This window comes from Aythya ferina (genome assembly GCF_964211825.1).
Source record: "Aythya ferina genome assembly, chromosome: 3".
NCBI classification, from domain to species: domain Eukaryota; kingdom Metazoa; phylum Chordata; class Aves; order Anseriformes; family Anatidae; genus Aythya; species Aythya ferina.
In genome coordinates, this window is record NC_140298.1 from 24,537,239 (window position 1) to 24,589,366 (window position 52,128).

The window sequence follows — 52,128 nt, forward strand, 5'->3', positions numbered from 1 at the left end:
CAACCCATCTGACTGCTTCTCAACTACATTTGTGTTGGTGTCTGCGACGACATGATTCTTAAAAATCCTCATCCTGCTGCCCACGAGGGCATGACATTCAGTCAGGGCCACTAGATCACCTTGTTAACTTGCAAAAACCCACAAATTGAGTATTCAGAAACAATTGTTCGGATATATTTTCTTCTACAAGAAGAGGAAATACATTATGTTCCAACCTCCATTTAACAGACATGGCAGATTATGAAGGATTTTACTCCTCAGAACAATTAAATGTGGCAGAATCCTTAATGCAAGAGCATTCAGAGAATCTTACCTTTATGTCTTCCTTCCTTCATGTACGTGTAATTTAGGACCTACCAGAGATATTTTAGACTTGATATTAACTTTGAAAAACAACAACAACAAACACAACTGAAGGACAAATCAATTCTCTGTTGCTGTTCAGTATTCAGCTGTCAGGGTGACAGTTTTGATATTATTTCATGTTCTCTGCAAGTAACCATTTACTGGCTCCCACACTGTTCTGGTTCATCCCAATCTCCCCCCACTCTATTCAATGTACTTTGAGTTCATGCTATAGGCATGCCAGAGCAGAGCGTATTTGATTGATGATTGTTGTCTAGTAGATTATTTGAGTTACCTGAAGTTCTTCAGCACAATTAATAAACTTTTTTTTTTTTTTTTTGAGAGAGAGGAAGGTTATTTTCTCATAAGACATGTCAAAAAGGAGGAGTTTGTGATTTTGCTTTGAGACTAGCTCTAAAAAATAAAAAATAAAAAAATAAAAAAATCACCTTTCATTCAACTTGAAAGTCTCTGTGCATTTGAATAACTTTTGATTACTTCTTTTAGGTAATGAAAATAACGTTGATGGTGATAATGGTAACAAATGTGGTTGCTTCCCTTTCCCCACATTCTCCCTCCTCATGGTCTAGAGCTCAGCAAGCAGAGCTGAGGAGCTCCAGCTTCAAATCTCCTTTTTGCAAATTGCCATTCAGCACAGACCAGTCATTGGACACTGGAAGTTTATCAAGAGCTATTCTTGCTTTCAAGCAAAGCTAGCATTTGTCTCAGGTCATCTTACATTTACTGGGACGAAGACTAGCCTACAGCAGCCCCCTTCTCTGGTCACTCGCTGACTCCCACCAGGCAGTCATCTCCTTCCAGCCTACCACCACCTCCTTGTCTTTTGGTGTTTGGAGCACTTCAGATTTTCATTGGAAATGTGTCAGGATAAAATATTTCTTTAGTTAGCATAAAAGCTCAGAGAAATATAGGCTGTGATTAACACAGAACCTCTTTATTTCAGTTTCACATCTCCTAACAGAAAGCATCAGTGATTCATGCTGTTCTGAGAGTGCCTTACATTTCATATGTATGAGAGAGGATTTCCTCAGCAAAGGTTAGCAGCCTGTGGAATAGACTAGAGAGGTTCCTAGCCCAGTGATGTGGCAGGGGAGTCATTACATCTCCCTGAGTAGCAGAGTTAGAGCAGGCTACTTACTTTCTGTATAGTTTTTTAGCACCCAAGGGCACAAACACAATTTCTATCTCAGCTGTATGGGTGAATTAGAGCACATCTTCTCTTCTGCCCTCTCCGTTGGGTTCCCTCATGGGACAGGCAGCCTGTACCTGCATTTGCTGTGCCTCAGAACTGAGTTTGTTGTGATAATGAGCACCAGTATCTACCAGTAGAAGTTTTTTCTCACTCTGCTAGCAGCTGGATTTCTCCAGCAGTAAGGAGCCCAGACATCACTAAGCTTAGCTAGTGTATGAGTGATATGATGTTATGGTTTGCTTTATTAACTGGATTAATGGTTTATGAAGAGGGATGATCACAGTAGAATGAAACTTCTGCTGGAAAACAACAACAACAACAAATAAATAAAAACTGACCTGTAATAGCATGCTCAAAAAATTAATTCATTTCTTGCTGAGGCATGTGGCAGCTTTCCGTTATACAGCACATAATACTGAAGTCAGTACACTGAATGCTTGGCTAGCTTGATCCTTAACTAGTAAAATGATTTGAAAATGGACTTAATTTACTCTGGAAAGAAAATGAAATTATATACTTGCATTTGTGTATAGTATTATTATGCTAAATTACTAGCAGTAAATATGATCACTTAAACTCCGAAAACTAAACATTATGACACTTTTCTTTCTGCAAATCTATCCCAAAGAAATACGTAATGTAATCATCAGATATGTTAAGGGCTTGAATTTAAAGCACAAACTTAAACAACAGTGGCTAAAACTCTGATTGTCCAGACATTCCCTTTGGAAGTAAGAATGTGAATGCTTTGGTGACACAGCTGAGCTGCTCTGCTTTCGTGCCTCCTCTCCCCAGCCCATGCCTTTGAAAACCTTTTTTGGGGAAAAATGACTCAGTTACAAGGGCAGGGCAGGTTCTGCTTGGCAGAGAGTCCTTCATTTCTTCCTAGCCCAGCAAGCCTGCAAGTGTGAGAGGTTTCTAAAAATGGAGAATGACTGATTCATAAAAACGGAAAACTGAAGGAGGCCAGTGAAAAAAATTCTTCAACTACCCAGCCACAATTTCCTGTCACCGCTGAAGAGAGGTGTGTTCTTAGGCAAACATTTTCTAACCTTTAAACAAATATTTGGCTTGAAGGTTGGGAAAATACTGTTTTATATCAAAGACATGCCCATTCTCCATCACAACTGCAACTGTACCTACCAGATGTTGCCATAAATTTGATCATATTATGAAGCCTATTGTGTCTGGTGAACTGAGTGCACGTGGTCCAAATGGAGCCCAGTATGTCAGACGTATTGTTCTAAATGGCTTTTCTATTATAGATTGAGACACTCAGTCATCTGGACATCGAGGGGACAAGTGATTAAGTAATTGGGTAGAGTTGGCCAAGCATTCCAAATTGGTCCATGGGTTCCTTGACCTCTTGTTCTGCAGCAGTGCTTAAATGCATGTTGTCTTAGTGCAATGCAATAAGGCATTTGTTTGGAATACTCCCTCCAAAAGCTTGTCTGCATTACATTATTTCAGACAGTATTCATTTTTAATTGTCATTTATATTGATTTAGATAGCCTTTCACCTATATACCACCATTTTACAGGAAAATATATATGTATATATGTATGTATATTTTAAAGATACACTGATGACAGTGAAAGGTGCTGAAGTGACGATGCAGGGACATGACTTCTCTGCCTTTATCTGTGCTTCTGTCAATTAATTTCTGGACGTGTAGCACAGATTTTCATCAGTTGTTCACTTCAGACCCCTCACCCTAATTTAATTGCACCGCATCCCTAATGGTGCTACAATTTACATCTATGAAGGAGGCAGCTTGAAACTGTTTCAACAGTTGGAGCCTTTTAACAGTTTAGGAGTTCAGCCATAGGGGAAAAGTGCATCTTTCTACCAAAACACCCAAGTGTCTGTAATGCCCCCTCCCCAGTTGTAAAATTGGATTCAGAAGGTGCAAGTGCAGGCACATCACACATACATTTGTAGGCTGAAGCATGCCTGGGCTCCTGGCACATGATCTAGTCTGCTTATTTGGCCTGCCACATACATACCTCCTACAGCACCCAAAGGCACTACCTGGCCAGGCATTCGGCCTCTTTGCCTTCAGAATTACGTCCTGACTATGTGACAAGAGACAGGGGTACGAGCCCCTGGAACAACTCAGCTGTAGGTGGCAGTGGGGAACGGGCCAGAAACTGGATGAAATGTCCTGCCAGGCCAGAGTCTGCCCGTAGCCTCGTTCAGCTGTCGTATGAAAGGAAATGCGAGTGAATCATTCACAGTTTCTGGCATGCAAAACTGTTTTGTGACTTTCATTTTTGTATTCTCCTCCCATTTTAGTCCTTACAGCTTACAGACGTACCTCACAGATAAATATATGTTGCTGCACTTGATTTACTCTGTCCAAACTCCCCAGATTAACCTCATTAACTTCCGAATTTACAAACTGCTGCTTTCTTTCTATGGCAGTGGCTGAGATGTGGGGCAAAAGCAGCCGGCTCCTGCTGGGTGCGGTGCTGAGATCCCATCTTGTTTACCAGAAGCTGTGCTGGCGAAGCCACACTTCTCTCCTTCTCATTTCATGTGGCAGGGAACCTTCTTTGTGGGTTAACCGTGTGGTTGCTGGCCAGACCTCGAGATGGGCACAGGAGGAGTATTTCGAGTGAGGCTTGAGAAGATTGCTGTGTTGGGCCATCACAGAGGGCTGACTGGATGGTGCGTTACATGTAGCGTTATCACTGTGGGCACTGATATGAGAACCAGCCGGGCGTTTCTCATGATCAATTCTAAGTATTTTCAGGAGTGCAGCACTGCATACGAGGAACTGAGCTTGGATGGGGCTTCAGGAGGCCACCAGCTTCCAACCCCAGCCCCAAGCAGGCCCCGTTGTGAAGCCAAGGCTCGGAGGAAGCTCCCGCTGACGGGATCTCAGAGCCCACCGCCCCGGAGGCACAAACCCAGCCTCCCGCCACCGCTCCCCCCCCCCCCCCGCTGCCAGCGGGGCGCCCCCGAGGCGCTCAGCCGCGGTGCCCGGGCTCCCCTCACGCGTGAGGGGGGCGGAGGGGCGGGGACCTGCGGGCACCTCCGCGCACAAAGGGGCCGGAGCGGGCGCCCGAGCGGGCGGATCCACCGCCGTTACGGCCGTTGAGCGGCGGTTGGCGGCGGCGGGGCGGCCCCCGGCCGCGCTACCTGCGCCGCGCCGCCACGTGAGCGCCACATCAGCGCCGCTCCGCGCTCCCCAAGCCGGCAGCGGCAGCGGCAGCCGCAGCCACGGCAGGCGGCGGCTCCGGCCCCGGCCCCGGCCCCGGCCGCGCTCCCCGTCCCGGGAAGATGCTGCAGTCGCTGGCGGGCAGCTCCTGCGTGCGGCTGGTGGAGCAGCACCGCTCCGCCTGGTGCTTCGCCCTGCTGGTGCTGGGCTACCTGCTCTACCTGGTGTTCGGCGCCGTGGTCTTCTCCTCGGTGGAGCTGCCCTACGAGGACCTGCTGCGGCAGGAGCTGGGCAAGCTGAAGCAGCGCTTCCTGGAGGAGCACGCCTGCCTGTCGGAGCAGCAGCTGGAGCAGTTCCTGCTGCGGGTGCTGGAGGCCAGCAACTACGGCGTCTCGGTGCTCAGCAACGCCTCGGGCAACTGGAACTGGGACTTCACCTCCTCCCTCTTCTTCGCCAGCACCGTGCTCTCCACCACGGGTAAGGCCGCCGAGGCCCGGGCTGGGTCCCCCGGGGGTGCGGGGCCTGGCCCCGGGTGCGGAGCGGGGCTGAGGCGAGGCCCCGGCCCCAGGCGGCCGGTGAGCGGCTGGGAAGTTTGCCTCGGAGCCGGGAAGCCGCTCGTTCACCGGCTCGCGGGTTCAGCTAGTTAGGGGGCATCCCGCGGTTGAGGGGAGAAGAGACGCTTTACATAGCCAGCGTCGTGTCGCAGAGGCTCTGAGTAACCTTGTCTGCAGGCACCGACCTCTCGTCCCACCTGCCCTTGGCTTCAGGAGGGCGGTGGGATATCTCGTGGTGGTGATAACAAGGAGGCATCCCAGAAATGAGCTGGGCAGAGTGGAAGCGGGAGGCATCCGAGCCACTGGGTGACTTCCCAGGACTGTCACAGTTTGCTTGTGTAAGCTATCTTTTATGTAAGGTGCACAACCCAGGACAGCAGTGGTGCGACCTCCCACAAACACGTACATTGATGCCCTTGCTACATGTTAAATTATTAAAAGTGAAACTGTATTTTAAGTCCGCCCTACTTAGCACTAAGAGCAAAAGTATTGACTTTGGTTAATTCTTAAAGAGGCAGTCACTGTGCTGATTGCCAAGCCCCCACCTCTCATCCCCCTGTCCTCTCCTGAACTTTTGGTGCCTTTGAAAACACAGCAAGGTGGGTGCCCATCTTCTGTGAACTCTGCAATGCTTTTAGAAATCTCTTCTTAGGGTCTCCATCTCCTTTGAATTTGTCTGAATTTGGGGTGGGGGTGGGGAGACGACACCTTGCTGTCAAGCTGTTTAAAAAAAAATCTTCCAGATTTGGTTTAATATCTGTGGGTGAAAGTGCATGAGCGACTGAATTACTTACTGAAATAAATAACTAAGGCTTCTTGAATAAGAGAAACTTTAAAAATTCACCCTAAAACTAGTCCAAACAAAGGGCCTTGCCCTCTAACTGATCTGAGTCTTGGCAGTACATTGGTACTACTATAAATGATGATTTTTTTTTTTTCTCTGCCCTGAAGTGATCATTCTTACTGTTAATGGAAATTTAATGAGCTGATATCAATAATGACATTTAATATTTTGCAGTATACTTACTTGATCATGTTTTGGCACTTCCTGAATGATTAGGACAAGCATTGACTTTTTTTTTTTTTTTAACAAACAAACAAAAAAAAAACAGTCATTGAATCTATAGATCAGGTTGTCAGCTCATTATAAAGAGTTGGATTTTTTTAATTTCTTTTTATATTTTATTTTTTAAAATAGGGTTATGGATTCTACTCCACCCCTTTGGTCCTACTAACTAGACAAGGAGTTTATATGAAGAGAAAGTGATATGCTTGTGACATATGCAATTAAATGTTTCCACTGAATACATTTTTAAGCTTTAATCAATACACAGTAGCAATAGTAGTGAGACAAGCACGGAACTGTGATAGTACTTCAGTGCTTAACTCTTATTTTTCAACAGTAAGGACAAACATGGAAAAGGGAACCAGTGCTGGTGGTACCAACTGATGGTTGCTTCTGGGCTAGGAGAAGCAATGCGAAATTGCAGGAAGTGCTTGAATGTCCCATATGTTCAGCTGACTGAGTTTGCCATTCATCATGTAAATAAATGCACACCTACCTCCTGTTCAGAGGACAAAGCTTATCTCACAGCCTTCTAGTTTTCTATATAAAGCATATGGGGAAAGCATTTAATTTTAGCATGCTCAGCTCCACTTCTTTTTTTCCTCCCATCCTTATTATGTTCTTTGACTTCTTACTAGCTAGAGAAAATCCTTGAAGGAAATGATAAAGCTACTTACGAAGTCTGAATTATTCTTCAGTGGAGGACATTTGCAGATTAGATACAATAAGGCAAATTTTTACTTGGAAGAAATTCACAGAGCACATTCAGACTGTCACAGGACAGTCACAGGCTGCCTGAAGGGTGGGTGAACAGAGGGCAGCAAAATGGGCTGGGGGTGAGGCTTCAGCAGATGACAGCAGTGACTGGCAGCAGGTTTAACGACTTCTAACATATTTATTCCTCCCTGTACAGATTAAGCAGTCATGCAGAATGACATATGAGCAGTCTGCAAGATGAAGCAATTTGGTCATTAAGCACTGACAACATAAACACTAAGAATGTACAGTTGTGTGCATTTAAATAGCATCTGTCCTGCAAACTCGTTACAATTATGTCCTTACGCACACGTATGGTCAGTGCTAGATGTCATGAATAATTTTGCTGAAGCAGTTGTTTCTGGTTGGCTTTGTTGTGGGGCCATTATTAGAGACAAAACACATTTGTATAATAAAAATGAAATAATGTTTTGCACTTGCTCTCCCAGGTAGTGGGCTTTCACTGTTAAGCTCTAAGATTTTACTGCATATCAGTGCAATATGGGAATGCTGCACCATGGGGAATACTGTAGGCAGAACGGAATAAAAAAGGAAGATGATATCACTTGTGCTGGAAGGTTTGAAGAGTAAAGTGGCTTTTATTTTTGAAGGAACACAGATAGGAGAGGAAGGGAGATGCCAATTTAGGAACGTAAGGCCTGCATTTTGACACACCTTTTTGGAAAGGGTCTTTTTAGCGTAGGGATATACCACAGCATTTCATGAGAAAGGAGGATAAGTCTTATTCTGGCTGTCTGGCTTTGAGTATTTTTCCTCCATCACAAATATGTCTAAGGGTTTTACTTAACATCTGTTCACCAGAGGGGATGGTGAGAAAGAGCTTCTTCGGATCCTTCTGTTTTGTGGCAGAGTTAGCAAGATGCACTTTGCCCTGACCTCAGGAAAGGTGAGGAGAAGTTTGTCTTCCATAACAGCAATGCACATTTCTCATTTTTGTTTAAGAACAGACTACATCCTTGTCTAAACCACAAGAGTTTAGATTAGTAAGAAGAGGGAGGAGAGAGCTGTTAGTATTCAGATGCTTCTGAAGCCCATAATGTGGCTGTCTGTGAGGTGGTTAGTGGGTATCAACATCTGCAGAAATTAGCCTGTACCAGTTTAAGTGTTGTCAATGGGGACTGGGTTATGTTATGCCACACCATGAGGAGTGATGCCCAAGGTCCATGATGCATTGGCTTCAGTTTTTTGCTTGCTGTATTCTGAGAAGAGTAAAGAGATCTGTGTAATAACTGTAGCTAGATGCTGACAGCATCTAGTACCTTGGAAGTGCTCAGCTGAGGAAGTAGTAAAGAAACAGTGTGTCTTTCAGGGAAAGTTTTAGTGTTCAAGTTACATAGTTTATATGAGCTCTACCAGCAAGCAGTATGAGGAATTAACGAATGTATCATTTGCTTCCTAAGGGCTTTCTCTGTTAGGTCTGATTTCTTGTAAGCATTGTTACTGATGACTTGCAAGAGAAACTAAGCTCTGCCTTTCTTATGAAAGACAGCAGACTGGGAGGTGGTGCTGGAGTCAGTGGCTGTGCTGCAAAAGAAGGTAGGCTTGATATGAAGTGATTAGGGAGGGAAAACCCTGTCAGTCTGCATCATTTTCTCCATATTCTTCTGTCAAGAAACGGTCTCTTATATTTCTGCCTCCTGGGGGAACAGACCCCATATCCAATGCAGACTTAGTGTGCATTATGAATCTTGACAAATCCATGGACAATTAAGGAATGATGTGAAAGCATCATGATGTCTTTGCAATAAGCCACTGTAAGATTCATACATGCTTACAACAGAGCCCTCAGGTTGAAGAGACCACATGGGAATTTCATAACATATGGAAGAAGGTGAATTTAACTTCATTAGAAAAAAGATATTTTAGAGGCTTTAGGCAAAGAAGGCTTTTATTTGTTCTAAACTTTATTTTAGTGTAAAACTTTTTTTTAATACAGATATTGTAGGCATCAGAATACGTGGTCTCTATCCCTGAGGATGACTGTATTGCCTCATTAACACACACTGAATAAGTGCATTGCATAAGTAATATCAAATACATGTCTAGAAACCTGGCATAGGATTTCCTGTAGCTTGTATGAATATATACAAACTTGGTGATAGTTTAAACTTGGTTACCTCTGACTCCAGCAGAAAACTGAAGCTTCATTATACTGCTGCTCTGCCTGTACCACTCATGGATCGCTTAAATACCTTTGAATTGCAGCTACTGACCATGTCTGGGATGCCAAACTTTGGGAAGGAGCTTTTAAAGAGTTGTTAGTTACTTAGAAAGCAACAGGAAAATGGAGCTTGCTGGAGATTATCTAGGAGATGAAACTAGCTGTGCTGTGCTGTGCTCTGCAATAGAAGGATGTTTGTGCAGGAGTACTGGTAAGGAAAGCAAAGGAAAAGAAGAGGCAAGTTGAGAAAGATGCCAGAGCAGGATTACATTCAACATGCCAACTGTTTAGATGTTGACTTAGAATGTGAGAAATCACATTCTTTTTCCCTCCTTGGATCTGAACACATACCCCAGGACAATGGTCTGATGTTACAGACTGCTCTGGCATCAGATAGTCATAGCTGCTCCCTCAGGCTGTTCCCTTCCAGACAGATCAGGAACGACTGTTTCCTGATCTATTGGGATGATAGATCAGGAACCAGATATCCCACTTCTTGCTTTGGTAGTATAAACACAAAGGGAAAGTCCTTCTGTCTGCCTGTGTGTCTGCTTTCCTCTTGGGGAAAATCCCAATTTTTAAAGACCACAGAACAGCTCCAGACTTGCTGCTGCCATATTTCAGTTTGGGCCTAGGGTTAAGGTGCTGTCTCCTGGGACACAGGAAACTTGAATTCTGCTGAATGCTGTTCTCAGAAGAAGGATTTGAACTATGGTTTCCTAGTCTTGAGGAAGAAAAAACAAACAAAAAACTACCATTCCGTATGTTAGGAAGCTATAGGAGAAAACAAGAGGAATACATATAGAATAAGACAGGGAAGGTAGACTAGATGCTTCTGGTTTCTCCATCTTAGAATGTAAAAACATGGAAACATCCGAGACAAGTAAAACAACCTCAAATTTAAAATTACCCAAGAAGGAACTTAAGTTTAAAAAAACAGCCCCACCAACAAACCCCTCAACTTTTCTGAGTTTGGATGGGGAAAAAATCAAATTGATACGAGTTTTATAAATTATTGGTATTAGTCAAAGTTAGTAAACTTTTGGGGAAGGCTATTAGGCTTCATGCTGCAGGATGCAAGCTGTTCTTTAGCTAGCAGAGATGACAGCTGCAGCCAGTAGCCTGGTCATATTACCTCTTGTGTGTCTGGGACAAAGTTCTTGTCTTCTCTACTAAAGCAGACAGCAGCAGAGAGGAAATCCGTGCGTGTCCTGTCTCATGTTCCGGGCCAGCTGGTGGTTCCTGGTTTCTCATGTGAGCACAGCCATCGGCTGTGCCAAACTCCTGCTCGTGCATGCCAAAATAAAGGGCAGCAACAGTAGCTCTAATCCAATGTTTATGCTTTCCAGGTCAAGGAGTAGTAAAGACTATCTCCTGGCAGAAACCAGAGAAGCCAAGGAGTAGTGTTACTGTGTTATTGCTCAGAGCAGTGCTGGCTGGTGCTGGATGAAGTGCCTCTCTTACCTGCTTTGTCCTTGCTTCTGCATCGCGCTGTGCCGCCTGCCTTGCTAAGTTCCCGGGGATGAGGAGCTAACCCAGCAGCTTTCCACACTGGAAGGACTAATACTACTGCCTTTCTTGTCCTTCCATTTCAGGTCTGAGGTCACTTTTCCTCTAATGAAGGAGAAAATAATAAAAAAGAAATTAATAAAACAGTCCATTGAACATAGAGTATAACTGACCTCAGGACTAGGTTGATGGTATTCTGCCCTGGGCTTATGAATCAATTCTTTTCATAAATGGTAACTTTGCTATTTCTCTATTTTTTCCTAATTCTGTTGTTTTAAAACTACATGTCATAGACAGATTGTATGGCCTCTAGTTACTCTGTTATTATTTCTAATTATTACTCTGCTTGCCTTTATTTTGTTCTGTGATATTTACGTCCTTACTGAAAGGAAGAGTAATATCTCCAAAAACTTGCCTTTTATTAAAAAGTTTGTAATCCTTTCGCAAAGTTGGAATTGTTACTACTGCTCTGCTGACATCTCTAGATTGATTCCTAAGCCAGAAGTTATGTACACCTTCAGAACAGGACTTCTAAAATGCATGCATTTAATAACCAAATTCTGCAGTTCCTAGCCATTGTTGAATAGGATTTTCACTTGTATGTGTATGCAACTTAAAATACCTTTTTTGAAATACCTGGTTTTTCTTGGTTTCATTTATCTATTGGCTGTTTTTTGTTCTTTGTTTCATTTTGACCTGTAGCACCATTGTTTTAACCTATGCTTTATTTTGATAGAAGAACGTGATGATCCAGGGAGAAATTTCTGGTTTAGCCACTGCTCCAAGTTAAATATGAATTAGGCCACAAGCTGCTAAGCCATATGAAGACCAAAATGTCCCTTGGCATGTGCAGAAGTAGAATTTTAGCAATCTGAGGAAAAATTGGGATACCTTTGTGAGTTTCAATGAATTCAGGATTAGAGAGTAGCAATAAAATGTTTTTTAAGTGTTAGCTATTTAAATTCCTACTGCGTCTCTGGATCTGACCTCAGCTGCTTGTAGGTTGATATTTGTACGAAATTTAACTGTAGCCCTAGAGTGGTTACTAATGATGACCCAGGAGACCCAATGAGAAGTGTCACTACGTTTTTCTCTAAAGAACCTAGCTAAAGTCTTTTATAAGATTGTCCTGACAAGAAATGCAAAGTGATCTGTTTAAGAAACAGGACAGAAAGAAATGAATAAAACAAAGCTTTTCAAGTGGCTGTGCTTCAGAAAAATGTCAGAGTGGCTTTTTCAAGAACAGGGATTTTCTCTCCCTTGGAAAGAAAAAGGTACGCGTTCATCTCTGAAAGCAGCGGATGAAAACTTGGAGGAAAACCTCATATGAATCAAAACTGTCACCAGACCACAGACACAAAACCACTGAGTGTTACCACAGTCCGTGTTCTCAAACGATTTTTGTGCCAGTAATTTAAGCAGCTGCAGAAGGCATCACAGCGTCTTTGAGGCGTTGAGGCAATGCAGACACAGAAGCAGGGAGATGACCAGGGAATACAGCCTGATCTCACCTGGGAGACAGGTTTTGTCAGCAGAACAAGCCAACCCAGCAGTCTCGGTACCACTCTGCTTGGGTGTGAGAAAGCGGAGCTGCTCCGTCTGACCAAGCTGCATACTATTTACCAGTAGGAACTTCAATAACAGCTTTCCATCTTTCTCCTAAAAATCGTGAGTCTAGGCTGATGTTAAGCTGACACGGAGTAGAGACTTTCTGCATTCTTTTTTGTCATCTACTACAAAACAAACTTCTGGAGTAGCCAGAACTTCTATGCAGAATGTTTTCAAGCAAAACTCAATAAACAGAAACTTAATCCTAATGATACGTGAATGTAAGTTCTAAATTTTGGCTTTTACAGATGTAAATTCACTTCGAGCAGCACTTAGATTGTGGGACTGGTTCTTTGTTGTACTGGCTCTACAGTTCTATTATGGTGGTTCTATTATGCTGAAATGAGTATAAGAGGAATACTTTTCCCAAATCAATATGAAAATATTTTATTTAGTCACTAAATATGATCCATCCAGTGTTTACAGTAATGGAACTGCATTTAGCTGATATTGATATGACTGTATGCCATTAAAATAACAACTAGGGTACATATTTGTTTCAGTTTAAATACTTGCTGCAGTGTTGGTAAAAGCTATGTGCCAGGCTTTTCGTACAGAGACATGCAGTGAGACTAAAAAGGATGAGCCCAAGGCTTGTCTCTCATGCTGTTGGGGAAGGAAACGTAGTCTGATCTACAGAAAAGGACACAACTACTAAGCCTGTGAGAATCCTGCCACAAGTGCATGTCTGCTTTTGCGTCTTCCTTTCAGCTGTGATGTGCTTAAGGGTAACACACGAGTATCCCGAAGCTAAGCAGAATACAGAATTGTGGGGCAAAGGTCTCCTGCATCAAGGAAAAGGAGGCAGCTGGCTTGACAATGATTATAAAATTTACTGCTGTTCCCCAGATTCTTCTCCCTTTGGGTTATATACAAAGATTAGATACATACTCTAACTAGTTATTTTAAAATGCAAGAAGAATTCTTGGCAAGAAGATGCAAAAGTGATAGATGACCTCAAATTATGACAGCACTGGCTTGCATAGGGCTCATGCTTGCTCTTATCTTAAAGCCTGCACTGATCTTTCTCTTGTGTGATAGTTGGGCTTTTACTTTATTTGTTGTTTAAAGTGTACAAGGAAGATTCTGACCACATATTTTGCTAGGCTGAGCTTTTGAAATGTGATTGGCAGGCTCAGACATTGTAACGTGCAATAGTAGCACCAAAGTCTAGAGGCAAGCTAGAGTGGGTGCCCTCCTTTGTGTTTTATATAGTTTGAAAAGGGTTTTGCTCCTTCAGAGTCACCAAATGCAAAGGCAAGACACATTCTGGTTTTGTCTCTCCCCTAGTAGGCTGGAATCATAGTAGGATTCATGGTGTTAAAGAAAGCTGTAGTGGGAAACAGCAACAGTGTGCTCTGAAAGTAGCAATGTGTTCAGAGATAGGTTTGAAAAAAATAGTAGTAGCTCAAACGTTTAACTTTGGGACACTTGATTTTACAATCCTTTACATCTAACTTCATGAAAGGGGGAAAGAAGTCCTAAAAATATCTTCTTGTGTTCATGATTAACAGGAGAAGGCCATGAAATCTCTACTCTGTGTATTATTTAAGTAGCTATTTACCCAACTGCGTATTGTATGAGACAGACATAGGCCTACAGGAAATAAGAAAACCCTAAAGGAAACCGTAGAACTTCCATTTCTTCTACAGCTTTGGAAGCTTTAGTGTATATGATTTACTAATGGGTAATTAAATTTTCATTTCACAGCATGTCTTGTTACTTACTTTCACAGTTACATATTAACTTGGAATACTGACGCAGTAGTACAGCTAAAAGGACTAAGACTCAGATGTGTCATTGTGTTACCATTTGGAAGTCCTAGCTACAGAAAACTGTAAGAGTGATGCACAGGAAGGAATGCAAAATGCTGTTAATCATCTGAATGGTTAGTATTGGGCAATGAAGCTCTTCTGTGTAAGAGCCTGTTTAATTCACCTGTGTGTGTAAGCTTGTCTGTTGAGAAATCAAGGTTCACAACCTGTCTGCTGGTCCTGTACTGCAGCTCCTGTTGGGCAAACAAACAGCTCTGAACATTGCCTGACATTGCATTCTGTGAATCAGCAGTGCACATTGATAAGACGAGAAAATCTAGGGATAGGGCAAGCTCCTGCCTTACTTCATTACTGGAGTTATTACACGTTTATGCCTATAAATAGTATGCCTATATGTTCTGCCTATATGTAGTGCAAAAATAAATCTTTATCTCTCAGATCTTTCCGTGCAGCCATTTGTACTACTTGAAGCCTGTTGAATGTTCAGGTCATGCTTTCTGGAGTAACTGCTATCTGACAACTTTGTGTGCTGCGTAGAGGAAAATGTCACTTATCCTAGAAGTTGTTGGTAATAACAAATCTCAGCCTCAACTAAAAGATAGGAATTCTTTCAACACCATAAACGGCTGTTCCAGATATTAGCCTTGCATTATACCATGTCCTTAGATGTCACAAGGGAGATGGTGATAATCTCTCAAATCTCTGAACCACCTTCTAGAAGTAGATGCTGAAGCACATGTGTAACAGGAACTGCTTTACTGGCTAAAGCACTTTCTGTCCCACAAGTAAAAGAACAGAAGTGTTATTTCTGTATGCACTTTGCAAAAGGATAAACTGAGTCAAAGAGAAAAAAGCAGTTGTGAAAGTTCATGTAAGCCATTAGTATGGCTGAGAATAGGAGCCTGTGAATTTTGTCTTGCAGCTCTCTGTTCCTCCTGCTAGGTGCTAGGTCATGTTTCCCTACAGTAAGCTGACTTTTTCCATCCCATAGATGTGCTTTAGCACGCTTTCATTTTCTTGCATTGGATGGTTGGGTTGGTGGTGTTTGTGTTTTTTTTTTTGTTTTGTTTGTTTTTTCATTTTGTTTTGGTTTTTGGTTTATTTTCATATTGTTTTAGTAAGAGTTTCTCTGCTCAGTAATAATAGTGAAAATTGCAGCTTCTTGAATAAGGACTTAGAGAAGCCATATTGAAATCTGTAATATGCATTTCTGTGTCTTCCATGGAGACTCCAGAAGCACTGCCACTCCCATCTAGGAAATAGTTCAGTTGTGTACTCTGTGCAGAAGACAAGATGGTTATCAGTTAATGCAGCCCACACAACTTATCAAAAGTGTGAATAGCCTTTGTGGGAAGAAGGCAGAGTTTGTTCTGCTTTAGCATGCTGGTTACCTCTCCTTATATCTAGTAGAAAGTTTGCCCAGGGTGAGGTAAAACAAAATGTGCTGAGCCTACCAAACAACCCTGCCACTGGAAGGAAAATATCTTGGACTGTTGACTCCCAATGTGTGGTGCAGCCTTCTTCCCTGTGCTAGCTCTGTTGCTTCCTGGACCACAGCAGTAAGCCAGCTCAGTTTATCGGCCTAGAAGAAAAGCAGGTGCTTTCTGCAGGATTAGTTTGCTCCAAGTTACTGCAGTCAGATAAGCTACAACCAATGCAAGAGGGGTAGAGCCACAAAGGGAAAAGGATCTTCTTTCTCAGCTGCAACTCTTACATCAGATACCTAACAAATTGGTGAAAGCATGGGAAGGATCAGAAATGCATGGCCAGATCAACAACAGGTGTAAAAGGAGCTGGCAACCTAAGAATGTGTTCCTGTAATGATGATGTAACTGACAATTGCTCATTGCCCCTCGTGAAGGAGCAATATTTCAAGCAAGATTAAACTGACAGCTAGCAAAGCTGAAAGAAGCTCCTCTTTGTTGATAGATATGCTGCCTCTGACATATTTCTACACCTTGCTAGGACTCTATCCACTACCCCAGGTACACACATCTTAGGGGGGAGCTTTATTTTTACCCTGCTAGGTAACTAGCATTATTTGATAATTTGTCATTTTTGAATCTAATACAGAACTAATGCAGTCCTACCTTTGTGTTTAGTTACCGTAACTAGTTCATAAGTCCTGATCCTTGAAAATTATGAGAAACTTGATGTTTGCATAGGGCCAGGCTCTTGCAAAGAAATACCTCACTTGAAAAGATGTGCTAACTATCAATTTGCACATTGCTGACCCTGGCTCTTCACTGCCTGTCTTTATTTTGGAACCACCAGCCAGTTTATCACCTTCTTCCCCTGCCAGTACATTGGCATCTGAGAGCTGCCATCTACAGCATCCCACGTAGAGCCTTTTTCTTGATGGCCTTGGTTTGCACATGCAAGCACTGATAGGAAAGTGCTGAATGTGAACCCCCCACACAATTCAGTCTTTCAGGCTGGGCAGATGCTCAGCAGGTTGATGTATATGCTGCCTTAAGGTACTGGAGCCTGAGGAAACGGGACCCAGAATCATTGATCGGTGTTGATGGTCTTGGTCTGATGCAGTAGGTCCAGAATTATGATAGAGCACTGCATTTTTGATGAATTGCCCTATGGATTTAATGTTGCCTGCTTTCACTGTGTGCAGGGCTATCTTATTCTGTCCCCGAGAGGCTAGGATGATATATCTGCACTAGGTCAGTCATACTATAGTTGCAAGAATTTCTGAAGATATCATATACCCTACCAGGAGGCATTTTGCTAGCAAGCTGGAAAAACATTCACCATCTTAAAACAAATTGCCATTAATCTAAACAGACAATAATGGTGTTTGAAACCCCACAGCATTTAAATTGTTCTATCTTAATGTTGTTGGCTAAATGTCTTGTGTCTGTAGTTTGCCTCTCTAAGCACTACATTGTGATTTATTTCTAAAGAATTTCTAGTTAAAGCTGTCTACGGTTCCTCTTATGAACAGAAATAGTATGTGCAATTACAGTGCTGTTCTTTTCTTCTATTGTCCCTGTATTTGTTGGTAGGGCATACAGTCGTGATTATGCTGGCTATCCTGATTCCAGTGTGATTAATTTAGTTCATGGTTCCTGCAGTTGGTGTTTGCTGTATGGGCTGTCCTAAATGTGTGAATGATTCAATACTCAATATCTGTAAAATCTGTTTACAGTTCAGTAAGCCAGCTCGCAACAGTTAAAGTATTTCCCCATTGGGTCTTGTAAATTAATGTTCTGTTTTGAATGTGAAAGTGTGAGTCTGTTCAGCTAGGCTATATTTGGATGGCAGAGTACCATCAAACATCGTGTTATGGACTGTGATTTGGAATAAACTATCTAATCTGAAAGATATTTCACTTTGGCCATTGATTAAACTTTGTCTTTTAATTTCAGAAGTGATAAGGATTACTTTTTAAGTTAGGAATGAATATTCCAGGTGGAACATACCTTCCATAAAACTGGAGATTGATGCACTCTAACTGTGTATTTCAGTTAGTTGGTTCACTGATTTCTGCTATTTGTGTTGATTTGCATCTGTTTTGCTCCACATACTGTTGAATCCTTCATATTTCTCAGGAACAGCTATTAAAACAAAAGGTAGGGATACGACTTATTTGTATGCAAACGCATTATTATGTCTGATGTAAGCATGAAATACTGAATTATCTTACAGAGATATGTAAGGACTATGTGTCTTCCTCTGTCAACAAGGGAGCTGATGCTAGTAATTTCCCCAAGTTCCACATGTTAAATCTACAAGATTAGAAGTATACGTTCCTATTCCCCTGCTGTATTTTGTAGATAATACTTTCTTCTACGTGAGGTTGTGTTTTAATGCAAAGATGCTGCTTACAGGTTTGATTTTAACTTTCCTGCATGAAATTGCTTAATTTTTAATGTTGTGTGATAATTCTTTACTGCCCATAATACCAGTTTCATTCACTGTTTTCATGTCCTGTTCTTCCTGATGGTCCAATAAAGCAATTTTTGTTTCAGAAGTGAAGGTGGGAAGCATACTAATTTGCAGCTGGTTGTTTCTTTTTATTCCCAGCTGGTTGGAAGAACAACTGTGGCTCGTTTCAGTGCAAGAAATGATAACATAGCAAGACCAGATAGGTATTCTTCACTAATTAGATGTGATGAAAGCACTGCAGTAAGTGCCACTGCAACACATTTAAAGCTTGTGACACCTCCCAAGATGGATTTGGAATGGCACCAGGTGCCTGTTACCAATTTTAGAAACCTCTTCCCACTACACAGTACCAGACTTGTTCTCTTCAAGCTGAGTACCATACTGCACAGGTGCTGGGCTCATCAGTGGCAGCTGGCACATCCCTGTAGTATGTGCATAAACAAGGTCTTTCAAGTGGTGGAGGCTGAAGTAATTGATAGAACTTTAAAACCTGTTACAGAACGATTAGCAGAGGTAGGGAAAGAGAAAATTACAGCATGAAATGAAATCATGGTTCCAGACCTTTCCCAAGAAAGAAAAAGCTCTATCTTCTGCCAGTCTCTTCAGAAAGTGTTTATCTTCTCACATTCATTGAAATGAAATGCTAAATGCATTTCTAAGCCGCTAAAATGATTTTTTCTGTAGGGGATATTGTTGCAGACTGCCATATCTATAGACAAAATCTAGAAGTATTACTGTTGTGTTAAACATATCACCTTTATGCTGTAGACAAGGTGAAAGTCTCATCGAGCTTTTTATTAAATGAACACATGAAATGAAAAGATCACGTGCAAACTAATGACTAAATCTAGTTAAAAATGTCGCTTTCTTTCCTGGTCTCTCTGCCAAAACATTTTCCACGTTAAGGTTTTTCTTTCCAACATTGGATATTCAAGGATGCGAATCCTAGGAAGAACTGCAGAAGGGTTTGTACCTCTTCTCAATACCTTGAAATTGGTGTTGAAGATCTTAAGAAGGTTTTTAATGAATCCATTTCTTTACATATTGATCTTGGTGATCTGTGGCTTCAAAAATCCATTATTGTGGGAAGGTTGCTGCGCATGTGTTGCTAAACAGAATACAAAAACCCTTAACAAAAGAGAAGCGCAAAACCTTGCCTTGTTTTCTAACATTTCAGAGGACCGCAAGTAGACCTTCCCTAGTAAAGCCTGTTCACATTTCTTTTTTTTTAATCAAATTTTAGTTTCCCAGGCAGAGTTTGTTCTGTCAGGAAATATTCGTAATAAAGTAATCTGATGGGGGGCCCCACTTTGATACAGATTTTTGACCATCTGTTGCCTAGCGGGCAGGTAAACCAATAAAAGAATAATTGGAATTTTCCTTGCTGAAGTCTCAGAGGAGCCCTCAGGAAGTCTAACCTTGCTTTTGACCTGTTGGGGTTGGCTTTTATTCAGCAGACTTTTGTCATTTTCGTCTTTTTTTTTCCCCCCATTGAAAAATGAATCCTAGGTTTCATGGAAAATAGCTGTTGATACAAGAGACGTGTTTCATTACTTATGCTAACTGCTTGCTAGAGGCAGATCTAAAAATATGATGCTCTGGTTTTGGATAGGTATTTCTAGAAATATGCTGTTATTGAGAGGTTGGGGGAGGAAGGGGATGCAAAATCCCAACCCGAGATGGATCCTAGTTTGATTGCAGTTTAACCCTATAGGGTCTTAAATCCGGGATAACTCTTGAGAGGACCCGAATTCTAGTATACAGACTTCAGATTTAGGAAAAAAAAAAAAAAAAAGTAAAATAAAATTGTTTTTAAGGTAAAACCAAGCAAACCTAGCAATGCACACATATCTTTTGACCACCATCTGTGACAGAACTGAAGCCTGAATGCTTCCTCAGAGGTTTAGCAGACTTCTGTCTGCTGAATGTGCTCGCATATTTAGTCTTTGTTCCTGCACTGAGCACTGTTTGAAGCCATGCACACAGAGCATGAAGTCTTTAATGACACTGCTCCAAAAAGCATTATTGAAGCTACCAGGACTCTGAGAGAACACAGGTCCAGCCCACACAAATCTCATACCAGGCTGAAGGTTTAGCTTGTCATAACAAAAAAGGTCCACAATGAACAGTTTTGTAGGTACTATGTAGCTTACTGTGGGGCAGTAGGGTTTAAAAAATCTGGCTTACTGTTCACAAAGGGTAAGTGGGAAAGCTCTGCCAGCCGAATGCCTGGGGAGCCCAAGCTTGTCCTATAGACTACGTGTCCTTTCTAAAGGTGTGTTTAATAGCCCAGGAAATGGGTTATATGCCTCACCTGGAGTCCTGCCACCTTTGTCTCACACACAGCAAGTCCCTTTCTGGTGGTAAGCAACGTGTGCTTTCACGTAGGCTGTGCCAGAAAGGTCTAACAGTTCCCTTGGGCTGATAATGTACGCTGCACTCCCATGTAATGTATCCAGGCGGGGTTAAGGAGATGCAGTGTCTGTCTGTGGCATGAAACAATGCTATTGTTTTTCACTTAATTATTACCTTTTGAGCTGTATTTCTCTCTGACTCTGCTTGAGAAGAGATGCTATTGTGAGGACCCCTCACTAATAACCATCTGATGTGTGGGAGGGACTGAGTTCTGTACTTACTCTTTGGGCTGAATTTGGTTCCCATGCAGTGGATCTGCTGTTTGTGTGGCTCTAGTACAGTGCAGCCTTTTGCCAAGTAGCATCAGTACCAATCAATTCCTTAGAGCTACTGGTGTGCGAATGGGTTCAGCATTATCATCGCTGCTGTGCAGTTGGAAGGTGTTTTTGCTACTTTAAATAGAAACTATAGGTAATAACTGACTAAAACAGCAGTCACTGTAAATTATCAAATGTTACCGCTTGCTAGCCTTTCAGTTTGCCCATCCAGCTCTAATCTTTGCATCAAGTTACGTGCTGTGATGAATGAGGCATAGAGTGAACCTTGTGGTGGAAAGAAGTGTAGGATATTGTATTAGAATTAAAAAAGTATAAGCACTCCCTTGGGTTGGTGCTGAGTTTCGTCTAATTTCTCCCCAGTTTATGGAATGTCCTTGTATGTTCTTGAGAGCTGTGGTTCAGGTAGCCTCACAGTGTGAATGCTGTCATCACTCATCTTGCATCGCTGTGTTTGAGTCATGATGGCAATTCGGAAACGTTACTTTAGAGAAGTGAAGGGCTTTCATACAAAAACCTGGAGCCCATCAGAAGAGGAAACGCTTTCTGTCTAGGGAGCTATACTCTTAAGATGCTCTGTCAAGGCCCTGCCTAATATGAATGCAGGAGGTGATGCTAGAGGAGCATCAATTAAATTTAAACTCTGAAAGAAGCTGAGGTCTGCCTGATTTCTTGGTCCCAAGTCAGTGCATCTGCAGTAGTGTTTTGGTTCAGGTCAGGCATGCAGTGCCACAAGTCCCTGGATCGTTTCTGCTCGTGATTCACGCTGTGGGCCAGTCTTGGAGCATTCAAAGTGGACTCCTCTTCAATTGAACAAAGCTGAAGGAGGTAGTCTTGGAGAGCAGCAAAGTGCACCTCACCTGTTAATGTACATCCAGTCTTCATGAACAAAGTAGAGCAAACCTGAAGGTAAACCCTCACTTACAATGATGACCTTAGGTCCATGCAACTGATTGTTCCACTGTAGCACAGTAAGTGTGGGCATATAATGTAAACAAAGTGGCCCTAGAATTCTTGCCCCCTCCCCCATTTCTTTCTTCCATTGCTATACTTTATATTCCAATAGTGAAAATAATTGGTTCTGGACAGAAATTGGTAGATACTTGATCCCTTAAGTAATATGATCAAATGTAGCTTTTTTCATGAAATTGAGATGAAATTTTTAAATAAGACCTCAGCTCCCGTTTCACTCAAATTATTTTCCTATTTTAAAGGGCTTGGTTTTCTGACAAATCAAACACAAAAACATTTTCTTCATCATGGCACCTTGTTTCTCTGACTACCTCTTTAGAGAGTAGAGAGTTAGCAAAATTATCACATTTTAATAGAAAATTACCATCTGTAAATAAAAATTTTAAATCTCCCTGCCTGCATTGGCTTCAGCTTTTCTCTCAGACATTGAAATGATAACAGGGTACTTGTACTGCTTTGTTTTGTCACTTGAATTTAATTGAAAAATGCCTTTAACACGCGTTCTTATGTCAGTGTTTGTGGATTATGAGAGTAGCTAACTCACAGGTGGTGCATGGTGACAGTATTTTCATCAGTTTCCAAGAATGTACATTTTTTTCCTAGTTTGAAAATATATTTATAAATTTCCAGCTCCAAGTGAGAAAAAAAGATTAATAATAATTCATATGAAAGTATGCCAGAATGCAGAGACAGAAAAATTAAAGGTTATTTGTGCTTTATTGTCAGTTGTTCTTAATGTTCAAAGTGGCAATAGTTCCTCTTGTACATAATTGATACAGGAGGAAAAAAAAAAAAAAAAGGAATTGCAAAGACATGCCCAGGACACAACGTTCACTTTTACCATCTTCTTCCTATATAGAGAGGTGTACAGCAACCTTGATATCATACAGGGTACAGAAATTTCTCTTAGAACAGACTTAGCCTGCTTTGGCAGCTAGGGAGGAACCAAGACAACCATCTTAACACGTTTCCTAGCTCAAAAGAAGAAGAATATTCCTTAGACATGCCTTGGACAAGAAATGGATTACTGATTAGCATGAATAATGCGAGGATTTCACTGACAGAATTTTGGAATTCCAAAATGTGCTTTGGAATTTGGGGGTTTCCAGGGCTGTGAGGCCGCAGAAGCTGAGAGCGTATCCCTCTAGAAACTTGTAAGTGGACTTATAATAGTGTGCACACATAAAAAGACACAAGTTATCATTATCAGCAGATGGCACTGCGTTTTTTCTAGAGTTAAAAATAAATAAGTAGATGCACAATGTATGTATCAATTTGCTGTCCATTGGTATATTCAAGTGGAAAGCCCTAATGCACTCTCAACTTTCCTTGCATAATTAATGGCCACAGACGAGCCAGCAGGGTGCCCTCGGAGCAAAGAAGGCTGACGGTGCCTTGGGCCAAGGGAAGTGATCCTTCCCCTCTGCTCAGCACTGGGGAGTGCTGGCTCCACGTCTGGGCTCCCCAGTGCAAGAGGGACGTGGGGCTGCAAAGATGATGGAGGAACAGGAGCACCCCTCCCACAAGGGAAGTCTGAGAGGGCTGGGACTGCTCAGCCTGGAGAAGAGCAGGCTCAGGGGGGTTGCATCAATGTGTGTGAACACCTAGAGGGAGGCTGCAAAGAAGATGGAGCCAGGCTCCTTTCAGTGGCACCAAGTGCCAGGACAAGAGGCAGTGGGCACAAACGAGCACAGGGAGGCCCTCTGAACACCAGGCCTCACTTCTGTGCTGTGGGGTAACAGAGCCCTGGCACAGGCTGCCCAGAGAGGCTGTGTGAGAGGCTCCTCCTGGGAGATCTCCAAAAGCCTCCTGGATGTGGGGCTGGGCAGCCTGCTCTGGGTGTCCCTGCTGGAGCAGGGGTTGGGCCAGGTGGGCTCCAGAGGGCCCTGCCAGCCTCAGCCCTTCTCATTCCCAGTCACAAATTCAGCCTCACATTTTTTCATAAAAAAGTCATTACTCCTTTTGCTCTTGGCATAAAAAACTTTTTTGTTGGTTTGGTTTTGGTTTTGTTTGTTTGTTTTTAGTCAACAATTGTCATTCTTTCTGATAGTAGATAGCTTAAGTCTGAATATGTAGCCATAACCTCATAACCTCTGTCACACTGGGTATTTAGGGTGATGCATGTCATGTTGGTCAGGATGGGAATTAAACCTGCGTGATTTGCTAGGTCTGATGCAAATTGGTTTAAACAATTCCAAATATAAAAAACCATAAAGTGAACTGCTCCCCTTAAATAGTATGGGGAGTATCTCTTGCTCTCCTTCAAACATTTTCCATGGCTTTATTCATCAGCCTCCTCTTTTCCCAGCATCTGTGGATAGAGTTTCTAGCCCCGTTTCTTTCTTTGGATGGGTAAAAATATTGTTTCCTGTGTAGAAACAGATGTGATAGACGACATGATTTGCAAGCTATAAATGTTCTGATGTACAGCTGTTCTGGTAGAAGTTGGTTTTGAAGCTACCTTTGAATATAGATGCCTGTATTTAGATGCTATCGGGTTGATATTTTGGGTTCAGATGTTCCTGACAGCTGTCCAAGTTACTCATACAATCAATCTAGTTATAAAACTGACAGTGTTCAAAGCCATTCTACCTTTCTTGGTGCAGCAGATGACATTAGTGAGGGTATTATATGAAGCAGTTCTTTGAGCTAACTCCAAACTCAGCTGGCAGGACACTGGTTGTGAGGAATTAGCGGTCGTGGGCACTGATGACTGATGGCAGCAAAAAAGTAGTCTCATAAGGAACTGAAATTGTGTACACACAGTAAGTACATGCAGATCACTATGTTGGAATCTCTCTTTGTTTTGGAAAAAGTCCCTTGACACGTCCCTGTAATAAATATCACACTGAAATCGTAACTAGAAATTGGCAAAACAGGATTTGGTCTTTTGAGAAGAGAGAAGGTGAGAAATCATTGTGAAGAAGAAATAACCCTTGAGGTTAATTTAGTTGTTTAAATACTCTTTTACCACTTTTATTCTAGCAAGGTTTGAGGGCTACATCATTGGAGGGAGCTGGAGCAGCACTGAATCAGATCACTTTGGCTGGAGGTTTAAATCGCCCCTCCTGGTGCTGTGTGAGGATGGATGTAATGACTGCTTTCCTTCATGGCAAAACTGGTTTAAGAGGTTTCTGCCACACCCTTCATCACCTCCCTAATTATGCCGATGCAGCTGTTTGAGGACAGCATTGTATGCTTTAATTAGTGAAATGAACTAGGTTTCAAACAAATTTCCTTCTCACTTTCCCTCATTTTTTCCATGCAGATTGTTTAATTAACAGTTTATAGCGCATCTTCCTCCTCCTCCTTCCAGTGCACACAAAACCAGTTCCATTAATGACTCAACTGAGGAGGCAGCAAAATGTGACATCCAGATGGATTTACTCTGCTTAAAAATGCCCATCATAGACTTTTTTTCCCCTTCTCCTCTCAGCCATGTAGGGTAGCTTGTCTCAGCCTGGCTGGAAATCAGAACTCTCAGGTTTGTTCACTAAAATGGTGTTGGTGACCTCTTTAATTTTCACTCCTGCTTTTTCACATAAAACTCTCTTTTAAATGTTTTGTTTTAATGGCTTTGCTGTGTCTCAAACCTGACTAAAAGTCATTTCTAGCAGCACAGCGCTACTGATTTGCACTGTCTTTTTTAAGCTATGGACCAATTTTCATGTCTTTTACAAGTCTTTTAAATTCTTCTTCCCACCTGTGATACAAGGAAGAGAGGCTTACCTGCAATGGTGCACTAAAATGCTAGTTAACTACCTACCTATCTGCCATCTCTAAAGTTGGTAACTTATGTCCTTCCCAATGCATGCCTGATAGAAGTAGAGAAGTCAAAATAACTTTCCTGAAAGACAACTCGATTCTCAGCAGATGCTTTGCCATGTACAGATATACTGCATAATGCAGCATGTCTTTGGAATTGCTTTCGTTCTGTATAGTAGGTGACTTTTGCCTGCTAATTTATGGCCCAGTCAACTGCTTGACTTTACATAAAATTCCTAATCAGCTACTTTAATTGTGTTGTTGATATGAATTCTGTAGGGCAAGTTTCTGATCACTGGTTACTGCTATGCTCCTCCTTGCAGTAGAAAAAGTACTTGAAACTTCTATGTGATCTCTCTGCCACATGGGTCTGCCATCAACTGACATTTCCCTTTTATTTCGGAGGGTTATAGGCCAGTTACGAAGAAGGATGTATTTCACCGTTTAACACATGGAAAATGTCAAAGGTTTATAAGAACAATTGTGCAGAAATTACGTAAATGTAATCTCTGGCCTCCATCATCATCATATTCCAGTGAGTCATGTTATGCTTGGGATGAATGAAAAAGGCTTTTACATGACTTTAATATGTAGCACACAATTGCCTTCATCTGTTGGGGCGTTTGGAGATTGTGAGCGGACTTGAAAGGGATGATTTCTCTTCAGGGATACTGACTCAAAGCAGCAAAGGGATGAGTGTGTGTGTAGTGTTGTGCCACCACGTTTGGGTTGGGTGTTATGACTCTGCCACCTGGACATGCCAAGGATGGCCCGCTCCCTGCCCTGAAGAGCTCGGTGCTGTTGGCATTGCAATGGGTCACCTTAGGCAGGGGGACCTGAAGGAGCAGTGGCTTGGCAAAACACAGGGTGGGGAGAAGAACACCACCTGGCAGAAGCAGACAGACAACCCAAACTCATTAGCTGGCATTGACTGATTAAGTCATGAAGGGAGAGGCATGGGCTGGGATCTCTGGGCTGGCCCCGTTCTCATGAGAGCAATAATGGGCAGCCAGTGCCCATGGGTCTAACAGGGGCAAGGGAAAGGGCCAGTCCTGCAGCCTGCTCACACACCTGGGCTTCATCACCACAGCCTGAGAGAGGCTGGCCAGGTGAAGCTCTTTGAGGGCTGCTGTTTCTCAACAAAAGGAAGTCCAATTACTTAATAAGCTCCAGGAAGGACTGAACTATGAAGAGATAAAGCAATTATGATGATACAGAACTGCTTAGCTTGGTCAAAGGCAGTAACTGAGAAAGATGAAAGTTAAAACACAGTGCCAACAAGCACCAAGCTAACACAGGGTAGAAGAGTTTTATGGAATGGTTGTACATGATGCTGGGTTTGACAGTCTGCTAGGAGTTGGATGGTCTTGTGAGCTACCTAGGGGCTCTGCAAAACAAGCAAAGTGTTGTGGTATATCAAGATGGAGGGAGAAAATATTTCTTACCTGGAATAGAATGATCTGAGCATCTCTTTGCGACAGAAACAATTAGATATAGAGAAGAATGAAGAGGAAAATTACTAATAGAAGAACTCACACATGAGGGATATAAACCAATGAAAAGTGTAGAAAAGTCATGACCAAGCCTTTTTAGAAAGATATAAGAACAAAAGACTAACTTGAAAGACAGCAAATGACAAAGTAAATAGTTTATTGAACGTATAATTGACCTGTATAATTCCCTGCACCAAGATCAATATAAAGAGATTTAAGAATTGTAAATAACTTTTAAAACTAAGCACCTTTGTGGATTGCGGGGACATTCAAAATTACATCAGAACAGATACAGATATTTTGTATATTTATGTAAACTTCTACCAGTTTAAGTCCTCTGAGTCATAAGAGGGTAAATGACTTTTAAGGAAAAAAAAAATCCTCTTACATTAGCAGAACCGAAGCCCGACTACGCATGTCCTGTAAGGTTTGGTCTTTGCATGATCAAACACCAGTCTGTGTCAAGACGCTGAACTGGATGAACTGTTGATCTTATTAAATGTGGTAAATCCTGCTGGTCTTGTATGAGCTTCTTTGTGAGCTTCTTGAAGGAATTGTACCTCTAATGTATGAATAGACAACAGAAAGGATTGTGCATGAATAATATGTTTTTATCCCTGGTGTCATTTTGCTTCCGCACTTGGGCAGCTTATCTGAAGGTTTGGTTTTTCAAAGGTTAGTGCTTTTAAACAGGTGCTTGTGGTCTGATGTTCAGATTATACACATGAAGATATGGCACACTGTAAATCTTGTCTCTCTTATAATCAGTAATTATGAAATGCTGTGGAGATGCTACGTGGGCAATTTAATTCTAGTCACCCATAGCAAGTCTATCCAACTCCTCTCTGATAGATTAAAGAGACTTATTCATTTTAATAAGCAGAATATAAATAGTGAGCATGCTTTCTGTGAGCATCCTGTTCTCATAACAAAAATGATGTCTCAGGATTGCAATTGTAATGCTTCTGAGCATGGTAGTTTCTGCTGAAAAAGGCACACTGCCATACATTGTGTTATCTATTGTTAATGCAGAACCAGCGTACGCTAGGCGCTTTATGGAGGGATCACAGGAAGCCATTTCCCTGAACAGGCTGCAAAGTGTAAATGGCTGAAGGCACACATAGAGTGTTGTCTCCTTCCGTGGATCTGTAATTTCTTGTGTTTTAATACATGGCTGTAGGCTTTTTGTTTGGTTTTTAATGACTTTTGTACAGCGATGGCTAAAGCATATAGGAATCGCTAGGAATAAGTCATGCAAGCAGTTTCATACTGGGAAAAAATATGGGCCATGTTCCTCCCTGCCTGCCACAGCCTTCTAAATTGTGACTGTTTTAGCTCAAGCTTTTCAGTGTAGTTATTCCCAACCAGTGACTCTGGATCCTGAGGAGCAAGCACGTGTTGATCCCTCCTCTGTTGCTGCTGGAAGATGTCATATTCTTACTGTGGCTGGCTGAGGGGAGTGTATAGTCTCTCCTTGGTCTGAAGCTGAAGCCTGCATTCAGCATTGCTATGCTTCCTGTTAACAGCTGAGAGATGCACAATCCCCTTTCTAACCTTTATGTGGTATGGCAGAACAGACCTTAGAAGGTAGCATCTGCTTTAGGCATCTCAGCTAATTCTGTGAATTCAGAAAATTTTGGTAGGGGTTAGCCAAGAGGCTGGTCTGAGCACCCAACTTAACCAAACCTTGTTGCAAACTTTCCTGTAGTGAAGTCTTTGATTTTACACTTTCCTCTGAATCTGGGTGTATCCTGTGTAGCACCTGGAGAGATGATTTGCCTGTCCTTCAGGAATTATGAGAGAAGTGATAGAGAGGTAACAGCACCAGAAGCAGTCCTCACTGAGAAATGAGCTGATCACTGCTTGGGTCAGCACAGAGGCTGGGATTAAATTGCCATCAACCTGTCCTGTGCCTAAAGAACTGACAAACGCATCAGGGGGTTATTTTTTTTTTATTTTTTCTACACATGATACAGATATTTGGGTTCAAATTATTAAAAACTTGGATGAATTGTACGGCTCAAGCATACATTAATTATAGGAATCTTGAGCTCATAAGGGCTTTTGTAGATCTGCAAGCTCCATTTCTGCTTGTCACGTATAGCTTCATGGTATAACACCATCTGTAAAGTTACCAAGCTTCATCATAATCTGGTTATGATGAATAACCAGGACTCCATCCTAAACATAGTTGTGTTCCTTCCCTGGTATTGCATGTGTGTGGCTGTTGCAAAACTCTTCTCTGAAGGTTAGAAACCTTATTTCTAATTCCTAGATTAAATTTAGTTACGGCTACATCAAAACTATTTGTTTGTGTGGTAACATGATTCTTCATCTGAAACATTTCTTTTCCTTTGGTAGCACTTGTCTGCTGCTGCTTTAACAGGGAGATAGTATATCAGTTTTCAGCCTCCATTCAGCTGTGTCAAGGAATTCAACCACTTCTATCTTTCACTCGTGGAAAAGTTTCTATTCCTCTGGTTGTTTTAGTAACCTTTCCCTGTTCTTCTGTCAGTGTGAATTCATTCTTAAGCATGGATGTAGAGAATGAGGTAGATTAGACCAAATGAGGTCTGCCCTATGTCTTAATCAAGTAACACATCTCTAGTGCTGTTTTACTGAAGCTCCCGTGATGTGATAAAGCATTGCAGTTGCTGTTTTCATGTTTGTATAACGTGAGTCAGTTTGATATGCTATGATCAACTCAAACACACCTTTCTTTTCCTTGAAACTTGGAGTTGGTTACTTTCATTAAAAAAAAAAAAAAGCTGTAAGAACCACAGGGCAGCTGGGCCATAAAATATCACTTGAAAATGAGTGGGATAAAATGTTAAGTGATGCACACAGCAGACACCATCATAGTTTCACATATGGAGCGATGGGATCTGCACAGATGAATACCTGGATACCTCTGAGGGGCAAGGCCCTGCTGTTCTGATAGACAGGGCCAAGAAGATGTCATCTCAGTTCTCACTCGTGGTCAGAAGCACCAGCCAGATATCCGGTATTACTAGGGGCAGAGTAAATCAGGAAGTGGGAAGTGTTGGAAGTGTTCTTGGCCAGTTTCTAAATCTGGTTCAGCTGCATCTGACATGCTCTGTGTGGTTCAGTTCTCTCATCTCAAAACACATACAGCAAACAGAAGGTGAACAAGAAAAAAGCCATTATGATCTTCTGGGGTTCAAAAGACTGAACTTAGATGAATTTTTGGTAGTCATTAGAATTCAAATACAACTGAAGACTTGTGTCATAGATTTCTTCTGGAATGATTTTGTGTGTTGGAATGATACAACATCTTGCCCATCTTTCATTGTCTGGAAGCATCTCTGTGTATTAAAAAAAAATATATTACTTTTTCTTACTCTGCTGGAAAACTTAAAAGAGCAATACTTCTACTATTACATTCACTAATCTAGAGGAGAAATACCAGGTGTTCATATAAGAGGGGTATTGCTCTCTATAGCTACCTGAAAGGAAGGTGTGAGGAGCTGGGGGGTCAGCCTTTTCTCACAGATAACTAGTGATAGGAGTAGAAGGAATGGCCTCAAGTTGTGCCAGGGGAGGTTCATGTTGGAAATGAGGAGATATTTCTTCTCAGAAAGAGTAGTCAGGCACTGGGACAGGTTGCCCAGGGAGGTGGTGGAGTCACTGTCCCTGGGGGTTTTCAAGTAAAGATTGGACATGGTGCTTAGGGACATGGTTTAGTGGGTGATATTGGTAGAAGGGTGATGGTTGGATCAGATAATCTTGAAGGTCTTTTCCAACCTTAATGATTCCATGAACAGTTGGTTTAATGGGGCAGAAGGTAGGAGGCCCCCAATTACTAGGGGGGAATACTGCAGAATTACTAGGGCCTGTCTGCACTTGCTTGGAATATCAGGATAAAGAGCTGCAACTACAAACAAGATTTCAAGAGATTTCTCCTTCCTTGCTGCAATAAAAACAAATTTTTCTTGGCTGGCAAACAGAAGAAAGCATTCCTGGTTTATGCTGGCTTTACTGTTCTTTTCTGCACCCGTGATTCACACTTAAAACCAGGCTGTCTGGCAGGGTGTGCTTTGGCAGCATAGCTGCTTGAGCTGTATACGAGTGTAATTGCACACATTTGTGGAATTGAGGTTGCTGGCCGTGATCAGCTTGTAAAACAGTGGATGCATTCCTGCAGCTGAAACAGATCACTATTGATATTTCTGGTACACAAATGACTAGGCAAAAATCCAACCACAATGGTTGGATCCTGGAGTTTGGCTGTGAAAATGTTGTTCTGCTTTTAGGTGTTTGATGGGTTATCATCTAAACACCTCTTGGGAATATGGAAGTGTGCCATGTGGAATGCTGATTTAAATGCTTTTAAGTGCAATTTAAATGCTTTTCACAGGAGGTCTCAGAGTATTTTACTACAAAGTAAATATAGGAATGCTTTCCTGAAGTATAGATTATACCACTTGATAAAGTGGGTAAAAGAAAAAGTTGCATCAATTTGTAAAACTTCAACAAAAAGGAAAACCCAGATTAAAACTCAGATTTCCTGCCACAGGTTCCCTGCTCCCAAGTAGGCATTACTTTCTTCTCCAAAATAAGCATTAATACAATTTTGTTCACAGTTTTGAAATCCAAAAATATTTTTGGATTTTTACTTCTTTATTGCCAGCACTTAGGCTCTATTTGCTTGCTTAAAGCAGACCTTCTTTGAATAGCATTTGTCAAGAACAGCAGAATTCAGACTTAGCACTAGCAAAGCAGTTCTTTACCTTGTGCAATATAGTCAATATCAAATAGGTACATGAGGGTCCCAGATTTGGCTCAGTCTGTCTTCCCTTTGCTTTATTTCAGGTTATGGACACACAGTGCCTTTGTCTGATGGAGGAAAGGCCTTCTGCATCATCTACTCAGTCATCGGGATCCCGTTTACGCTGCTTTTCCTGACAGCAGTGGTGCAGCGCATCATTGTTTATGTCACCAGGCGGCCTGTGCTCTATTTCCACATCCGCTGGGGCTTCTCCAAGCAGATCGTTGCAATCATCCATGCTGTAGTCCTTGGGTTCATCACTGTCTCCTGCTTTTTCTTTATTCCAGCAGCAATATTTTCTGTTCTGGAAGAAGACTGGAATTTTTTGGAATCTTTTTACTTTTGTTTCATTTCCCTGAGCACCATTGGCCTAGGAGACTATGTGCCAGGAGAAGGCTACAATCAAAAATTCCGAGAGCTGTATAAAATTGGAATTACATGTAAGTGTCAAACTAAACAATTAAATGAGTTGTTGTTTGGTTTTCTTTTGTTTAGTTGTTGTTTTTTTTTCTTAATAATTTGAAAACAGGCTTTACTTATCCATTCCAGGGATGGTGATTGCTTTGAGGCATCAGCTAGCAAATTGGGCACTGTAGGTAATCATGTAAAGAGGAAAGTTTTAAATAAGGTCAGCTTCTTAGTAAAGAAAGGAAAAGCTGAAAACAGAATTCCATTGTGCTGATCCATAGCTACTTCTTTCCTACTAATAATAGCAAAAACTGCTCACATTACTGTTACAGAGATGGTCAGGAGCATATCAGGCTAAGGTTTCACAGCGCATCACAGAGTCAGGAGTTGGTTCATGTAACCTAAGGTCAACTCATAAGGTGAGATGACAGACAGAGGTGAATCAAGGAGCAGTGAAAAATGGGCAGAAGAGCAAAGTTTCTTACTCTGGTTGTAACAGAAGGTAGCTGAAGCTGGTGTTGGGACATACCAGCTGTCAAAGAGAGACAAATAGACTGAGGTGATAACAAAGCAAGACCGTGAATGTTAAATTTATGTAGTTTAATTATGTTTGACACAGAAGAGAGGCACAGTGGTTTGATCAAAGAGTACAGCTGAGAAAATTATCTGTGTGTTAACATTCTGAATGAATATATTTTCTGATACGGCATCAGTCTGCGCAGTCCTGGATCAGCAGAAGCACTCGTTAAAAGATCTAGACAGACAAAACAAACCTTTCATGTCAGGTATGTCTCTGTCTGTGCTCCTGTATGTGACCCAGCAATCATAATATAGGTAAAGGGTCCATTAACTTGTTTTTATGTTTTACCTAAAGAAAAACTGTGCCTTCAATTTGCATTCCTTGAAGCAAGGCCTTGAACTAGCCAAAAGAGCACTTTATTTTTTTCTCCTCAGTCCCCCCCAGACTCATGGTCATTGCAGGTTTCTTCCTCTCCCCGTCCTGTCTATCTTACCAGCAGATTTTAATGATTACCCTGCTGATCTGCAGAGTTGATTTGGGGATGCTAAATGATGAAGTGAGGAGTGGAAGTCATACATAATAAAGGCCTTGTAGACATTCTGAAAGCTTAAAACCATAAAAGAATATGTTGGATCAAATCCTCTCCTTCCCTCCCCATTCGCCCCAACTGAAAAGTCAAATTTTCCTTTTCTGGACAGAGATAAATTTTCAAATTCAAGCTTCAGAATGCTTAAGAAATATATTGAAGGAAATTCTAAATGGAAGAAGTAGGCAAAGTTATGTATTTTAAAACTTTTGAAGTTAAATAATCTACAGTCATAACTTTTGAATTATTGTTCACATGAAAGAAGAAAGAATTTGTAGAACCAAACAGGTTGTATAAAATGTTTTCTCTTTCTGAACCTAAGTTTTTTCCAATAACAGTTCTGGAGTTCAGATCTGAAAATGCTGGATGATTGCTACAGGCTTTTCAAGGGAAACACAGGTCTCCCTAAATCAACCATTGATTAGCTGGACTGTGTTTCAGAGCTAATTAAAATTTATCGGTGCAAATTTATAGATGCTTTTAAATTGGCATAGCTTTGCTATTTTCTCCCTGCTTTAATGCATAGCTCCCATTTAATTTCATGAGATAAAGCTTAAAAACAATTCATAAATTTTTAGCTGTACTGTTGATTTAGATCAGTACCTGGCATCATGGTATTGATTTAACACTGCTCCTGGAAGAGAGAGAGAGGGAAGAGTGTTATTTTCACTGAATAACGTGCAACTGCATGTAAAATATATGCTTTTGTGGTAACAAAGCACTGTCCATGTGTAAATTATAATAATTAATCTGTGTTCATCTTTCAGTACATTTAATGTTTAGCCTTTGGATTAACCTGATGTATTAATAGTTATACACTTAGCTTCTGCTTGATTTAGTCATTGAAATGATAAAATAATTAAGTAGTCATGTTCCTTGTTAGATTGTAATGATCATTATCTAATGAAAAACTGGGATTAAGAGATGCTCATTTTAACACCTTCCCTCAAATTCTGGATACATATGTTTGGAGTGGAAAACAAAAGATCTGCTAACCATACAAAACCTCATTTCCAAAAGTCTCACATTATGGGAGCTAACTAATACCTTTAAAAGTCAGAGTCATGCTACCAAAGTCATGAGTAACATTTAAATAACACTGTCAAGCTGGGATAGTTTCTATGTGTTAGTAAAATGCTGTAAATGATCTTCAAGGTTTCATCAGATACAGCAATTTTGTCAGGTTTTTAAAATATCAGCAGCAATTTTACAGTAAAATTTAATTTTGTTTTTATTGGTTTTGCACGCATTTCTAGTTGCTTTGTTTTTTAGAAAACTAACATAATCTTTGGAGATGGCAGGGATGGGAAAAGGTAAAAAGGTACAGAGTTAAAACTGTTCCAGCCCTACTTACTCCAATAATAATTAAAACTTTTTTTTTTTTTTTTTGTACCCAGGTTATCTGTTGCTTGGCCTTATCGCAATGTTGGTGGTTCTTGAGACTTTCTGTGAACTCCATGAGCTCAAAAAGTTTAGGAAGCTGTTTTATGTGAAGAAGGACAAGGAAGAAGACCAAGTGAACATAATGGAACATGACCAGCTCTCCTTCTCTTCCATCTCAGACCAAGCAGCCTCCATGAAGGACGATCAGAAGGCAAACGAGCCTTTTGTGACTTCCCAGTCTCCAACTTCCAATGACAGCTCTCTAAATAATTAATACAGGGGCGTCCATAACATTGTTTTGGTGCACTTATGCTACTTACCATAAGATATAGAATGCCTCGCGTTTTTTTTCCTGAGAATATTAAAGCTGGAAGACTGTGCTGTTTTAACAAGGATTCATCACTTCTGACATAGAAAAGACTTCTGGGAAAAATGTGGGAGCCATCCTGGGAACAGGGAAAGAAACGTAGGATGTGGCTGGGAACATTAGACCATTTTGCTTAAGAGATGAGGAGTTAGGAGTATCACTTTCAAAGGTGCCAGAGAGAAAAGCTTGCACAAGCAACTTCATATATCTTTAGGAGAGTAGGCCTTCGCTGACTTCCAACTCATTTAGTTGCACGCCCTATCTTGCAAGTGGGTGAAACAGCAAATTTTGGGATGTGCACTTTTAATTCTCACAGAAAGGTAGTCATAGATTTAACCCAAATGCACCAAATATCTTACTCTGGAAACCATTTCCAGACCAATACCCGTAGACCTGCTGGAGGCGAATATCTAGATCATCCCCCTATTGTCCAGTAACATGCATGTGTAAACAATAGCTCTAGGAATGAAAAAGCAAGGCGCCATTTCCTCCTCTGCCCAGGCCATTTACATTTAAATATCCTACTTCTGTAAAATGTCCCCTAATAACAAGAAAAACATCCTGAAGAGAGTGTGCCTTGAGTCTTCCATGCTGTTTTGCTTTGAAAAAATACTTTTGTCAATTCTGAGAGCTAGCAAGATGAGAGGGAGTGTTAGGGATGCTGGATGAGATAGTCTTAGGGATGGGAAACCAGCTGCATTTCAGTCCTCTCTCCTCTGAAATGGCTAGGAATGTTTTTTTTAGCTAAGTGGAACAAAATGAAAAAACTGAAATTCAGCATGTGCCATATTTGGCATAGTCATGTGCTTAAGGCATCCTTGTAGTAGAGAGCTGAAATCTTTTCAGCAAGGAAGGACTTGGCTCTGCTGCTTCCATAGCCCAAGCTGGGGGTACTGAGCTGTTAGGCATTGGGAAGAACAGAAGTAGCGTCAACTTTTAACACAGCCCCTTCTTCTTTCTAACTGGTACTCAGAACACTTTGAAGGAGAATGGAAAGTTTCAGGGCAAAACAAAAAAATTTTTCAGTTTTTCATACGGCAAGAAAAAAGGAAAAATGTCACATTTGGTTCGGATGGAACCGAAATTTTTTCCCCTTGGGAAAAGTCACTAAAAAGTCAAGATCCCACTCAACTTGTGAAGCTGGAACCTCTTTGGCTATTACAGGAGAGGCATTTTAGTCCAGCTACCAGTCACTGTGCTGAATGCAGGGACCTCGGAGTGAATTTCAGGGAGCAGGAGATGAGACTAAGTGGACACAGTACTCTCTCTTCTGGCCTTAAGTATCTATGAAATGGAATCGTGGTAATGCTTTGCAAAGAACAAAAGATCTGGAGCACAAATAGCCATATTAGGACAGCCTCCCACATAGGAATAGTGTTGAGGAGAGCCTTTTCCCTGCAGTGCAAGCATGCCAGATTGCCTGTAATTTGGCTTTTAGTGTTTAGAGCTGAACAATATTTTACTGCAAAAGAAAAAAAATATTGCAGCGTGTCTAGAATTAGCTCACATGGGAAAATACTTGAAAGTAAATAACCCGAAATATTCTGTGTTTGAGCTTAATTATAGCTAGCATCAAACAGATTTTTTATCTTTACTGAAAAAACTTACTTTATGGTTAAATCGCTAAAAGTCTTCAATTTATATTTGTAGAAAACCAGAGCTAAAAGATTTTGGTTGTTTTGGGTTTTGTAGATTAGGTGAGAGCATACTGTGTTTGCATGTTCCCAGGAAAGTGGCTATTTTTATACCGCCTAAGTTAACACGGTTCTATTTATAATGAATGTTAACCAATATATATGTACATATATACATAAATATATTTATATACAGTACATATATCATAAATCACCAGAGTTTAACCAACTTAGGCACAGTGTTTTAGATTTTCTTTCCTAGGTTACTCTTTATACAATGAATAATCAAAAACTGTGGCATTAAAATGACACCAACATAAAATTAAGCATACTGTCTTACAAGAAACATGTATACTGATTTTTTTTTCAGTGAAATTTTATTGATTGTTTTCAGTACCTTAAAATTCAAGATTTCTTTTGATGTCAGCATAACATTAAGCTCTAGAGGGTGTGCACAGATGCCAAGTGATATACAAAGGTAATTTTGCAGTGTGTACACAATTGCAAAATGTAGACACATGAAATGAAAGCACAGAATTCACAGTGGAAGCGATAAACTAAGCAGTGTACTGTGATATAGGTGAGTATTTGTTATTTTAAACTTAAAGAGTATGGCTTTTGGCTGCCTGCACTATGAAGTGGGGAGTATTTTTTTGAGTAGTGTGTGTGCACGTGCACATACTGTGCAAAAAGCCTGTCTGCATTTGTCAAGATTGTGCATCCTTTAGTTAGTCTTCCTCACCATAAGGAGGGATGGTTAATGCCAGAGTGTGTTACCTAACCTTGATATTGATTGTAGCTTAGCATTGTATTGATTATTCCTATAGGAAAAAAAAAAAAAAAAGCATTCCAAAGTGTGTTTGTTTTTGTTTCAGATGCTGATTATAGCAAATAAAAAATAGTGGCATAACATTTATCTTGTCTTTATAACCCAACTACTCCAATATTTGAGGGAATCAATAAAAAACTGTCATTGTTGGTTATCAGTAGCACTAATCAAAATAATGAGCTTCAATTCCTACTGGTTTTACATGTTGTGAAGCCAACACAGAATATCACGGTGCTTAAAGCAGGTATCCAGATGAGAATATGACAGACTTGTGCAAGTACCTTGGTAAGAAACATGCATCTTTCCTGGGAGCAAACTATGAAGTAGGCATATGTAAACCCAAATGGAGAGCATGGGTCATCAGTGCTGAAATAAAAGTTGCAAGAAGGAGTCAGAAAAGTGAGTGTGTAACTCCTACAGAAGAGAAAATTGTTTGGGTCCTGTCATCATGTAGCCACCCTCCTGTTACCAGTTGATCCAGTCACATATCCCATTACTAGCTTTATTCCCGTGCTACAACTGACACTTTCCATCTTTGTCTTCCAGTTTAAATACAAATTTGTTTTTTTACTATTTCAAGGGAAAGAACTAGCAGGCTATTCAGTTGCATGGGGGGGGGTAGGGGGGGAAGAAAATGGAAGAACCAGTTGAGTTTTGATGTTGGAGCAGAGTGATGGCCGTGTTTGTCCCTCTGAGAACATGTCCAGTCCCCTAAGAGTTTCTTCCACAGGATTACCAATGGCATCTGCTGCAGGTGAACACAAGACTTGCTGAAAGTTGAAATAAGTTAATGGGTAATGAAATGAGTAATTTTTATTTATTTATTTATTTATTTATTTATTTATTTATTTATTTATTTATTTTACGTAGGTAACTTCAGAGACTGGGGTGGTTTGCAGCTTTAATGCCAGTACTACAAAAGTTACCTAGCTTGGTGGTTATGTCAGAGTCCTGCATTACTCTAAGTGTTTGTGCAGGCCAGTATTTTTTTTGGCCGAGAGCTGATACGTGTGGGCTCATGTAAGGAGGGGGCAAGCATGTAGCAACAGCTCCCCAGGATATTCTCCTGGCTCCCAGCAATGTGCAGCTCTGCATCCATGACAGTATCTGGGAGGTGCAGAGAGTCGACTCAGGCGTGCTGTGTAAGACTTGCTACACTGATGTGCGTGCTCTGTCTCAGCAAGAGATAGTCCCACACAGGATCAAATGAAGGTTTCCCATTCACAAAGCAGCTGCATGGGATGGTCTTTCAAAAAAGGCAGGGGAATGCCTTTTACCTGCTGTTACTTGGACATTGCTGTCCACTGGGTAGGTAGGAACAGAGCTTTGTAACTTCACATTACCGTTTGCTTTGTAGTCAGAAGTGAACTGAGATGAACTGTAACTTGCTTACACCATCACTGCCCCGATGGTATGCCATTATTATTCATTCTTCTAGATCTGCTTTCTGTGGAGACAAAATTAAGTTGCTATTCCTGCAAGCAGTGTCATTCCAGACGTGCAGAAGAACAGGGCTTCTCTTCAGAGCATTTCACTAGTAATGGTCATCATTTATCATTGTAGTCTGTATATCAAGAAGCTCGTAGCCAAAAAGTATGCATCTTCATGTTGCTTGCTTCAAAGAGTAATTTTTGAAGTCACTGTGACCAGCTCCATAAATTCATGTGCTCACTAATGCATATTTAGTACTCAATGTGCAGCACTGTTAGTGTCAATGGTGTAAATCTCATCACCTCCTAAGATACCATTCTGTTTGCTTTTTGCTGTGGATTTCTTATCCCAATTACGCTCAGAGGCCATTGCGTTGCTACTGATGATGTGTGCTGTGATGCAGTTATTTTGCTGGTCATGATGTGGATTTGTCAGAGCCATTGCCTTAGCTGACAAAGAGACTGCCACGTGTGTGGAATCTGTGCCAAATGACAGATTTAGGGAATGAGGAAGGAAAGTGTGGCTGGGGGCAGGTGTGCGGGCTGACAGCAGAGCGCATTGCCTGTCACAAGTGGAAGCAGAAATCTGAGCAGTTGTGAATGTCAGGGTGAAATCATCCCAGCAGGCTGTTAAGTGACCATGTAGTTTTCACCAAGCTTCGTTACCTGTCACTGGGAGTAAGAGGAAAATACACCTAGAGGAAGGAAGAATGATATGCCCAAAATTCATCTGAAGCTAAACTCAATGGAATTTTGCCTTTTTGCAATTTGTTTATAATCCACAGCTGTCACTTTGGTTGCACTGCATGTACCACAAATCAGCAGAGCAGTTTCCACAGTACGTATGTCTCTGTGCTCCCCGAATCATGTTGCACTTGTTCTAATAACAAATCTTCCTGTATTAAGTCCACTAAGTGATCAGCCCTAAAAGCAGGAGCGTAGGTCAGCATCGCTGCTGAGACCTCCCCGTCCCTGAGCACATGAGCACCCGGCAGCTTGGCTGCAGCCACCGCTGGTCCTACCAGCTTGTTCCTAAAGCTGGTCCCAACGTCTGCCACACAAGGACTGTGCAATTCACCCGGCTGCTCTCTCTGTACGCCAGCCAAAGTTCATGCTGCTTGTAACAAAGACTATAAAAACTAATAGCTCATCTGGAAGGATTACATTCTTTCCTTTTTCTCTCAAAGTTCCTTATTACTGTGCTTCTGGCTGTTATTTAGACTAATTTTATCCTAGCCTGCGATGCTGTGTTATCCTACAACTGTAAAGTGGCTGTCTCAGCCACGCATTGGCAAAGATTAATTAAGGCGCCTGCATAAACAGAAGGCACCAAACTGTAATGTTGGTTTAAGTGGAAATTACCAAATCCTGGTTCTGCTGTCCAGGGCTGGTGTCCTGACTATGGGCAAAGACCTGTTCAATTTGTTTTGTGATTGACAGGTGTGATTTGAGGTATTCTTTCTGAAGAGATGTGAAAAATACTGATACCCAGTAGTAAAGTACAGTGTCACCTGTGGGCTTAAGTCCCCAAAATGTTTAGGTAGCTGCTTTTGCAGATTACTCCCGTTTGCATGTGGTAATCCAGCATTGTTTGAAATTCGTTTTGCAAAAATTCAAATCCACACACCATTTAATGCAAATTCCTTTTGTACATTAAGAGAAAACAAAAATAGAAAGCAAGAAGACAACTATGGCAGCATTAGCTGCCATACCCCTACCAGTGCTTTCCATCACCTCGGGGACCCCCATGTAAGTAGCTGCCAAGAAGCTGATTGTTGTGATGGTACAAGTATTGCTAGCTCTTCTTTTCACAAGGGGAGCTAACAAGGTGTTGGTTTCCTTGCATGTTACACATTGAAACAAAAACTCATCTCAAAACATCAATAGTTTTTCCAATGGTTTTAGTCCCAAATGCCCTTAAATGCGAGTTTGGTGACTAAACAGAGTAAAGTATTGATCTGCATGCAAACAGGAGGCTGGGACTGAATGCTTGAACAAAAATATGTCCTCTGGCAAATAGTCACCCAGGACTTTCTTCCCCAGCTGCAAAATCCAAGCCTGCAGGAAACTCCCAGAAATGATCACAGCAGCAGAGAAGTGCGAATAAATGGAAAGCACAGAAACCTCTGTTCGGCAAGACCTCAGGAAGATAATTTGTCTGCATCCTGACATGAGGGATAGCTAACACTATCAGCTGCAAACATTTGCTTCTGTTCTTTTTCTACCTTTTTATCACAGTTACACTTTATGATCACCTGTGATCCAAGGGCTACCACCCTTCTTGAACGCAATCCAAACTAATTTTTAAATGATTTTTAGAGGCATTGCATCAGCAATGTGACAGTGTCCTAACACCATCACGTTGGCAGCTCTGTGAGGCATTCCCTGAGGCTGTGTGGGCAATTTGGTACTTTAATAACCCTTCGTATCTCATGCAGATTTTGTCCTCTTTTTATCTGTGCTGCTACTTCCCAGATGTGGAAATTATTGACACTGGTAGGTTACCCCAGAATAAAGGCATATATGAGAACCGGGGCTTTTCCTAGATCCCAAGAGCCCAAATTCAGCCTCTTAGTGCCCAAGTGGTCTTCCTTGTCTCTGGAGGTGGCAGGGCTGTGAGAAAGTAAGAACAGGTGTTGAGCTGGGATGTGAATTTCTGTACCTCTTCTGCTTTGATTCAGTTCCTCTTCTATCCCCCACACTGCATCCATGGCACACAATCCCCTGGGAGCAAATCAATTTTAACATAAATTCAGACTATTTCATATTCAAACTTCAACACTGTGCACAAGCTGGAGCATTAACACTTCTATAAGGTACAGCTTAATCTGAACCCCGGCTAAATACATTACATGGGAATCCTTGTGAGAGGCTGGGAGGTGCTCGATGAATATTTAGCATGTAGAGGGACAGATTCAAAACAAACAGGCAGGCTTCACATTGGCTGTACATGTGTATTAAAGCTGAAGCAGTCGTATATGCTTCTAACAGGCTTAAGTCTTTACTTGGTTATAGTCCTCTGAGAGATGCTGCTGTCAAATGGTTTAGTCTAAAGACCCCCACCGTTTAATGGCTGGGCAATACCGACTCTGAAGGAGGTTTGGGGTAAGCAGTGCTCCTGCTGAGCAGAAAAGAGTTTCTACGTATTTACACAGCAGATTAGTGGCTGACAATTATTCTTGGGTAAAAAATAGGCACTTGAAATAACGGCTCCTTTGGTTGTGTTTACATGGGTTGTTACCTCTTGGAGTGTTTTTATGCATCATTTTCTATTTGTTGTCACTTACCAGGATTTAGTTCTCCTCTTCTAGTAAAAGAAGAAAGCCTGGCTGAGCATTCAGCTTGGGAGTGGTATGGGCTGAAAGCTTCACTTTTCAAATACTGGTCTATGAATTGGCTTCTGTAGGTAAAGTTCTCATAGATCAAGGCGCTTCTACTAGCCAGGTGTATTGACATGTGCAAACAAATGCAGGGCTGGTCTCAGTTTAAGTCAGAGGAAAAAGTCCACCAGTTGCAAGGAGCTCTTAATTGGCAATGTCTTTCTTCCCCATATTCTTTCCTTTAGTGTCATGCTCTGTCAGCTACCAAATGTGAGTTTCCTCCCAGGAAGAACAAGTTCAGTGCCCCATCATCTCAGCTGGCCTGGGTCAGCCTGGATCAGGGGACACCAACAGCTCAGGTGCCTGAAAGTGTCCTTGGTGTCACTGAGGCATCACACACCTGGACCAGCAGCCTGCTGCTGCCTATGACTGCTCCGGTGGCCTAGACAAGTGAAAACCAAAATCACCAAGCAAGAAAAAGAAAATCCTTCCTGAACCCTGGGAAAAGCTGTGAAACTCTCCTAACGTGGGATTCAGTGGCTGAATGTAGTATCAGAGATGCATGTGGCTACATCTCACTTCAACTGGAACACTGAATAGCACCAAAAGAACCAAAACTCCAAAGCCCCATGTCTTACACCACCATTTCCAAAACTGACAACCATTCCTGTATTCACACAATCTCCTCTGTAACCTGACCAGACGTTGTCTTGTGACAGCTGGACACCTGCTCCCAGCCTCCTTGTTCAAAGGCTGCTCCAGCACTCTGATCCTTACAGTTAAATATCTTCTTCTTCTTCTTCTTCTTCTTCTTCTTCTTCTTCTTCTTCTTCTTCTTCTTCTTCTTCTTCTTCTTCTTCTTCTTCTTCTTCTTCTTCTTCTTCGTCTTCTTCTTCTTCGTCTTCGTCTTCGTCTTCTTCTTCTTCTTCTTCTTCTTCTTCTTCTTCTTCTTCTTCTTCTTCTTCTTCTTCTTCTTCTTCTTCTTCTTCTTCTTCTTCTTCTTCTTCGTCTTCTTCGTCTTCTTCTTCGTCTTCTTCGTCTTCTTCTTCTTCTTCTTCGTCTTCTTCGTCGTCTTCTTCTTCGTCTTCTTCTTCGTCTTCTTCGTCTTCTTCTTCGTCTTCTTCTTCTTCTTCTTCGTCTTCTTCTTCTTCTTCTTCGTCTTCTTCTTCTTCTTCTTCGTCTTCTTCTTCTTCTTCTTCGTCTTCTTCTTCTTCTTCTTCGTCTTCTTCTTCTTCTTCTTCGTCTTCTTCTTCTTCTTCGTCTTCTTCTTCTTCTTCGTCTTCTTCTTCTTCTTCGTCTTCTTCTTCTTCGTCTTCTTCTTCTTCGTCTTCTTCGTCTTCTTCTTCTTCTTCTTCTTCTTGGGTTTCCAACCCAAATTCTTTCAGGGTCAGTATACAACTCATTGATCTTGTACAAGCTTTTATGTGAATGGAAATAGTTCCTCTCCCTTCCTCTATTTATTGTTCAAACGTAATCCAGCCTTCTCTCGGTCTTCTTTTAACACAGCTACAAAAGACAGGCTATTTAATCTTTGAAATAGAGAGAGTCATCTCTTGTCTCTGTGTGATCCTTGTCACCCTTTTCCCCACTCGTCTGTTTAAAATAATCCTTTGGAAAGGCAGATGATGAGAGGCTCACGGTGACATCTTGGTGAGGCTGTGGCTGTGCCTCAGACAGTGTCAGGCCCTTCCCTGCCACCCAGCACAAACACTGAATGATACCACTGCAAAAGTGCAGGTGCAGGCAGAGGGAAAAGATACAGCTTCATTTAAGAGTGGAAAAACCTGGAATGCCCAAGAGCACAAAGCAAAACCTGCGTGTTGGGCTTGGACTGCTGCGTCCTGGCCATGAAGGGTCAGTGCTCAGCCCTGCACAGCCCACCCAACGCTACGGGTGAGCACTGCGCGCTGGTCAACCTGCACTTGGCAGCACACAGAGTGCCATAGAGAAGCTTTCAGATGCCACCCCTCTGCCTGTGGACCACATCTCACCCCGCCTCGTCCCCACAAGGGGACATTGTCCCAGGCCATAGCTGCAGACGAGCTCTTCAGCTTCTCACTCGGCAGGGAGGATCATGGATGGTCTGAAATCAAACCTCCTTCCACGCCAGCCCATCTCCCTGCAATGCTTGTTAATAAAATCATTTATGCCAGTTTTCTCAGAAAGGTCAAACATATGCTGGCAAACAGCTAACACTGATTAATTTTCCCCCAGTAATTCAGTGTTGCTATTTGCTGGCTTTTCAGGTCTGCCAGCTCTCCACAGCCTTCACTTCCCACAAAAGACGGCTGCATCTCTGTGCTGGTGCTCCTTTAATCATTTTCTCTTTGAGGTGGGGGTTTGTTGTTTGTTTGTTTGTTTAATCATCTCCTGCGCTGCTGTGCCAAGCTCTAGCCCTGTGCCTGCTGTTATTCTTGGCACCCAAATCGATGTTAACTGGTATATAATCAGCCCACATTTTACCGACCGGCATTTGTTCCACTGTCAGCTTTCATTTCAGTTTCTGCTCTGATGCCAGTAGCTGCCCTGCTCTCCAGTGTGCAGCTCAGCTTGCTTTGGTGTGTGCTGTACTCCATGGCATGGTCTTCTTCTCGTTACCCCCACATTTGCACCCATTCAGCTTGTTGCCCTGTGGCTTGTCCTCGCTTCCTGCTTATCTGTCTGCTTTGACCACTCCTACCAGATATCTGCATTACCTACTCGCTTTTACCCACAGGTTCATGGGTTATAATTCTTAGCTTTAAGCCTAATGTGATTAAGTATTAAACAAATGGCTCCTGACAAGCACACTCTTACATTACAAGGTGCTGGTTTGGCTGCTTTGGCACAGAGCTATTTTACTACATTCTGCTTTTGGTACTCAAAATCCTAAAAACCTATTTCACTTGATTCCCACTTTCCAAATTTGTATGTTATTGATCACTAAAAGCATGCATTGTGCTGAACAAATAGAAATGTAACTACTGAGGCATTGATCTACATAATGTCTGTGCTAGTCTGTCCCATGATGGGGCTAGATTGTATCTAGACTACACAGATAGTGGGACTACATCAACTTTGATTTTTGTGGATAGGAGACCACAATTAAAATAAACTTTAGGAAAAGCTGGTTTCTAAGTCTCACGATTCCTTCTCTCCCACTGAGAACTCTCCCAGTCACATTTTCAGGCCAGCTACTTATTTCCTAAAGAAATATACACACGTGGAAGGCACCTTTGAAAACAGCCCTCAAGACCCACAAAAAGATGCACAAGGGGCAGAAGCTTTCTCCTTTCCAAGGCTGCAATTGCTACACATGAGTGGCTGCTGATGCTGGCAGCTGTGAGGCAGCAACCACATGGTCCCCCCATCACTTACGAGGAAAGTAGGTGAAAGCCCTGGGGACTTAAGGATGTTCAGATGCCAAGGGACCAGAAGAACTTCTATGGATCTCTCCCAAACATTTATTAAACATCTGAAACTGTATCTTCAGTCCTTTCGTGCAACTCGCAGCACAAGTTGTTAAAATTTTATCCTAAATTCCTCTCACTTTTTTGTTTGTCCTCATTCCTCAGACCACGTCCAAGCCCTGTGATAGTGGTGTGCTCTGATGGGCATACTCACTCCTTCTTGCAGAGCAGGATGCAAATGAGCAAATATAGCATTTTGGGGGGATAAAATACAACACGGAGACTGCAAACTCCATGCACCACTTGATTGTGCCTGGATAGACAACAAGTCTTAACAAAACTGCAGGTGTCAAGCAAGGACATCAGGCAGGGAGGGGCACGGTGGTGTTGTGACAGTAAACCTATAGCTAATGTGTCAGAACAAGCAGAGTGATGCAGATGGTCATACATCACGTGTTCCAGTCTCAAGGAGTCCTTCTGCCCCAATGTCAGGCAGTGTGCATGGTCCAGGTAAACTGTAGGATGTGGGGTTTCATCATCCAGCTTACAAGAAAAGTCTACAGGAAGGAGCTGGGCAGCCAGGAGTAGCACTTGGGACAGAGAAGCAGAACAGTAAAATTGAATATAGACTGTTTTTTAAAAAGTTTCCCAAATTTAAGAGGCAATGTGTTAAAACACTAAAAATCAAAGAAGAGTAATCACAATTCTTTCCTTTTAGTGCTGTGAATAAGGATGAGATAGAAGAGTTACCAAAGAATAAAATATTCTAAAAGAGATAAGATGCAGCAGTTCATTTAAAGATAATTAAAGAAGACAGCCTGGATCCCAAGATAAGGAAAATGAGGATGCAAATGGCATCATGAGCTCAGTAAGGATCTGGCAGCTCTTTTGTGAGGCCTGATGTGTTTTCAAAAGTAGATAATATTGTCTGTTGGGCAAATGCCGATGGAGGGTAAACATAGTCCTATTTTTTGCAACAGATAAAGATATCATCTTAAAGCAGGAGTTGTTATTCCTCAATGGTCCAAACCCTGCCCCCACCCAAATCACACTCAATGCTATCTCTAAGATGTTGTCATTTTCTTTAAGCTCAACATGTTTGCTAACTTCACTGGGTTAAAAGTGAGTAAAGAGGCACAGAACAACCTCCCAGGCTCCTTAAGCAGGAAAATGCATCTCCTCTGGGGTTCGGACAGCTTTCCCTCTAACTGGGGCCAGGTGGCTGGGACAGGTGAGGCAATCAGTGGCCAGGCCGAAAGAGATCTGTGGTTTGCAGGTCAGAACTCATTTTCAAAAGGGTCAGGCTAGATGGAAAGGGATATCACAAAAATTTATGCAAAAGGCAATGGCAAAACATCTGGCACAGCCAGCCCTGGCAGCCTTTGCTGTGGAATGAGGGCTTGCAGTAGAGAGTGATGGTGGGTGCAGGAGGTGGCAGCAGCCTCGCAGGCAGCCTATCTAGGTCAGTGCATCTGTGTGCATGTGATGGCTTTGGCCTTGCTCCTAGAGGAAGGTAAGACCCAAGCGTGAGTCCCCTGCTCACTGTGTCTTTCCCCAGCCCAGGGCAGAGGCTGGGAAGCATCCCTTTCCACTCCAATGCAGGGTGCCTGCACCCCGTGGCGGGGTGGCTCTAAGGGCTGAGGGAGATGCTGTGAGCAAGATGCTGAGCCTAGAGAGAAACCAATGGGCTGTTCTGGGGGGAGGTTGTGAGCCAGGATGTTGGTTTTCTTTTTGGACTCTCACAAATGCTGCTTGGAGACCTAGACAAAAAGGCTACATTATGCTGAGACTAAAGGCTGAGTTTTCTTTCTGAGGGTAAATAGCAAGGCAAGGATAAAACCCTTGTTAGGAGAATAGGCTGAATATATTCCTTCAATCTATCTGAGTTTAAACCTCATCCATATGTTTATTAGCCTCATCTTATCTGAGCCATATGTCTTTTTGCAGCTGCATTTCCCTTAGCACACAGCAATAGAAAAGACTTCAAATGCCTAAAAAGCGTGCTCCTGCTTCACAAAATCCCAGCAGTCACCCATATCACTGTCATAAATCTCACTGCCCTAAGCCTCTTCACCTTACAGCTGGTTGCCCACTTCTTTTCCCAGTCATCCCTGGCCACCTCCTGCTGCACCAGTTCCACCTCAGGACCCCTGGGCTCCCATTTCCTCCCTCCCTGCTTGGCTCACCAAGCACCTTTTAAACCCACTGGCATACAGAGCTGTCTGCGTGGTCAGTCCCTGACACCTTTAGAAACTTTAGAGGGAAGAAATCGCCCCACTGCAATGCCAAGTGAATGCCAAACAGCTGCCTGTTGCAGGGAATCAGAGGTTGGGACAAATGCTGATCAGTTTCCAAAAACTGAAGTAACCTTTACTAAAATGGGGGCTGTGAGTCTGGTAGATGCTACTATGCGAATTTGGAAGAGATTGTTGCATGGGAACAGCTCCTCAAGCCTGTGCGGAGGTGGGCTATATGTTGATGAACTAAAATGTATTTGTAATAAAATGACCTCCATTTGATTTCCCTGTAAGGCTGGTGCAGGTCAAGTGAGATCTCACATAGCAGATAGATTTCCTACATGCAGCAGGTCAAATGCATTTCCTCCTTCTGCCAGCCAGCAGAAGCGGGACACAGGAAACCATAGAGGGGATGTGGGACCTGAGCACCAGATAAGTGTGAGCTGTGGGCAGGACGACTGGGAAAAGGAGTGGGCAACCAACTGTAAGGTGAAGAGACTTAGGGCAGTGAGATTTTCTTGTCTCCTGAAAAACAAAACAAAACAAAACAAAACAAAACAAATATTTCCCAGCCCAAGGTGCTTGGCCTGTCATAGCACCGTGGCTGAGGGTGACATCTAAGGGAAAGCACCAAGCCTAGCCTCTGGTGCTGCTCCTGGAGCCCAGACATGATAGACAACTCTGGCTGGAACAGGGGGTGAGCCTTCTTGGAGGCACCCTGGACAGGAGTAGGGGTTCAGGGACCTATGGCCATTGTTACAGGCCCCCAGAGGCCTGCAGCAGGTGCCTGGAGAAGTCATGGCTCTCCTCTCTGCCCACCAGGCCAGGAGGCCCTGGGAGCACCTCACACTAGGCAAACCCAGCCAAGAGCCTCAGCACTGTCTGTAAGTGCTGAGGGGCTGATTTTCTTCTTTTTTCCCCCCCCCCACTGTCAAGCCTAATTTCACTGAGGAAATTGCCCAATGCACGTGGAATTGCAGCTTCTCTGTGTATGATTTGTCAAAGTATCCTTCCCATGGCTGGACTGGGAGATGATAGTGCTGAGGGCCTGCAGCAGTCTTGGAGCTTTTGCCTTGGAGTAGACCCTCACTGGCTGCCAGTTAATAACACACCCATGCTTTTTATTCCACACAGCAGATGCTCTCTCTCACTTTCTGCATGGGCAAATTAAGTCACCCCCACCAGGACTAAGGCTGGTAGTTGCCTGCACCTCCAGTGTCTCCATGGCCAAGGCCAGATGCTGCCCAGGGTCTGCTGCCCAGGTAAACTGGGGACAGGGGATGAGGTAGAGAGCAACACCAGGTCCATGCAGGGACCACAGAAGGAGCACAGGCTGACCTGCTCACCACTTCACTGTGGAAAACCGCTCTCTGGGAAGTGCCCAGTTTTGGCAACCTTCCCAATGTAGTACATCAGTGAAGAAAAACAGGTGGGACAGAGCACTGCCAGAATGCCACAGTGTTGCTGGAGCACTGGCATTGCCCTCAGCTGTGCTCAGGAAAGGGCTACTGCAAAGTACAGCACGATGGAAGAGTGCAAAGAGGATTAGGTCAAGGGTCTGCAATAACATGAACTACCTCTAAACGCTTCCTGCACAAAGTCTTTTCTCTTTTTCTCATTTTAATGAAGTCATGTGTATGCTAGGAAGATCGGGTAGGATCACTGATGTTAAAGTGGTGCTGAGTGCATCTTCCATTCCCTTCCAGCCCAGCACTTGAGGACTCCCTCAGGACTTTTCTGTCTAAGAAAGCAATCTGGATGTGTATGATATGATTAGAAAAACAGATTTGTTGTCCCACTCCAAGCTGTCTTGATCAGGTACATGGGTATTTGATGGGCAATCCACAGAGCCCCCGTTGCGTGAGTTGCTTCATGTACTAATTCCTTTTCATGTCTTTTTCTTTATCAAGTAAATAACCTTCTTCTCTTTTATCTTTCCCCATTGGCCTCAGATTTGCTGATTTGACCTTAGATACAGTCAGTAAAACAGAATCTCCCAATCTTTTGAGATTTGACCTAAAGGGAGTTCCCAATACTTCTCTTTCACTGTTTGAAATACCTGATAGTCTTTGCAGTTCCTGTTTTATTAATGCACTGGCTGGTTTCCACACTCTTTTCCTGTGAATTCAGCCTTCATTTGGGGCTGGCCATCTGTATATATACCTTAGCAGCTGATGCTTCCTCCTACAGCCTGGAGAGCACAAACCCCTTCTGGCTACGTTCAGGTTTGTTGCTTTCAAAAACACTGAAATGTTGAAAACTGCTGTTTGTTTCTTTTGATTTGTGTTCTACCAAAAAAATAAGGCTGAGTGAAGGGAAAACAGGCAAAGAAATACTGATCAGAATGTTCTGAATTTCATGTGCGTAAGGCCAGTGTCTCTCAAACTGTTCAGCCAGCATGAACAGTGCATTTCAAGTGGCTCCAAGGTTTCATATATTTGTAATTTTTTTTTGACTACATAATACTTGCCTTCAAACCTAGATCAGATGTTGTAATAAACACTTGGTTTTCATCGGAGGAAAAAAATTTCATTTTCATGTGCTATCAGCTCTAAGTTTTCAGCATATCAGTGTATGAGTTATTTGATTTTGTGTCCTGTGTGGCCTTACTTGGTCTCCATGGCCTATGTTTGCTGAGACCAATTGCGCCTAGCATCATCAGTGAGACTGCCTGGGTGCTTGCCGACTGTTCATGGCAGAATCAATTGTTTTGATTTTCAGTCCTGGCTACAAGAAAAACCACTCTCTCTTGACTTTCTGCCCAAGTCTGTGGCAACTCAAAATGCTGATTTACTTCATAATGTGTTTAGGCTCAAGTACTGCACAAAATGCTGGCAGAGCCAGGGTGAGGTCCTATGGGAGCCTCCAGCAGGGCGATGCAGAAGCTGAGCATGTGGCCGTGGAAGCACGAGGGAAGAAGGATGGGGCAGTATAGGGCACCAAGAGGAGAAGGACTGCAGGCAGTGCCCATGGGGACCACAAAGGATAAGTCAGACACAAAGAGAAGGGGCATTGGTTTGACCGTTTGTAACTGATACAGAGAAAGACTGTCATTCCGTAGAATTTATGGCTGCTGGTGGCAGATTCTAGAATAAATTCCATAAGTAATGTTGCTTTCCCTAGTGGGAAGATGCAGTTTTGAGGGGGAAATCTTGCAAAACCCATGTTCTGAGTCTGCATGAGGGAGCTCTGGCAGTGAAATGCTGGCATCAGGCAAACAGCTGCCTGAGAGCTTTTCCTCCCCATACTGTGCTCCTACCTGTATCGTGCTTTGAGGCTGCATCTACTCTCAGGAGCTGTCAGAGTGGCCTTATGTTAGAATTAGCATGCACATCCACTTAGTAAATGTGGCATATTTGCTCTTGCAAGCCATCAACAGAACTATAAATAGAAAGGTTTGCCTACATGCATGTGTCACAACTAGTGAGCATACACACGTCCATGTTCACCTGAGTCCTTCCTGGGGTAGCACATTGCAAAACTTCCCCTGGGCCTCATTCACCAGTGGTATTAGCCATGCTACTTTGTCTAGGCAAAAGCTGACACCCCTCATTTTACTGTGCAGACAAATTGTTTAATTTATACCCCTGGATTCCTATTGTAAGACTTTCAAATGGACTGAACAGTCAAACATACAACCTGAATAGCTAGGAATTGAGCCTCAAACTTGGGGATGATGCCTAGGTGATGTACTCCTGGGCTATGATGGAGATGGAGCTCACTTGTACAGTGTAAATACTGCAAATCATAGTGCAAATAATGTAAATAAGGTGAAATTCTTTGTGACTCTCCCAGCACTACTAGTTAGCCTCAAATGCCTGAGTTAGTTCAAGTGTCACCATATGCCCAGAATATCTATTGTTGCAGAATTATGGAATTATCAAAGATTACAAGTTCGTGTAATGTAAGTGCTATCAAAGGAGATTACCTGCCTGTCTGAAGCTAGTCACACAGTAAATGGATGCTCTGATATTTCAATTCCTTTCTGTTGATCCTCCATCCGTAAAAAGGGAGAGAAAGTAAGAAGTGCACCAACACCAGATTGCAGGGACAGAAAGCATACATCTGTTTATTGTGTATTCAGACCTTATAGTGCATGTGCACGGAAAAATGCAGTAGAAGCAGCAATTCCTTCACTGTGAAAGGAGAGAAATGTTATGTGGTTAGACAAGGCAATGAAGGTGAGGTAAAACATTGAAGAGCTATACTAAGCAAGCTCCTGCTTCATTCAGTGTACGAATGGG

The 52,128-nt window shown here is 42.2% G+C and overlaps 1 protein-coding gene across 1 annotated transcript; it reads left to right on the top strand.

Annotated features, from left to right (window-relative positions):
- The first annotated feature begins 4,631 nt into the window (after nucleotides 1–4,631).
- Nucleotides 4,632–37,591, top strand: KCNK1 (potassium two pore domain channel subfamily K member 1). The gene is made up of 3 exons (XM_084514195.1): nucleotides 4,632–5,199; nucleotides 31,826–32,221; nucleotides 34,693–37,591. Exons 1-3 carry the CDS (start codon nucleotides 4,845–4,847, stop codon nucleotides 34,950–34,952), a joined length of 1,011 nt encoding a protein of 336 aa, XP_084370321.1. The 5' UTR covers nucleotides 4,632–4,844; the 3' UTR covers nucleotides 34,953–37,591.
- The last annotated feature ends 14,537 nt before the right edge of the window (nucleotides 37,592–52,128 follow it).

Excerpts from the sequence above, each read along its gene's own strand:
- KCNK1 (XM_084514195.1), top strand. The coding sequence starts at position 4,845 with ATGCTGCAGTCGCTGGCGGGCAGCTCCTGCGTGCGGCTGGTGGAGCAG. Across the intron at positions 5,200-31,825 it reads CACCGTGCTCTCCACCACGG|GTTATGGACACACAGTGCCT; the intron begins GTAAGGCCGCCG and ends GCTTTATTTCAG. Across the intron at positions 32,222-34,692 it reads GTATAAAATTGGAATTACAT|GTTATCTGTTGCTTGGCCTT; the intron begins GTAAGTGTCAAA and ends TTTTGTACCCAG.